We start from the raw sequence: 70,053 nt of genomic DNA, 5'->3' as shown, positions 1-70,053 counted from the left end.
AGCAAAAATGCTTATCAAGTTCAACCAGCATGACATTTCAGATGACGCAGGTTGACAAATGAAGGCTCTCTAGTTAGGTTAGGTTAGTTAAGAAGCCTGGTAGGGACACTAGCATCCAACACATAACATATACTGGTCTTTTCAGCACCAAATAAGTTTTTGCATCTGTCTGAGCTGTTTTTAAATTGTTTTCCTATATACAAATTTCCTGTACTTATGTATTTGAACCTCATCACACAGATTTTTCAGAGTGTCACAAAACAAGGAGAGAACGGCACACTGCTACATTTGTCCCATGTAAATAGAAAAGACAATATTTTGACCACTTGGGTCTTCGTCAGGAAGTTGTTTTCAGCATGTCAAACCAACTTTTTTAGATGCTGTGTCAGGTCAAAAAGAAGTTAAACTTTTAAAAACACATCTCGAGATAACTGCATTCAGTTATGTTTGTGGTGCTGCATCTAGCTTATGTTAGCAAGAGTGTGTTTCCTGTGAACAGCCCCTAAACAGAACCAGTAGTTCTGCTCTTATGTGTGTCAAAGGAACTTAGGTTTACATGCCCTTTCAAATATACAGTACAGTAGTCGATCTCTTTCTGTTAAGAGCTGAGTGTAAAGACTAGTGAGTGACTGAAATCACACATTCTGGCAGAGGTTAGTTGTGGCTCGCACCACAATCTTGTTTGGCAGGGGGCCAGTTTGATATAGATAATAAAACTGCCTGTATGTCTAAGGATATTGTTAACCTAGGGCCATCCTAAACCCTGTGAAATTAAACTCAGCTCTTGAAAGTTTCTGGACAAAGCACTTGAATATTTAATGAGGTAAGCACCGAGGCAGCTTATGATTAGTTGTCTGTATATAGTGTACTTTGGTACCACAATTGTGTGTTAGTGCCACAAAAGTCATAACCCAGGGTTAAAAGATGTGCTATTCCTCTTTCAAAACTACAAATGTGAAACGTTGCTTTACCCAGGGTAAAAGAGGTTTAAAAAGATGATACCTGTTTTTTAAGCACAGTGTGAAAAGCCATTAATAGTATTTCAGTCAGGCCTAAGAATAAGGAGAGCCCACTTCATGCAATTGAGAAAACAGACAATAGACAGGGCTTACAGGGCCTTCCCTCTGGCTTGAATTCAAATTGGGAAAGCCTGTATAAAGGCACAAATTGTGCCTCACAGTCTGCTGAACACAGTGAAGCTAACCAGGACTATAACAGGCACTCACACCATTCAGGCTGGACTACAGAGCACTTTTTATTCTGCATAGTGTAGTACAAGCCCATAATGGCAAAGACATGACACAATATAGGTGGCACTTAAGAAGTGAGGGTGTGGCAAATGCTTGCAGGGTTGACACTTCTTAGTACATTATATGATATCATATTTATAGCAACAAGCCTGTGTAGCCTGTGACTTGGCAAAAGACATATAAAGCTGAAGTATGTCATTTTTTCAATAAGCTCGTTTACATCCATACCAATTCGGTGATTGCTCTCTAAAATCAGCTTATTAAAAAATATGCCAAATCAAGAAATACGCTTTTACATGCCATTTCAAACAATCGCGTTATTCTCTGCTTTTGACACTGTGAAGAGGCATGCGCTCAACATGTGCGCACATAAGAATGCCAGTAAGAACGCCAGTTAAGGTGTTTATATGCCATGTGAAATCTGCATAATGGGCAAAAAAGTACCTGTGTAAATGTATATATTCTTATGACATTATTGCGTTTACATGACCACACGCAGTGTGTGATTTTTAAGCATAATTGGTGCAATAATGTGCATGTAAATGTTCAAATACTGTCAGAAAGTAAAACCTTTTTTTAATTAAACTGTTTGTAGTACCATTAGACAAACTATTAAAAGAAATCGTAAAACAAACAAAAAAACAAAAAAACATTGTATGTATCATATTTGATACATTAGGCTTTACAGGTCGTTATCCTTCTGAGGACTAACAATTAATTTTTGTATAGGACAACTCTTAAGTTTTTCTTAGCCCATAGATGCTACAGTGGTAAATCTTGGGGTATTATCAAAGGACTCCTTGGGCTTTTAAGAGATACCAAATTTCTTTAGAGTTTGGCCTTGACAACTTCCTCTCCTTGGTCTATAAATATGGATTGAAATCTATCACAGTTCAATTCAGCACATCAAATAAAATATTAATAAAATATAATTTTTTTAAATATAACATTTTTATCATTCACATTTTATGCACCAAACACTTTATTGACATTTTAAAAGGAAAATTGTAAAACTTTTTTTCCCGGGGTCTCAGAAACTTATGGTAAGATGACATCATAATAGCTTGTAATGTAAAATAATCATCTTCATAATGACAGAGCAGGCTGCATGCATGAAAATACATATAAATATTGTTCACACTTTAAATATATCTTATAAAAAAGTATATGTTAGAATTTTCAAAGCTCTGTGATTTTATTTGTATTTTTATAGTGGGCATGAATGAAATGTAATGGTGATTGAGAGAGATACCTTAAAAGCCTGTTGAAATATAATGATACATTTAATTTCAACTGGCTTTTTCAATAATACAAATATTTAAAAATATTAAACAAGCATAAGTTGCTTATATTCAATATAATATATAATATTAAAATATCAGTCATTTGACAATCATCATTAATGTCACATTTACTTTATTCAAATAAGCTGTCATTTATCCCAACATAAGAGTAATTTTTGTGCAAGTCTGCCGCCATTTTAAATTGATTGATACAAACATTTAAATAACTTTTTTCCACAAATAACCACTAGATGAGTCACAAACATTTGAAACTTGCGTACCATACATTTTTAGTTTGAACAGAGAGTGAAACAGGAGCCCTCAAACGTTGTGTATCATATCTGATACACACAGCATTATAGGGTTAATATGCTGAGACAATTATAAGAAAGCCGTTTGTTGGTTGATTTTTCAAACAGTATGCTATAGCGCCAGCATCACCAAGGTCATGGGTTCTGTTACCAGTAAACTCATACTGAGAACATATAGGTTGAATGCATCTGCCATATGAATAAATATACAATGTTAAAACAACACAATTTTATTGCTGTGTTCTTAGGGTGTGTCAAGTAACATGGCAGTTCAGGGTGTATCAGCCAATCATGGATAACTTCCTCTCAGCCACCTTAACTGCACCCATGGAATATCTGACAGCTGCTATTAGAGGAGAATAGCACATGTTTGTCCTTGTTGAAACACAACGTTGAAAGTCTTATTTAAAGACATTTTCTGGGTTCAATAAAAGTTTAGCTCAGTCTACAATACTTGTGGAATAATGTTGATAACCACAAAAAATAATTTAAATTTGTCCCTCATTTGTTTACAAACAAGCAAATGTCCCGGTTACAGTAAACCACTTACAATGGAAGTAAATGGGGCTAGTCCATAAACATTAAAATACACACTGTTACAAAAGTATAGCCACAAGACATTAACATTATACATGATCACATGATTTTAGTGCGATGAATTCAGGAATTTACACTACAAGGCTTACCTGCGTAATGTTGTCATGACAACAAAGTTGTAAAAATGGATAGAACTTTACACAGATAAGGTTATTAAGTGATTTTAGCTCACTAAAATGATGTTAAAACGTATAATGTTTACGTCTTGTGGCTATCCTTTTAAAACGGTCTGAATTTTAATGTTTATTGACTGGCCCTGTTCACTTATATTGTAAGAGTTTCTATTATAACCACAATTTTAGCTTAAAATAAATAAGGGAAGAAACCCATTTTTTTTTTTTTAGTACTCAACAATATACTCCAACTGCAGTCGATTGATCTTAACTTGTATTGAACCCAGAACATGTTTTAAATTATGCTATTAGTTTATTAATAAACAATAAACATAAACTTATGAAAACTTTTTTTTTTTCTTTTTTTTTTAAAAGCTCAACGAGTGGCACTGTACTGAGAAGAGGAATTCTATACTAAGACATTTACGTCATTGCATTAGCTCAGTGGACAGAACTATTGTAAAGTATCATGTAATTTGCTGTGCCAACATTTTCATCATCACTCATGAATATAATAATGTACAAATGCCCACACAAAAGCAAAGAGTGTATTTGAGCACACTGACATCCTCTATGACTATGCAACGAGAGATCAGTATTGGCTTCCTGAAGTCGAGGAGTCACATGCTACATTAAGTCTTTCATTTTCTCTAACAGAACCCAGTTGTAACATTTGTCAAAATAACATATTTAGTTAAGATGGACTTACCAGAAACTCTCCAGTAAAACCATTCTCTGGCCCCTCTCCTTCTGCTTCCTTGCTGGCAATTTGGGCCAATATGCCCTTCAGAATCTGGACTTGGGGGTCCATGGCATGATGTGCACCAACACTTCCTCCGTCATGTCAGAGACTAGAGGTGATTAGGGGCTTTTTTAAATGAGTGCATTTTTCACTCTCTTTCTCATTTTACTCTGTGTGTCCTTTTCTGTTGTGGGTTTGCACTTGAGTTGAGGAACTGATCTGTCTTCACGGAAGCAGTGGCAGCAACAGTTAACAGGTTCTGTGGTCAAATCTAAATATCACTATGACCCTCTCTCTCGCTCTCTCTCTCTCTCTCTCTCTCTCTCTCTCTCTCTCTCTCTCTCCCTCTCTTTTATTTTTATTTTTATTTTTTGTTTATTTTTTTAAGCTCAATGTCTATGACCCCCGAGGACTTTTACAACAAATGTTATTGGGAGGTTGATATGACATGTAAAGCAGTGACAGTGGTGTCTAATTATTATTAGCCTACACATGTACAATTCTTATAGCCTCCATTTATTTAAGAGACTACATGGAATATTTGTACTGGTAACACTTTACATGAAAGTTTCATTTGTTAATGGATTAAAAAGAGATTAACTTACAAATGCATTATAAATAATTCATATGTGGTTATAGCAACATCCAAAAAACGGTTGCCTCATGCAAAACTTGGACACCTTTGAAGTATTTATTAAAGGGATAGTTCACTGTTCTTGGTTCTGGGAGGGCATGAGGGTGAGTAAAAGATGAGAGAACACATGAGATTACAATTGCCACAATGTTTTCTTGGTTTCTATTTGCTTTGTAATTCCATCTAGTGGCTGGGTAGTAAAAGTGCAGACTCTTACCTGTTCTGTTTTGGCTGATCTATTCCTTGAAAAATGCTCTATTACTCCAAATAGTAAATGGTCTGCACTTATAGCACCTTTTTAACCTTAGCGGTATTCAAATCGCTTTACACTGCGTCTCATCACCCATTCACACACACATTCACATACCAATGACAGCAGAGCTGCCATGCAAGGAGCTAGACTGTCATTGGGAGCAACTGCCATGGCATTATTCAGATTGCAACACTTTACAATAAGGTTCCATTCAATAACATTAGTTTATGCATTAGGTATCAAAAACAAACAATGAACAATATATTTTTACAGCATTTATCATTTTTTGTTGACGTTTTAGTTAATAAAAATATTATATCATTACACAATTTCAAATCAATAGGTTGACAGGCCTATTTGTTTTACAATATTAACAAAGCATGTTAAAATGCATGTTAAGATCACTAACTATAGTTAGCTACATTTGTTTTATTTTATTTGTATTTACATTTAACATTGATTTTTTTTTCGCTGCTGTCTCCAGGGCTATCGGAATAGACCGGCAAACACCAGGTGAGAACCACTGACTAAAAATTCTAAACACAACCAACAAAAACAATATTATACAGTACATGAAATTATTGTTTTGCATTAAAAGTGCACTTATGGGTTCTTTAATGAGTGTAGATTTACAGCTTGTGAAACTTTAAAGAAAACCTTTTAGTTGTCATGTTAACCTTTATTCATTCAATCTAGTTAAAAGAAAAGTTATGTCATCATTCTGAGGGACCTCATAATGCTTTTCAAAAACCACAGTTTCTCCATTCGCAGTACATCCTGTTTCATTCTAAACAACATCAACATGCATGGAAATGTAACGGTTACCCTGTCTTGTTTCACTGTTTCCTCTTGTTTGCCATTTTTGTCACTTTTTGCATTCCTTAGTTTTCACTTTTGTCCCGTATGTAACTCCATAGTCTCTTTGTTAGCGTTCGTGTTTTCCGTCATTGCTTTCACCTGTCCCTCGTTAACTTGCCACTTGCCTCTGTTTCTTCCCTCGTTATCTTGTTTGGTGTTCTGTTTGTTCATTGTCCCCTTAGTTCTATGTTCATGTATATATATCCTGGTTTTTGTTTCAGTCCTTGTCTATTGTTGAATGTTGTTGTGCGTAGTTTATGCTCGCTCCCATGCCTGTGTTCCCAGTTCCTGTGTTTTGTTTTCATTTTACCCATCGTGGTAGTTTTGTTTGTTCATCTCTGTTTGTTTCCATTCGTTTAAATAAAAAAAAAATGACCGTCCAAGAGCCAGTGCCTGAAGCCTCGACTGTCCAAGAGCCAGTGCCAGTAGCCATGACCGTCCAAGAGCCAGTGCCTGAAGCCTCGACCGTCCAAGAGCCAGTGCCAGTAGCCATGTCTGTCCAAGAGCCAGTGCCAGTAGCCATGTCCGTCCAAGAGCCAGCGCCAGTGGCCGTGACCGTCCAAGAGCCAGCGCCAGTGGCCGTGACCGTCCAAGAGCCAGCGCCAGTGGCCGTGACCGTCCAAGAGCCAGCGCCAGTGGCCGTGACCGTCCAAGAGCCAGCGCCAGGAGCCAGGACCGCCCAAGAGCCAGCGCCTCTCAAGCCTCTCGAGCCTTCCAGGGCTCCGCCTCCCAAGTCTCTCAAGTCTCTCGAGTCTTCTAGGGCTCCGCCCTCTGAGCTTTCCAGAGCTCCGCCCTCTGAGCTTTCCAGAGCTCCGCCCTCCGAGCTTCCCAGAGCTCCGCCTCTCAAGCCTCTCGAGCCTTCCAGGGCTCCGCCTCCCAAGTCTCTCGAGTCTTCTAGGGCTCCTCCTCCCGAGCTTTCCAGAGCTCCGCCTTCCGAGTTTCCCGAGCTTTCCAGAGCTCCGCCTGAGTTTCGAGCTTCCAGAGCTCCGCCTTCCGAGTTTCGAGCTTTCCAGAGCTCCGCCTTCCGAGTTTCCCGAGCTTTCCAGAGCTCCGCCTTCCGAGCTTTCCAGAGCTCCGCCTTCCGAGCTTTCCAGAGCTCCGCCTTCCGAGTTTCCCGAGTTTTCCAGAGCTCCGCCTTCCGAGTTTCCCGAGCTTTCCCGAGCTTTCCAGGGCTCCGCCCCTCAAGCCTCTCGGGCCTGCCGGGGCTCCGCCCCTCAAGCCTCTCGGGCCTTCCAGGGCTCCGCCCCTCAAGCCTCTCGGGCCTTCCAGGGCTCCGCCCCTCAAGCCTTGCAGGGCTCCGCCCCTCAAGTCTCTCGAGCCACCCACGGCTCCACCTCCAGAGCCTCCTACGGCTCCACCTCCCGAGCCTTGCTCAGCTCTGTCTCCTGCGCCTCCCTCGGCTCCGCCTCCTGGGCCTCCCGAGCCTCCCTCAGCTCCGCCTCCTGAGCCTCCAGAGCCTCCAGAGCCTCCCTCAGCTCTGCCTCCTGCTCCTCCTGAGCTTTCCATGGGTCCGCCTCCCTTGGCTCCGCCTCCTGGGCCTCCAGAACCTCCCACAGCTTCATCTCCACAGCCCCTCTCAGCTCCGCCTCCGGGACCTGTCCCTGTCCTGAGGCTGCCTCCTAGACCTGTCCCTGTCCTGTGGCCTCCTCCCAGGCCTCCTGACCCTGTTCCCGTCCTGTGGCCTCCTCCCAGGCCTCCTGACCCGGTCCCAGTACTGTGGCCTCTTCCCAGGCCCCCTGACCCAGTCCCTGTCCAGTGGCCTCCTCCCAGGCTCCCTGACCCGGTCTCTGTCCTTGCCAAGTGGCCAGCTCCCGGGCCATCTAAACCGGCCTCTGTCCTGTGGCCACCTCCCAGGCCCCCCGAACCGGCCCCTGCTCTACGGCCATCTCCCAGTCCACCTAAACCCGCCCCTACCCGGTGGAAGCTCCCCAGGCCACCCGACCTGGTTCCCAGCACACACCCCCAGAGACTGCTTATCTGCCCTCTCACCCTCCTTGGTCTGTCTCCATGCCCCTCGTTGCCCCCCGGACTGCCTGTCTGCCCCTCGTTGCCCCCCCGGACTGCCTGTCTGCCCCTCGTTGCCCCCCGGACTGCCTGTCTGCCCTTTGTGCCCCCAGTCATTGGTCATTTGTTCTTCATGTTTTTTGTTTTTGTTGATCGTCTGGTATCCGATCCTTGGGGGGGGGGCTATGTAACGGTTACCCTGTCTTGTTTCACTGTTTCCTCTTGTTTGCCATTTTTGTCACTTTTTGCATTCCTTAGTTTTCACTTTTGTCCCTTTTGTAACTCCATAGTCTCTTTGTTAGCGTTCGTGTTTTCCGTCATTGCTTTCACCTGTCCCTCGTTAACTTGCCACTTGCCTCGGTTTCTTCCCTCGTTATCTTGTTTGGTGTTCTGTTTGTTCATTGGCCCCTTAGTTCTATGTTCATGTATATATATCCTGGTTTTTGTTTCAGTCCTTGTCTATCGTTGAATGTTGTTGTTGTTAGCCTGGTATGTTTCCCCTGCCCGGTTTTTTTCTAGTTTTGTTTATTGCCCGTGTTTTTCTAGTTTTATGTTTATTTCCCCATTGAGGGTTTTTCCTTTGTGTTTGTTAGTTTGCTTAAAGGGGTCATGACATGGGTTTTTTTATTGTATTATTATGTTCCCTTAGGTGCAATTATAGTATTAATATATTTTTTTTTAAGAAAAACTTTTAAAATCTAGTGATTTATGACCTTTTCCCACCCTGTTTCTCATCCTCTGATTCAAACAGTCTGTTTTGGGGCGTTTTCCATTTAAGACTTCAGTGTTAACGCCCACTGTTATGATTGGCTAACGTCAGTGCCTATGTACCAATTATTGACGCCCCAGCCAGAACAATATGCAAGTAAACTAAGTAAAAACACTGTGATTATTCATAATGAATGAAATTGCGCTTTAAAAAGTAGTTTAAAGTTTAAAATAGATTACTTACAGTTTGCGTCGTCGTTGTTCCCAGAATAGTCGGCACGGACTTATCTTTGAGCAACAGTTTTCTGGCAAAGCCAGCATCATATTGAGATTTGTTCTCAAAACAGTCATCCTTAAAATGTACAGAACAAACGCTTAAGTTAACACTGCCGTGACTGGGACGTCCGCAAAAATAAACTGCATCCATTTTTCCCTGACGTCTGGATCTTTCGGCAGCTTATTCAGAGGTTTTGTTTGACCACAGCCAGGAACAGCACATCTGTGTGGCATCGTAATTTTCCTGTGCACAAGTAGTCTCTGTCAGAGCTCGCTGTCCATCGACTGAACACTTGTGAGGCGACGGCGATACTGAAATGAGCGTAGTTGTCTTGGCGCTTAAATCGTAGTTATCTTGTGCTGGAGGCGGTCATATGCAAACGCTGGTACGTCACTTCTAACCGTCACGTCACTTCTAACCATGAATCCAGAACGAGCTGTATTTTGAGCTTGATTAAATAAATGATTCGTTTAGAATGGGGAGGACGTCTTAAAATATTAAACTTGCAGGACGTTTTAATGATACAAAGACCTCTTATATACCAAAAGATCAAGGCAATTTTGGTTTCTCATGTCATGACCCCTTTAATCAATAAAGTCTGCGTTTAGATCCGCTCTCCTCGTCTGCCTTCGCTGCCTCATTAGTAACAGGAAACATGAAGGTGCTGTACATTCTGCTGTTGGCACAGAGCAAGTTTCTGTTTTACAAATGTATTTCTGACAGTATTCTTTATGCCAAATCTTTTACATAGTTTATCTGAAATTCACCTGGTAAATCATTGTCAAAGAATGTGGTCACATATACTGTAATTTTGTTCATAACTATGTCAGGTTGAAATCTTTTATGTGCATGGAAAAACAATACATTTTTATTTTCCTCTCATCAAATGTACACATCTCATTTTGTTTCTAGCAAGTTTTCAGCTTCAGTGTGATAAAACAATGATTCAAGGTACAGTTTGGAAGCTCATTCACTATTGTCTGCACCCAAAAAAAACAGTTCCAATTTAGCAAGAAGTACTGGTGTTTTTGGACACTCAAGAGACACATGTGAGGTTCTAATGGACACAGATGGATTCACTCAGGCTGGGAACAGACAACGGGCCAAAATCATTGATAGATTTTCTAAAGGCTTGATAGTTTTTTATAAGCGATCTTCAGTTGGACGACACTTGAATCTACTGTGCTGGTATTGACTAAATCTATGCTGATATAATGCTCAGGATCCCAGTTACAGTAACAAAAGTTAAGACTTAATTTTCACCATTCAAAATCAAACCATTCAAATAACTTACAGGGATGGTTCGCCCAAAAAAATAAAACCCTTGTATTGTTCCATACTTGTTTGACTTTTTTTTTTTTTCAGTGAACAACAAAAGGAGATGTTATGCAGAATGTTAGCTTCCGTCACCAATTACTTTCAGTACATCGTTTTTTTTCTCCATACAATGAAAGTGAACAGTGACTGAGGCTAACATCCTGCCTAACATCTCCTTTTGTGTTCCACACAAGAAAGAAAGGCCAGTTCCACAAGGAGCTTACTAAATGGAACCCATATGTTCCTGCAAGAACTCTAAAGACTGTCAAAAGTCCCTCTACCAGAAAAATTGGAAGTTACTTGAAAAGCCTACACAATAATATATTTGAGGCACCCTGAAAAGAACTTCTCCTGAGGGTTCCTCCAGTGTAGCATACTGAGAAACCCCAAATGATGCCTCAAAGTGTCTTTTCATTTCTACAAGTCCACCAGTCATTGTATGAAACAAATCAAGTCAAAACAAGTAGCAATGACAATTTCTGATGTGTTTTTTTTTATGTTTAGCGGCACTAAGAAGTAGAATTAACACAGTGAATCAATTTATTTTCAGTGGCTGTGATGAAACCAAAGGTTTGGCCTTTCAGTTCACCAGAAATTTAATTTGCACAACATCATTTTCAACCATGCAACTGATCTTCATTTCCACTATTCAAAGATCACTGCAGACGCAGTGTTTTTCTGCTCTGCCTCTAATGAGATCAGCAGCCAGAACAGTGAACCTGTTTCTGTGCAACTACTTCAGCCTAAGGACCAGGCCTGTGTTTATCTAATCACATCAAAGAGTAAGTGTAACCTTGATTATACAGTGGCCCCAGAAAGTATTTGGATACTTGTGGAGACTTAGATCACAATTAAAAAATTATTAACTTCAAATTCAATACACAGATAACAAAATATCAAACCAAGTTGCATCTTGAAAACAAATTGTGCTAGACGGCACAGATTCTAAGCCATTTTTAAAATTACTTGTAGCCAACTGGCCCAAGGGGTATTTTTACTGGATGTATGATGTCAGTTTCCTCCAAGATCACACAGTCCTAGCAGAGAAACCACAGATGTAGTTCATCACATTAAATTTAGACATGTTCCACTAATATCTGACAACCAAAAAGTGTCCTCAAACTTATCTGATATTATTAATGGTATATATAACAAACTTCTTTTTGTGATTGTTTTGTTTAGGAAGTGTGTTTGTGCCATCATTTTTTATATATATAAGTGTCACTTGGTTTGATATTTTCCAAAGCCACACTATATGTAAAGTATTTGTCGAGCATTTATTGCCTTAACAATGCATTACAATAAATAACATAGTATTACTGTCTTACTGGGAACTTGTTGACCATAAACTCCAATAAAACATAAAATATAATCTATGTAATGATGATGCTTTCATTACAATAATTGTTATATTTTTGGTTTAAATGGACTTTCGCTGTCTGACAAGATCTCTCTTTCTCGATCAGCTCTCACAAGCTATGACTGTATAAGAAGCACGTTTCCACACTTGACAACCATCATAACAACTGAGATATTCTGGAGCCCTGCGACAGTGTCTCAACCCACCGGAAGTCAAAATTAGACATTGTATTTTAAGTAGACCTGGACAGAAAGCTATTTTCCATGGTAAGAATATTTCAAAGGCTAGTGTGTATCATCAAATGTGTAACATTTGTGTGTTAAACATGGTAAAACTATATATAATCAAGAATAACACCCCCCACCCCCCTTTAAGAAATATTTTACCCAGAAATTAAAATTCTGTCATCATTTACTCAACCTCAGGGAGGTTACAAACCTATATGACTTTCTTCATCATTCAGTTTCTTGCATTTTTTTTTCTCCATACAATAACAGTGAATGGTGACTAAGGTTTTGATTTGTCCTAGTATCTTCTTTTATGTTCCGCGGAGGAAAGGCATATTGGTTTACAACAACATAAGGGTCAGTAAAGTTCACCGAATATAAATTTTTGGGTGAACCATTCTTGCAAAGAGATGAAAATTTTCTCAGAATTTACTCACCCTCATTCCATCCCAAATATAAATGACTTTCTTCTACAGAACAAATTAAGCTTTTTTAAATATATCTCAGCTCTATAGGTCCATTCAGTGCAAGTGAATATAAAGGCAGCATAAAAGCAATCAATATGACTCCAGTGGTTAAATCCATGTCTTCTGTAGAAATATGATATATTGATATATCAATATTTAAGTCAATATTTTTCTATAAATCTCCACCTTTGACCAGCCTCAACCAGTAGGTGGTTAAATGCATGAAGAATGTGAATCGTCAAAAAAACAAAAGAAGAATGTGGAAAGTGAAAGTTGAGATTTATAGTAAAAAATGACTTCAATATTGATCTGTTTCATCATATCACTTCTGAAGTTATGGATTTAACTACTAGAGTCATATGGATTACTTTTATGCTGACTTTACATGCTTTTTGGACCTTCAGAGTTCTGGTCACCATTCACTTGCATTGAATGGACCTAAAAGCTGAGATATTCTTCTAAAAATCTTAATTTGTGTTCTGCAGAAGAGATTTCATTTTTAGTTGAACTATCTCTTTATTTCCTTATTTCCCTTTGCAAAAATCCTCAATATGTAAATGTTTGAGTGCATGTGAGCATTCTGGAAAAATTATATATTTTATGGTCATTTTTAGGGCATGGTCTGTGTTGCCACTGTGGTATGGCAACACAGACCACTGCTTGTGAAACTTTGAGTGTCTTCGTTGGGTTCTCTCCTTAACTATGATCACCATTTCATGTGTATTGCACATATGTACAAAGTCAAGGTCCAGAAAACTCAGGACTCAAGCCAAACAACACAAAGATATCCGAATCAGCAATGGTCAAGGGTTCTTTTCAAGTGTCTCTGTATATTGCACATGTATACATACTCTATTCTTATTACTTAATCTAGATGACACATATTATGAGGTCATTCAAACATAACTAATTATATTGTTACATGTTGTTCCCCTTCTGTCACTCACTCAACGTTTTGTCGATTGTAGTGACACAAGGGGTCTCTTCTGAGAGCCTTGCGTATCTCTGAACTTGAGAAAAAGTTGGCAGACAGAATTTGCATGCCCTGCCCTCGGACATTCGGGTATAAAGGGGAGCGGGCGAGCGACTGTCAGACAGATTTTTTCTTCGGAGCCGAACGGTTGTGTGATCAGCGAGCTGTTTGTCACGACTGCTTCACCCACCTCTGCAAGAGAGATTTCTGTTGGATCTGACGGCGCATTCCAGAGGCTTTCTCCTCTCTGCACGCTGTGCAGACTCTGCCCCTGGGCGCTTCGACGGAGCTTCTCTCCTAAAAGAGTTTTATTTCTCTAAAAGAGTTTATTCTCCTCTAAAAAGTTTTTTCTGGTAAAAGAGTAACATACACAAGCGAACATTGAACGTCCTTTTCAGGACGCGTCTTTTTAAAGATGCCCTTCCGCCGCTGTGTAGTTCCTGGATGTGGCCGGTATCTCTCCAGATCTGATGGTCATATACACTGCCTCATGTGCCTGGGTAGCGATCACACCGAGGCAGCGTTTGTGGGTGGTTCATGTTCTTACTGCGAGGGCATGACCATGGCAACGTTGTGGTCACGGCTTTCGTTTCTCAAAATGAATGCCACTCCAGCCGCCCCCTGCGACGCTCGGGATTGAGGACGACCCGGCTGGCGATGGAGGCACCCCTGGCACGCTCGTTTGCTTCTGTCTGCGCTTGGGATGACGGTGGCTTGCTTCACGGCTAGTTGGCCTCATCCCTGAAGCCAGGTTTGGATGATGACATCGCCGCTGCATCGGAGAGCAATCAGGCATCTGACGCTGAAGACCTGACCAGACTTCCGTCCTCGGGCCAGCCCGCCCAATCAGAGTCTGACCGGGCCGCTGTGAGCGTTGGGTAGGACTGGAACCCTCCGTCCTCTACAACCCTCGCAGCTTGATGATTGGTACCTCGGCTCTGGGTGCCGCCGCCACCTTTCTTCCCGGAAGTGCATGACGAGCTGACGAGTTCGTGGAGGGCACCTTTTACTGTCCGGAACTGACCTCCTCGCTCATCCGCTCTTGCTACCCTGGACGGCGGGGCAGTCCACGGGTACACGGAGGTCCCTCAGGTTGACAGGGCGGTTGTGATCCACCTGTGTCCCGAGAACGCCGCCACCTGGGGGGACTGCCCGGTACTCCCCTCCAAGGCCTATAGGACAACGTCGTTACTGATTGCGAAAGCCTACAGTGCCACTGGACAGGCCGCCTCCGCCTTGCATGCCATGGCTCTCCTGCAGGTAAACCAAGCCTGAGCACTCAAAGAACTGCACCAGGGTAGTCCCGATCCTGTCGTGCTGCAGGAACTGCACTCTGCCACCGACCTTGCTCTCAGGGCTACGAAGGTCACAGCGCAAGCACTCGGGCGGGCGATGGCCACCCTCGTGGTCCAGGAATGCCACCTATGGCTGAACTTGTTCGAGACGCATGACGTTAACAAAGCCCGCTTTCTCAATGCCCCTGTCTACCAGAAACGTCTCTTCGGCAACACCAGCGACTACTTCGCCAAGCAGTTTTTGATGGTGAGGAAGCAGATGGAGGCCATCTCTCACATCAGGCAGCTCCGCCTCAATCCTGGCCCAGCTCTCAGCCCCAGCGTCGAGCGCCCCGCAGGCGGCAAACGCCCCCCGTCTCCAGGACCTCTTCTAGGGGCCGTAAGACCCCTAAACAGTCCTGAGACGGCACACTCAGGAAGCCAGACGTTTGCTCTTGAGCTGGAAGCAAGACCACTCTGTCCCCCAGTGGAGGGCCGGGAGTAGAATCCTCAGTGCTCCCTTTTTCTTTTGCCGCACCCCCTTTGGGCTGCGGTACCCAAATTATCAACAGAAGAGCAATTCCCTCACTTCCTGGGCCATCAGACTGATGGAACCCCAGCACCAAAACTTTGCTGTCCCGGCACCCTGGACGCGGCCATCTCGCCTCCGGACCCACGACTGCCCAGCCCCTTCAGGCCAGCGCTGATGAGTCTCAAGGACGTCCCTACAGGACCCCTTCCTCTGTTTACAACCCACCCCCTGCTGGGTGCGTGGAGGGAGGTAAGTGCTTTGAGTTTTTTCTCAGCACCCAAGCCTCGGGACGTGCTTTTGCCTTCCGAGGCACTATTATCTGCTCCCCCCCGCCGTGAGGCCCCACCCGGTATGTCCAAAACGATCGTCCTGTTAGTGCCCCTCGCACGGAGCTTAGATGCATCGCTTCCCAACCCATCGTTATCACGGTCGCCGAGATGAAGAAGGGTTTCTACAGCCCAGTCATCAGTGGGTCGCGGCCAATCTTGGACTTGCTAGTTCTCAACCGGACTTTAAATAGACTCCCGTTCAAAATGCTCACACAGAGGCGAATTCTAACTTGCGTTCGGCATCAAGAATGGTTTGCGGTGGTAGACCCGAAGGACGCATACTTCCACGTCTCCATTCTGCCTTGATACCGACCCTTCTTACGGTTCACATTTGACGGCCAGGTCCTCCCCTTCGGCCTGTCCCCTTGTGTCTTCACCAAGGTCGCAGAGGTAGCCCTTGCCCCGCCATGGGACATAAACCGCCAAGGTGGCATACACTCCCGTCACATGTCACAACTCGCCCGCCATGTCCTCCTTTGGAGACAGCCGCGACTCAGGTCGCTGCTCGCCACTCATATCCCAGGCGACCGCAACACGATGGCAGACGCGCTGTCGTTACAGGTCTCGCTCAGGGGAGAGCAGATGCTCCAGGATCTGGTTCTCGGATCTCACGCTCCTCGCGACAGGGCGACTCTGGCAAATTCCCCTGAGGAAGGACCTTCTTTCTCAGGGACGGGGCACCCTCTGGCACCCACGTCCAGACCTCTGGAATCTCACGGAAGACTTAAGCGATCTACCACCTGCAGTCGTAGACACGATCAACCAAGTCAGAGCTCCCTCTGCCAGGCAGCTTTACACCCTCAAGTGTTCACAAATTGGTGTTCTTCCAAATCTGAAGACCCGCAGAGATGCGCAGTTCGGTCAGTGCTTTCATTCCTGCAAGAGAGGTTGGAGGGGAGGCTGTCTCCCTCCACCTTGAAGGTGTATGTCGCTGCTATCGCAGCCCACCATGACGCAGTAGACGGCAAGTCAGTTGGTAAGCATGACTTGATTGTCAGGTTCCTTAGAGGCACCTGGAGGTTGATGTGCGACCCCGGAGGGGTCTCCAGCATGTTCTGTCTTATCGTGTGCATTAAATAATACTTTGATTATTTGATTTGAGTTCCATGTTTTATTAATCTTGTCATTTATTATTTTCTTTATTTCATCTGACTCCAATTATGGTGTAGCATCTGGACCAATCAGACACACAATTATTAATTATTTAATGAATAACCCAACAGATATCTCAAGACTGTAACAAGCAAAGGTCCAAGTAGGCCCAAGCCAACTCTGTTATGTCTGCTCCCCCACTGATCATTATTAAGCCTTTACACGGTCTTTACAAGGTCCAGCAACTAGTGGACATCAGTGACATTCCAAGCAGGGTAGGTTAGCTGCATGCCAGAGCAATCTTTCCCTCATAAGAAATGGACACAAAGCCCAGAACAACAGACTATTCTTCATTAAATTATAGACAAACTGTCTATAAATTCACATGTATATCCCCAGGACATTGTGTAAAGGATCATTACTGTCTTGTAAAGTGTTTACCCATATGTTTGTACTGTATTATGGACTACCAACTAATGTAAAATTATTTAGTATCATGTTTCCAACCAAATGAATCCTTGTGTGACATCCTGCACAAAGGTATATATATATAATTCTGACAGCATGCACTGTATGCTTGCTATATTAATCAGAGCACAAAGGGGCTTAAACTAACCCCAATCATGCAAATGAGTCAGCTTCCAAACAAAGGAACATTTCCAGCTTGGAAATTTCACCTTTCTCTTTGGTCAAGCCAGACTCGAGAGGAGGGACCTCCAGCAGAAGTTAAAAGTCACGTCCCACCTCTTACTCTTTCTCTTTCCCCTGATTCACTCTTCCCTCTGCTCCTGGTCGTGCTGACCATGAGGTTGCAGGCTGGCAGGCCTCAACACATCAAGCCATGTGTAATTACCTCGACTATAGTGTCAATGAACACCACAGTTCATCATAATTTCTTCATTCATCACAGAAGTAATTGAGTGCAACTTGAACACCATCGACTCGAGGAACCATCAAGATGTTCTCCTGCACCTGCATGTGGGCTCTCACAACAGCCAAGGCAATTGCAAGTATCGTACCCGTAACTAAAACAAACTTAGGTTTAGCATAAGAAGTAAACCCCTTTGTAACAAAACGTGCTTTTTAAATTAAGAACTTGATGGCTTTCTTAGATGGTTAAGTGACCCTTTCATAACTTAATTTCCTCTATTCTGTTCCAGTTTAATTTTATTTTAATTTTTCCCTTTTCCCATGTATGAGTATTTCGTGTGTATGTTTTTGTTTAGATTAGATATGTGTTAATATTTTAGTTAAATAAACTTTTGTGTACATTCTTGCGATTTGATTCTGGTCTGCTTGTAAATCAACGTAAATTTAACGATTCAATCACAGCTACATGCTAAGAAAGAGTTATTTTTGTGTGGCCACGAAAAATATCCTTTCTGAGAACTGATAGACGATCAATACTGAGTGTTCGCTGGATGAAAAGATGAATTGATTGTAATATTAATTCAGCTACCTCAAGTTAATTCTATTAACCAATCCAAATGTTCATAATTAATTATAACAAGTTATGAATAATTATTCATATTTCCCTTTTAAATATATTTTGACTGTGGTATATTTTGATAAATAATATCATCCCTGTTTCTTCTAAAATATTTAGCTTCAAAGCTATACCTATATGTGTAATATTATTGTCAATAAGCCATGAGAATAATATTACTCCAATAAGAGAATTAATCATAATTCTCTTTTTAAAGCTAATTTCCTACAGTAGAGAGCTGATACAATGAGACGTTGTATTACGATTGTTATGGTGGAGAATTTTATTCAGACAAATAATCGAGTTATTTGTCATTTATCAAAATTATAACGGTTCTAGCTCACATATGCTGTTTCCCTTACAAATATTGGTAATGTAAACAACACTTTAACCCGTGCAGTGTACATTTATCATACCAAATTCGCTACATATATTGGTGTGAGAATCTGGGCACTTGTTTATTTGTGCATCGTGGAACGTGCTGACGTTCATATGCATCAATTAAACTGTTTTCATTAGTGTTGACCTAAATACGCAACAATGGAAAAAACACTGTTGATGTATCTATGCTCTGAATTTAATTTTTTTATCTTATTATTATTAGTATTTCTCTCTTCTAGACTCTCTTCTAAAGTCTTCTAGTCTCTTCCGTCTTGTGCTGGACGGACGGACACAGGTACTTTAACTACTAACTACTCATAATTTTCAGATATTAGTAAGTTTTAAACTAAGTCTGTTTTTCTCTCGGTTTGACCCGTTTAGTCTTATTTGGCTAAGTTCTATTATAGGTTCTCAACTCATCGTTTAGACCCAGTCAATTTAGTTCAATCAGGAAGACTTGCAGACTTGAGTGAAATTTAAGATGACATTTATTTGATGAATATAAAACAGAAAAGTAATGTCTCTCTTTGGCGTAGGCCCCGTCTGGTGGTCTGAAGAAGTTGTACTCGGAACCGTCATATCCTGTCGGAGATAGGAGGCAGGGGCGAGGAGCCTACTCCCTTGCAGGATGGGACTCAACTGGTGGTGGTGGGGTGGTGGAGGTTGCCGTGTTAGCACTGAAGGGTGAGGGTCAAAATCCCTTGGCTCTTCAGATATATCATATATATATATATATATATATATATATATATATATATATATATATATATATATATATATATATATATATATATATATATATATCCTTTTATATCAATATCTATCTGTATTCTGTTGCTTAACTTCTTTAATAAAGTGATGAATTAACTATATGCATGATCACATAATCAATTCTATTTTCTTATGCATAATTGAAATATACTTTGAATCATATGTGTGTTGAATGTTAATTAGTCTCTTTTAGGAACATTCCAGAGTCTCTCTGTCCTGCACGTCGGCTGAAGGTCTTTTGGGGGATAAGCTTATTTGCGACGCTCTCCAGCCTCTCAGGGGAGGGGGTCAGGGGGAATGCGTTAAACATGTGTTCCAGATGTATTCTGTGTTTGATTGTTACCTTTCCATGACTAATTATATGGTTTAAAGTCCTATGTAATAACACCTGAATAGTAGAAGTGTGATTTTCTCTTATTATTTCTTTAGGGAAGAAATGTATGTTATTTCAACCCTCTCCGCTGCCCGAGGAGTGAATATTTTATCTCTCTGTTTTGGTTCAAATGGCCTGATAATGTGTGCTCTGGCTCTCTTGTGCCCAGAGAAGAACTGTCGTTCGTCAGTGTTTTGTGTGTGCGTTTGACCTTCTACCCAGTTTTTGAACCCAGGGATGCACACCAGGCCGACTCGAAGACGCCCCGCGACCATCTGCGAGGTCACTTCAGATGTAAATCTCGGGCTCGGACGACAAGTGCGCTGATTAATGTTGATAGGCCGCATAGCTGTCTATATGTTGTGACTGTATGTTCTTTTAGCCAATCAGGAGTAAAATAATGGAATGTACGTCCTTGCAAATGGTATAATTGATGTAAGATTTTGTGTAAGGTACGAGTTGGCTTTCAATCTCCTCGTGAGACTTTGCCGCTGGCTCTACCAATTTCACTGCAAACTATTCTTCAGTAAATTTTGATGCTTTAATTGAATTTCTCGACTCCTGGTTTTCTTTCTCCATATCTGGTCCGGCTCATAACTGTTATACCCCTAACAGCACACTGAAACAGCAATGTGATAGATTGTGAGCAGACTTATAAAGCAACGGCTTACATGTCATTGGCTGGGAATTACCCGGCTAATGGTGCAATGATGTACAGCTAGAACTACGCTGCACTTACATTTCTGTTTTACAGATTCTCTGTCCTTACTCTTAGTATTCCTTTTTAATTCAACTTGGCTAAGTCCTATTATAGATTCTCTGCTCACCATTTAGCTCCAGTCAATAAAGTTCTATTTTACAGATTCCTGGTCCTACTCTTAGTTTTCTGGTATAATTCTACTTGGCTGAGTCCTTACAGGTTCTCGGTTTGCCATTTAGCCTTTTACTTCACTAATGGGTTTCTTCTGAAGTAGCTTATTTAAGCCAACTCTGGCCATAGATTTGTAGTTAATAAGAAATATACTAAAAAACCGTCCTTCAGAATGAATCAAAAAGTAACAATTTATTTGACCAGGTAATAGAAATACATTCAAACAATCCAATTAAAATAATAAATCAAACTCAAAACTATCAATATATACTATAATTAAAGTTGCATTCCATTTAAACATTTACCAAACATAAGAAAATTACCTGGTAGACTACACACAGTAAACTGTGTGGGAGATCTGACTAACAGATTCCCATTATTACAATTACACACATAAATGTGTGGGATCGTCTGACTACAGAGAACCACAAACAATGTTTCACATTTCATTAAATACCCAAACCAGATTTGTATACAGCAGATATGATATTTTTTTACATGCAGATCATAGGTGAGTTTGAGGTGTCATGAGCTGAGGGGAAACAGGATGGGTAGAGGGGGCAGAGATTTGCATTTTATGGTCCTTGCAGGAGGCGTTGACTCAGGTGGAGATGTTCATCTGTGTAAGAGTTTATATGGCTTGTTTCTCGCAGAGTTCTTTGACTTTTACGACATCTTAAGCCAGCCTTACAGTTTCTTTAGGGTTTGTAAATATTTATGGAGTGTCAAGCTTTTTTTTTAACACACATTATGATAATGTCAAATAAAAATCTTATTAGATGTCTTATTTGATGGAACTAACAAAAAATATGATACATCATTGGTCATTGCTGCTCATTTGTGTGTGTGTGTGTGAACAGTCTCTATCTCTCTCTCTCTCGCACACACACACACACACACACACACACTCATACTCTCTCTCATTTCAATTCAATTTCGATAAAAGTACTTTATTGGCATCATTGTGTTTACATACAATATTATCAAAGCATTAATACACTAAAAATTACTGACAAGAAAATCAAATATGATAATAATAAAATTTGACAGAATAACAGTAACAAAGATACAAATAAGGTGCCAAGCATTCTAGCTGGATGGAAGGGTTTTATTGTAAATAAGTCTCTCCATTACTTTATTACCGCACTGTGCAGCAGCCTGAGTTTAAATGTGTATGTTGAAATACAAGTGCTTTTATGAACGTTTCTCTCCCATGAATATCAATTTAAACCTAATATGACCCATATGGTTGACCATTGTTAAGAATAATAAGCATTTTCTCTTCGGGCTTTCTCGTGATCTGGGTCCAGACACGTGAGGCAGTGATCGTGACCGTCAGAGGCGGAGAGGAACTGCACAGAGATGGAAAAAGACACAGCTTTATAAAGATGTTCAACGTCACTGAGCCTGCTCTAATAGTATAAAATATACTCTTTTAGAGGAAAAGCTCTTGTCAAGAGCTGGAGTGCAGAGCAGAGAGAAACTGCTGGAATGCGCTGTATATACAACAGCATATGATCTGAAGAGGTGAATGGTTTGTGATAGTATTCAGCTTGCTGAAACACAACCACTCTGCTCCGAAGAAAAAATCTGAATGAATCTGCATTGCAGCCTCTCTTTTATACCCGTATGTCAGGGGGAGTAGCATGCAAATTCATTGGCCTTTTCTCAAAGATCTGAAGGTGTCTCGGACTCTCGAGATCGACCACTAGTGTCACTACATCGACACAATGTTGAGTGAGTGACAGAAGGGGAACTAGTTTTCACAAATCATTAAGATCAGTTTAAACCTAGTATGAGTATGTGTGCTCAATTATAGGCCTTTTACTATTTTTATGGCTTGGATCATTCATATTTCACAATACAAATATGCATCAAAATTTCCATCAAAATGAATGAAATCAATTTGTGAAATTTTTCACTCAAGCATTTCTATCTGAAAGTATAGTTCTTGCTTATTATAAGTAAAGTGTTTTAAGAACATCACCTCCCGATGCCTAAATACTGATTTCTCTAATACGTTATTGTGAAACATTTCACAGATCATGAAGGACAATTTGAGCCTAGAAGTATGACCTGTCTTGTCAGTATCAGTTCTCTATGGCATAAGACCATTATTGACACAACCTATAATGTTATTATTATAGCCTAAAAGACAATTAGGATTAGTAAAACGCAATGAAAGTTGGTGAAATTGTGCTCTATCTAAAACAATTGAATTTGTGTGGTCACAGACTGCAGGTTTAATGGAAATAGCCACAAAAAATTTGCTTACTTTTCACATTCCTGACACACGTACTTAACAAGAGTTGTTAAGATGAAAGTGGTTTCACTCTTCTAGGTGTACAACTTTTTGAGCAATACGCATTACAAAATGAAGAGTCACTATGAAAAAAACACAACACAGGACCACGTCACCTGAATTCACAAATAGTGAACAATAACAGGAGATATTATTTGCATGTCAAGTCAAGTCAGGTCACTTTTATTTCGTATAGGTCGTTTCACAACACACATCGTTTCAAAGCAGCTTTACAGAAAATCACGCATTAACAGAAAATGAAACTGTAATATAAATAATGTCTTAGATTTATATGAAAATAAATTCTGAATATCGAACCACAAACTATCTTTACCATACATGACCAGTAGAAACACAAATTACAAATAACAACAGAACACTCAACAGAAAACACTACAGAAAATAGGGCTACATACAGAATATATTTACAATTTGCAATGAGCTAGAACTATGCTAAAGAGTAAACTACATCTCTTATTACTGTTGTGCAATTTGAACATCTGCATATATTGAAGGGATGTAGCCTGTACTATACATTGTGAGGTTGGATCAATATTTCTTATGCAAAAGAAAAGACAGGATTGCAGAGGCAACAGAATATGAAAATTAATGTTTTAAATATCCTAGTGTATGAAAATAGTTGGCTACATGCGCATGTGTGTATACGGTGGCGGATTGCAAGAGAGGAACAAGTTATGGTGATGTTACGGGTTGGAGCTGTCTGTGATGCTGACGGACCGAGAGGTGCAGGTAATAGTGATGGATCATGAGGAAGACACTTAAAACTGTGACGAGCCAGAGAGAGCTGTCTGCAGCAGTGGCAGGACAAGTGATAGCCTAGAGAGAGCTGCCGTTGGTGGTGGCAGGTCGAGTGATAGCCAAGTGAGAGCTGCCTGTGGTGGTGGCAGGTCTTTACCCCTTCTCGATAATTAGTGTCAAAATAATTGTATTTGTCAAAACAATTATATTTTTGTGATGTACATCTACATGCATTATTTACATTGGTTTTAAATAACTTTATTATTATTCCTACACAATGACTAAAGAAATGGTGTCAATGGGAACAATAATAATATCTTATTGCCATGCACACAGAGGGAGGGGCTAGCCTGTGCTTCAGACAGTACTGTAAAAAGCTGTAAACACCCCTGAAAGTGTGTTGCCTGTTTTATTGAGGCTACAGCATAGAGATTTCACTATTGCTGTCACCACGTGCAAACTGATATGAATAAAATCGCATAACCATGTCGGGTTTTGCTCATATTTAGTGACCAAAGCTCAGCTCCCCCTGTCATTGATTTAGCACCTCTTAAAGTAAAGGTATGAAAGATGCTGCAATATACACTCGCAGCCTAAATTTTGGAATAATGTACAGATGTTGCTCTTATGCAAAGAAATTGGTACTTTTATTCACCAAAGTGGCATTCAACTAATCACAATATATAGTCAGGACATTAATAACATGAACAATTACTATTTGAAAATAACTTTCAGAACTTCTTAAACTATTTCGAAGTGCTCTCACCAATCCTCCATGTGCAGCAAAGACAACTTTGCATATCCTTGGCATTCTAGCTGCCAGTTTGCCCAGATACTGACATTTCACTCCACGCTTTACTGTTGTACATGAAACCGGAGTTAAGCAGGTAGAATTCAATGAATCTGTCAGCTGAGGGCATATGAGGCATCTGTTTCTCAAACTAGAGCCTCTGATGTAATTATCCTCTTGTTTATTTGTACATCTGGCCTTCCACATCTCTTTCTGTCCTTGTTAGAGCCAGTTGTCCTTTGACTTTGAAGAAAGTAGTGTACACCTTTGTATGAAATCTTCAGTTATTTGGCAACTTCTAACATTCTATAGACATTCCTAAAAAAAAAATGAAACAGCTTTCTCTATTGACTGTCAAGTTTCTAGAGAAGGCTGTTTCATTTTTGCTATTTTATTTGCCTAATATTGACCTTAAGACATGTCAGTCTATTGCATGCTGTGGCAACTCAAAAACAAACACAAAGACAATGTTAAGCTTCATTTAACGAACCAAATAGCTTTCAGCTGTGTTTGATATAATGGCAAGTGATTTTCTAGAACCAAATTAGCAATTTAGCATGATTATTCAAGGATAAGGTGTTGGAGTGATGGCTGCTGGAAATTGTGCCTGTCTAGATTTGATCAAAAATTACCTTTTTCAAATAGTGATGGTGCTTTTTGCATCAGTAATGACCTGACTGTACTTTCTGATCAGTTGATTACCACTTTGATGAATTAAAGTACACATTTCCTTCCGAAACAGCAAAATCTACATTATTACATTATTACATTAGTACATTATTCCAAACTTTTGGCCACCAGTGTACATTACATTGTGAAGAGGTCTCGTGGATCAATAGAGATGCACAGGTAAAAATGCAGCAATTGAAATTCATTGAAACGCAATCCTCACAAGCACAGATATTTTTTTTTTAAAGATGATGCAAGGCAGAGATGAAGCAATGTCATTTACATTAAGAGAACACATATGAGAAAATGTGTTTTTTGTTTAAGGCATTTGATGCAAATAATATAAACATCGTTTAGAAAACAGATCTTCTGTTGTGTCCTCTATGTCAATGACATTTTATGGGTCTCATTTTGTTTTTGCTCATTTATGCAAAATAGTTGCATTTGTTTCAGTAGTGAGAAAGCCGGTTTACAAGATATACAAGAAAATCTATTTCTTCTTAGAAACACACACAAAACAAGAAAAGATTTTGAAAACTTTAAACAAAGAAATTTTATGGATAAAAATAAGAAATATTTATGATTCTAAATTTGGGTCACTATTCAAATAAGTGAATGTGTTGCCACCATTGACCCCGTTAACTCCTTTGTATGGGATACTTTTATTTCCACTGAAATACACAAGATGATATTTAGAACATTCTCAAACATTCTGCCCTACTAAATCAGCCCCAGTCAAATGTAAGTGCTATTGTTGTAAAGTGGAAGGGCTTAGGAGAAACAAAAGCTCATCCATGAAGTGGTAGACCATGCAAACTCACTTTGCGGGGCCACAGAGCGCTAAAGCGTTGCATTTAAAGCATATTTTTCCAGTGATTTTCAGTTGTAAGCTTCATTAACATAATCACCGGCCAGACAGAAGGAAAGGAAGTGCGCATTAGCATCTGCCAGCGGGAGGTCGTTAATCACTTGACTTGATCATCAGGACTTCCTGCTGAGTTATTGGTTCCAGCAACAGGAAAAATTATCCAACATGACAGAAAAAAATTATTCTGTCGCAGAGGTGGGGTCTTGTGTTCTCTTCAAGTGACCAATGAGCTTTTTTACTGAAGCTGATCTGAATGTTTTCTTTGCACTCTGCTGCAAATCATAACAAATGCTTATTGTAATCCATAGTGATTCTGTCACCAAGCATTCTTCCTGCACTTTGTTCTACACTAAAAATTATTAATGAAACCAGTGGAAGCACAACAGTCTGATCCCTATCAAAAAGTTACACTTTGATGCTGCGCTGATTTAGCGCTTTGGGAACGTCTTTAGGAGTGACAAGCTGTGAATATGTGTACAACACGTCAATGAAATTGACTAGAATTTAAAGCCTCTGCTGGTGACATCATCAGGATGCACCTGTAGCCGGGCTATAAATAGATGCATCACAGGTGCATCGTCAGGTCTTTTGTCTTCAGACCACTCTGTGTGTGTTGTGCTTCTCAAGCTGTCAGAACTTTCTTTTCCTCTGTTAGGAGTTAGAATTTGTTAGGCAGTGTGCAGAAAACCTTTTCTCCTTTCCAAGAATGAGTGTGAAGTAAAGCAAGCAGTGTGTGTTCCTGTGTTTATGCTCTATGGTTGAAACGGGCACACACCAGTTTTGTTTTGTGTGTTTGGGGGAAGAGCATGCTGCTCTTGCTTTAGGGTTGGGCGGGTGCGAGCATTGCGATCTGTTTCCGTCAAAATGCTTCACACTTGTCTCGCTTACTTCCAAGAGCCAGCACCCACTCTTTCATCGTGGGGCTCTCTCGTGGATCTGGCTGAGGAGAGTCCCTATCACTCGCTCCCTCCCCAGATCCAGCTGGTCCTTCTCGTGAGCCTGAAACACACTTCGGCGCCTCTTCGGTTCACTAGGGGGACGCTGAATCCCTTGAGTCCGTGGATTTTGAGCTACCAACCTCTGAACATTCCACGCACAATAACAAAGTGGCTGAGGAATTACTTAAGGTGGTTACTCAGGCTGTGGCCAGGCTACAGTTAGACTGGCCACGCGAACAAGAGACCCCCAAATGCTCTAAACTAGAAGACAGATTTCTGTCTGGTGGCCAAAAAATAAATGAAAAAAGGAAGGGAATGCTATATCAGTCCCTTCCTTTCTTCGATGACCACCATAGCGAGCTTTCTCATTCATGGATGAATCCTTATACTTCCCGTGTCTTTATGCCCTCGACGCCGACATATTCGACTATCGTGGGTGCTGAGACATGGGGGTATTCCACGATGCCGCCGGTAGAAGAGACACTTGCTGGTTATCTCTCGCCTGGCTCGGCATCATCTCTTAAGAGACCCACTCTCCCCACAAAGCTGTGCAGAACCACCTCCACGCTTGCTTGTTATCAGGCAGCAGGTCAGGCTGGTTCTGCCTTGCACACTACGGCAGTGTTGCAGGCGTACCAGGCTGACCTGCTGAAGGACTTGAGTGTGGGCAGTACGGTCGACGAAGACGTTTTCACCGAGCTTAGTTGTGCCACAGATCTGTCTCTCCGGGCGACCAAACATACAGCTCACACCATTGGCCGGTCTATGGCTGCTTTGGTCAGCACAGAAAGACATTTATGGCTAAACCTTTCGGGCATCAAAGACAGGCACAAAGTGTTCGCCCTCGATGCCCCGCTTTCGCCTTCTGGCCTATTTGTTGACGCCATGAACACGGTTATCACCAGGTTCCAGGAGGCGAAAAACCATGAGGAAGCCTTCGAAAATTCCTCCCTCGCCGCACTCAGGGTGAGGGGCCGCCGGCCACCCAGCCCCGCCCGGTCTTTCTAGAAGGGAGGCTCAAAAACAGAGCATGGTGAATCGCGTTCCCAAGCAAGACCTCAGGACTGTCATTTCTAAGAATAGAAAGCCCTGACGGTCTTGCGCCCAGCAGTGGGTGTAGCCCCCCTTGGGACGGGTTGTGTGAAACATCCACCTATACCCTCCCGATACCCCCAAGCCACCGCTCCATTCTCACCGCCGCTGGCGTTTCGGGAGTTAGCGGGTTCCAGCAAAATGTTGGGTGTTCCGTTGCTTCCTGCCGTAGCCCAGGACACGGGACACTCGACATCCCCTCAACAGGAAGTGTCAGAATAAAAAGGGCAAAAAACCCATCTCAAAGAACCTGGCAGCATGGAAACTATTGCCAGGTGTTTCTATGAGGGCCCTAAGAACAGTAGAAAAAGGCTACAGAATTCAATTCATTCGTTGTCCTCCGCATTTCAACTGTGTGTTTCCCACTACCGTGAAACTGGAACAAGCATGTCTACTGTGGGAAGAACTGCAAATCTCTAGGTCAAAGGAGCCATAGAATATGTTCCCCTTCCAGAGAAAGAGTCAGGTTACTACAGTGATACTTCCTGGTCCCAAAGAAGGATGGAGCGTTGCGTCCGATTTTAGACCTTCGAGGCTTGAATCGCTCAGAGGGTGCTCAAGTTCAATATGCTAACCATCAAGACGGTCGTGTCTCAAATCCAACATCGCGATTGGTTGGTCACGATCGATCTCATGGACGCGCACTTTCATATAGAAAGTCTGCCACAACACAGGAAGTTCCTGAGGTTCGCTTTCGAGGGCAAAGCTTTCTAATATCTGGTTCTTCCATTCGGTCTAGCCTTATCACCCCGCACATTCACGGAATGCATGGATACAGCACTGGCTCCTTTGCGACTCCGAGGCATCCACATTTTGAATTACATAGACGACTGGCAGATACTAGCACAGTCACAAGAACTGGCATTACAGCATAGGGATATCGTCTTAGCTCATCTAGTTTCTCTGGGGTTGAGGCTCAACACCAAGAAAAGCATCCTCTCTCCCACTCAGAAAACTACCTGTCTGGGGATTGTATGGAATTCGATCACAATGCGGACACAATTGTCTCCTGCTAGAATCGTGTCCATTCAGAATACACTGTTAGGCTAGGCCAAGGTTCCACTGTTTGTCAGTATCAACGAATACTGTGTCTCGTGGCATCTGCGTCCTCGGTGATCCCTTTGGGCCTTCTGCACATGAAAGCGTTTCAGTTGTGGCTCAAAGCCAGGGGATTTCATACAAGGGCCAGTCCCCTAAGGCTGATAAGGGTTATGCGCCGGGCACTTCGTACCCTTTCTATATGGTTCAGATCCCGGTTCCTCACTTTGAGTCCCACTCTAGGTGCATCTTGCCGTCGCAAGTTGCTAATGACAGATGCCTCCCTGACGGGCTGGGGAGCAGTCTTAAGTGGTCATCCAGCTCAAGGGGAATGGGAGGGTCATCAGCTCGATTGGCACATCAACTGCCTCGAGTTGATGGGTGTATTTCTGGCTCTGGAATACTTCCTCCAGTATCTGAGAGGCTGCCATATCCTGGTGCAGGTGGACAACACAGCAGTCTCTTACATAAACCATCAAAGAGGTCTACGTTCATGCCAGCTGAAGAGACTGGCATGGTATATTTTCCTTTGGGCACAGGGCAAGCTCCTGTCAATCAGGGCAGTTTATATCCCTGGATGCCTGAATGTGGGAGCAGATTTACTGTCCAGACAGAAAATACCGATGGGGGAGTGACAACTCCACCCTGAGGTAGTGAAACAAATCTGGTTGAGATTTTGAAACATTGCTTACCCAAGGACTTGCCATCTACTGCATTGTGGTGGGCCGCGATAATGGCTACATACACCTTCAAGGTGGAGGGGGACTGCCTCCACTCCAGCCTCTCCTGCAGGAATGAAAGCATTGACTGAACTGCGCATCTCTCATTTTTTGGCTCAGGAAGAACACCAATTTGCAAACAAGTGCCACTTGAGGGCATAAAGTTTCCTGGTGGAGGGAGCTCTGGCTTGGTTGATCGTTTCTACGACTGCAGGTGGTAGATTACTCAGGTCTTCCACGTACCCATCCAGGGGCCAGATGTGGAGGTTCCAGAGGTCTGGACGGCCAGAGGGTGCCCCGTCCCTGAGAAAGAAGGTCCTTCCTCAGGGGAATTTTCCAGGGAGGTGCTGTCATGAGGAGCGTAAGATCCGAGAACCAGGTCCGGGTGGGCCAATAAGGAGCCACCAAGGTGACCTGTTCCTCATCATCCCTGATCTTGCACAGCACCAGTGCAAGAAGGTGTGACCTGAGTCACTGCTGACTCCAATGGAGGACATATGACGAGAGCGCACGCCGCCTTGGTGATTTATGTACGCTACCGTCATGGTGCTGTCTGAACGGATCAAGACATGCTTGCCCGAATTAGCAGGGCAAGGGATACAGCCAGCAACTCTAGGCAGTTGATTTGCCAACGCAGCTGGTGCCCTTTCTAGGAGCCAGCGGCAGCGTGCCTGTTGCACATGGTGCCCCAACCCTGTTGAGAGGCATCTGTGGTGACCACTACATGTCTGGACACCTGCTGCAGGGGGACTCCGGTCCGCAGAAAGCAGAGGTCTGTCCAAGGGTTGAAAGTCTGACGGCCGCGGCACCATGCCCATCTCAGGACTCGAGTCTGTACCCAGTGCTAAAACGGTCTCATTTGCATCAACCCGAGCGGCGCGACCGTGGCTGAGGATGCCATATGGCCCAGGAGCCTCTAGATTTGTTTGAGAGGAACCGCTGTGCTGAGCTCGAAGAGAGCGAGGCACCTGAGCACTGACTGCACACGCTCGTTGGTGAGGCACGCTATCATTGAGACCAAACCGAGAAAAGAGATGCTCTGAACCGCGGCGAGCTTGCTCTTTTCATATTTGACCTGAAGCCCTAGACGGCTGAGGTGCCTGAGCAACTGGTCCCTGTGATCACATAGTAACTCTCAAGAGTGAGCCAGAATGAGCCAGTCGTCAAGATAATTGAATATGCGGATGCCCACCTCCCGTAGCGGGGCCAGGGCTGCCTCTGCGACCTTGGTGAAGACGCGAGGGGACAGGGACAGGTTGAAGGGGAGGACCTTGTACTGATATGCCTGGCCGTCAAACATGAACCGTATGAAGGGGCTAGATGGAGGCTAGATGGAGGCTAGATGGAGGCAAAATGGAGACGTGGAAGTACGCGTCCTTCAGGTCTACCGCCGTGAACCAATCTAGCTGTCGAACGCAGGTAAGAATATGTTTCTGCGTGAGCATTTTGAATGGGAGTTTCCCGGCACCTTTTTTGGGTCCTTCTTCATCTCGGCTGGAGGGACGGGCTCTATCGGGTCCTTGAGAAGCAGAGACCTGATCTCTGCCTGTAAAGCGTTGGCTTTCTCGCTGCGTATGGAGGTGGAGTGAATACCGCCAAAACGAGGCAGGAGCCGGGCGAACTGAATCGCATAGCCGAGTTGAATGGTCCTGGCCAACCAGCAGGATGGGTTGGGCAGCATACATAGATGTGTTCTATCCCATGCTAATGCTGCCTTAACTGGATGATACGCAAACTGCAGTGGGTCAAGTGAGGGGGGCAGCTGGGTCTTAATGTGCCTCATGACGAGCCTCTCGAAGCACTTCATGATGATGGGTGTGAGTGCAACGGGACGGTAGTCATTGAGGCAGGACACTGAAGACTTCTTTGGCATGGAGACGATGGTGGTGGCCTTGAAGCACGTTGGAACGACGGCGCTGCTCAGAGAGATGTTGAAGATGTCAGTAAGAACATCTGCCAGTTGGTCTGCACATCCTCTGAGCACTCTGCCAGGAATGTTTTCTGGTCCAGCAGCCTTCCGTGGGTTGACTCTACAGAGAGTATTCCTCACATCAGCCATGGTAAGACAGAGCACCTGTTTGTTGGGAGGAGGGGTGGTCTTCCTTGCCACCACGTCGTTCTGCACTTCAAACCGAGCATAGAAGACGTTCAGCGCATCTGGAAGGGAGGCATCTTTGTCACAGGCAACTGATGGTGGCCTGAATGCCCTGCCACATGCGTCGCATGTCACCCCTGTCCTGAAAGTGACTGTGGATTCTCTGGGCATGTGCGCGCTTTGCCTCTCTGATGGCCCGGGACAGTTTGGCCCTCGCTGTTCTTAGGGCTGCCTTGTCAACTGCTCTGAAGGCGGAGTCTCGGGTCCTTAGCAGCGCGCGCACCTCCGCAGTCATCCACGGCTTCTGGTTGGAGCGTATGGTGAAGGTCTTGGAGAAAGTGACATCATCAGTGCATGCTGTGAATTCTTCCAAGTTGGTAGAGTCGCCATATGTTGCAGCCTCCCTGAACATTTCCCAGTCAGTACACTCAAAACAGTCTTGAAGAGCAGAGATGGCTCCTGCTGGCCAGGTTTTCACCTGCTTCTGAAGCGGTTTTGTGCGTATGCTGGAATTAGCATAACAGAGATATGGTCTGAGTAGCCGAGGTGGGGGCAGGGCTCCGCCAGGTACACGCCTGGGATGTTTGTGTAAACAAGATCAAGTACGTTCGCCCATCTCGTTGCAAAGTCCACATACTGAGGGAATTTAGGGAGCTCTGTCTTGAGATTCGCATGGTTGAAATCTCCGGCGACAATAAAACAGTCCGTCAGGGTGAGCGTTCTGCAGTTTGCTCATAGCCCCAAACAGTTCACCGAGCGCTTCCTTAATGTTAGCGCTGGGAGGAATGTAAACTCTGGTTATGATAACAGTGGTGAATTCCTGTGGTAAATAAAAAGGTCTGCATCTAACAGTCACAAGCTCCACCAGCGTCCAGCGATGAGCAGTAACTAGAGACTAGCATAGAGTTCTTGCACCATTCCGTCTTATCGCACAGAGCTGCATTTTTGTCGGCACGAAAGGAGGCGAGCCCGTCTAGCTGAATTGTAGCATCCAGAACATTAAACGTAAAGTTTAACGTCAAAGCGGGGTTAATTCTCCCTATGTCTTGGTAGCCGGTGCACAAGATTCGATCACTATAGAAACTGCAATGTCGTCCACCATTTTATACAGCACCCATTGTGTAATTTATCAGTCTTTTGTATCTCTCAGCTGTGATGAGCCATAATGCTGAAGTTGAGCGTTTAAAGCTTTTTAAATCAATTACCTAAATACAAAGCTTTAGTAGTGTAGTAAGTGTAGAAAGCAATCACAAAGAGCTGATGTATGTAAACGGCTGATGCGGATTCACTTCACGTCACCTAACTGGCTCATATTACACACAAAAATGATCTTTTGCTGCACCCTGCTGGCTAACATATGTAAAAAAAAAAAAAAAAGATAAACAGTAGCTCTTAACAGATCTGAACTGCGTGGCCTGCTACCATGCTTGGCATGTCGCTTTGTGCCAGGAACCTAAAAGGTTTGTGATGATTTTATGGGGTGCTGGGGAAGGGTACGTGCAGTCTGACGTAGCCTGTCACTTTAGCATGCAACTTCCTGCCCGCACCTGCATCAGTAGCGTACGTGCACAGTTCAGTGAATGGTGTGATTGAATATGGACCCCTAGAGTCGCTTCTTCGACACAACGTCAAAGTGAACGACAGGCAGGGAACGTCTAGGTTACTATTGTAACCTCCGTTCCCTGATGGAGGGAACAAGACGTTGTGTCCTCCCGGCCATGACGCTGAACCCAGCCACTGTTATGGCCGAACCTCATTCTCGGCTCCCCAGTGCAAAACCTGAATGGACAGACGCATATTTCCCTCCCTTTATACCCGTATGTCCGGGGCAGGGACATGCAAATTCTGTCTGCCAAATTTCCCATTGGCCTTTTCTCAAGTTCAGATATGCACAAGGCTCTCAAGAGAGAACCCATTTTGACACAAAACGTATCACTTACTATTTTATCTTGTGTGGAGAGGAAGGCTATTGCTTGCTATTTAGTGGAAACTACACAGTTAAGACCAATTTTAAACAGTGCTGTGCAAACCACAAACCATTATAGCAAGTCAAACACTTAGTAGAAACTATTTTACACAGCCCTGACATTCTAAACAGAACTGAGGATGCTCTTGTCAACAGGAGAGAACACACATTAATTAGAAAACTTTTTAATCCACACTTTATCAAGTACTAAGTAGTATCGAGGATCTCTACGAACTGTGGAGAAATGTATTTGTTAACAGAAAAAAATACCATTGTTTGCCTTCAAAAATGTCCACAACTGATATCAAAAAGAGCAGAGGACAATATGATGAATAGCCTACATGGAAGTGAAATCCCAGTCAATTAAAAGAAAAAAATTACACCAAGTGAAATTATTTCAAAATATAATTTTTTAAATTATTTTCCAAGTAATATATCTTTGCTTTGTTTTTTGATTTACCTAATTTTGCAGCATTAGAATATGAGTGTGGATGGAATGATTAAACGTGGTATGCTTAGCCTCATTAATGCAATCATGTAGGCTACATGTCCCCATACATACATATATAGACAAAAGTGTATGAACAACCACTTTTAAAGGGTTTGACTATTTCAGTAATTTCTGTGAGGACAAATCTTAATGATATAACATATATTGACATTCTAGAGAATTCTGTGAATTCAGCCTCAAACAAATTATGTTACTAAGATGTTATGTTACTGTTTCTATAATCTTAGAAATATTGCACAAATTTTACCCTTAGTTTCACTTGATGATGCAATATATATATATATATATATATAAACAGTAACATAACATCTTTGTAACAATATTTGTAGGATCATGCAGGATAAGGCTCTATGATCACTCATTGACTGGCACGTTACATTTACACCAATCAAGAATTTCTAAAACGTGAGATGTACAGTGAGAGAGAACAATTGGGGGGTTGGCGGGTGGTGGTTGTCGGTGTAGAAAGTGGAGGCATATGGACACAAAGTCTCCTGTGTGTTGCAGTTGTATAGAGATGGTTCCACCTCTAAAAAACAAAACTGTGCTCAAGACAAGAAATTACTAAAACGGCAATTGCGAGTGGGGTGGCCAATGTGTAGTACTGCCCCTGGTTGGGAGGTTCATGAAAGTTATTGAAAAGAAGTGAAGTTTAATTGCCCACCGAATAACTTTAAATGCCCAAAATGCTACTTGATAATTTATGTTATTTTGAATTAATCATTTACTAAAACCTACTATTTTCTGTTAAATTTTAAGGTTAGTGGAGAACAACATTTCTTTATATATATATATATATATATATATATATTAAAAAGTGTTACCTTGTTGCCTAATAGAAAAATCTCCCCTTAGAAACACAACACTCATTTTTGTGTTATTGAACAACACTAACTGCCTGCACAGCACTTAAAGGCAGTCTCTCGTTTGGAAGGCTTCGTCCTCCGGAAATCACATTTGTCGACCGCATACGTCATCGAGGCTGTCTCGTTTCATTTATTTTTTATTTTACTTTTTATTGGGAATGCAAAAAATGTTAACAATTGTATAAATGTAAGTGCATATACATTTTATATATTTATATATTTTTTTATTTAGTACCATGGTGAATTTACATGAGGTTGAAATTATAATTTTTTTCTTTGTCTCCATATATTATTCTTCTGTTTGTATGTCAGCCCATGTTAACATTAAGTTGATTGTAATGCGAATGCCATTTTCTTGTAATATTTCTGTTTTTTGCTTAAAAAAACAACAACAAAAAAACACTGTTTCCCAACAGGAAGTTATTACAGTGCAAACAAAGCCACACCCTTTCCTTATTCTAGGTCAAAATTCCTATTACTCACAGGCTAATTTTTTTATGCGGCCGACTAAACGAGACACAGCTATAGTTTATTCATAGGAAGACAATTGACTCTACATTTTTAAACCCTTATTACAGCTTAAAAGATAAAGCACAATGGTTAAGATCTGAGGCAATGGAAAATTGCTACGAAAATAGCATAAAACCAGCTGTGACCTTACATGAGCTGTTGGGAAACGCCCTCAAGCGAAATAAATAAACTGTCTATTGCGCATGCGTAAGACTGCACACACTCGCTATCGATAAACAGCAGCTAAGGGAATTAAGCCTTTTTAAAATGTTCTTATCACCAACAAATAATTCTATCTTATAACATTTCAGTTGACTGGTGTTAACCACAGCATGGTGAACGTCTTTAGAGGGCTGTATTATCTGGAATTGAGCACAAAGTGAGATTGATCTCCACTTTTCTTCATTCCCTGGAAGTCAGCTGAACTTTGGTTTTATATTCGCACATTCGCACATTCGCGTTAAAGAACTTTTTCAATTAAATAGTCAATAAAGCTATTTTTTTTTTTTTTTTCAGATTCGAAGCAGCTACATGATATTGACAACAAAGGTTGTGAACTACAACATTTTTTACAATCGATCAAAATGGGCAAGTATATTTTTAAGCATGTACTTTAGAGATGAATATTCAATGTGTGTCGTAACCAAGATAGGGACCGTCTAAAAAGTTAATATTGTTTTTCATCGTGTGCAAACAGACAACTACATTTTAGCCAACTGTAGCCTACTGGGAAATATCTCTCACATTATGTGTTCTGATGCTATAGAATGTCCTTTAGCAACAAAACCTGCATTATAATGATGGTGTTTAGAAATGTGTTTATGAAATAATAATGAATGAATCTGTACATGAACTGTAATTTGGTAACAATCCAGACTGTAGAAAGGAAAATCATGTTTAATCTCCTGAACATAGTTAATTGCTTCATTTTACAACCGTTTATATTTATTTATTTATTTGAGAAAAAAAATGAAAAAGAACTGTGTAAGTGTGGTGGTTTTAATAATGACATATGATTTATTTCAAAAGGTTTTGAAAAGCATCGAGACGACTGCTACAAAGCAAGTTGGATCATCTTGTCTGGACCCTACAGAACATACTACAGCCCATGTCTTGCTGTTTTATTCACCTCTGTTTTTCTGTTTTTATCTGTGATAAAGATTGTGTAACAGTGTTCTCCAGGTGTTCAATAAAAAGACATAAACATAAACTCTATTTTATGTTTTCTTGTTGTATGACATCTGTGTTTAACATGGAACTTTAACAATAACACAATTCATGTACATTGATTGATGATTACAGTCCTGCAGAAATATTACTGTCCGTGGTACTGAATGTCATACATTATCCTGTATTCCAGAATCCACTTCTTCAGGACTTCATAACAAAAACTTAACTTGAATCATTACAATAAGGGTGTTGCTTATTTATAACGTTGAAAATATGATTAATCTAAAGTATCTGAATTTCTTTAATCAATGAAAGAAATGTGTTGTACAAGGAACAGCAGTTATAATACATACTTTTACCAAATACATTGATCAAAGTTAATTGAGTAGAGTGATCACTAGGAACATGCTATAACCTCTGGAACATGAAAAAAGGTGAAAATAGAATAATTTCTTCAGAATAATATGATTGTAATATACTTACAGTAAGGTAGGTATTGGCAGTATTTAACATGTAGTAATCAGTCTGATCACTAGGAAAGCACTACAGCCATTGGAATATAAATATAAAAAAACACTATACGGGAATTACAGTTTATTACATAAACATATGTAATAAACACATGTAATAATGTTTATTACATAAATATATTTTATAATTGTACAGTAAGGGAGTTAGTGTCAAAATTTCACCTGTAGTAAGTCAGTCTGATCACTAGGAAAGCACTACAGCCATTGGAACAGGAAAAAATTATTTGATAATTGTACTGTTTGGGGGGGTACAGTTGTAAGACCCAGGACCAGATAATATGATGAAAGAAGACCAGGAGTCGTGAAATTCAATCAAATAAGTACAATTTTACTGAAGAATAGTTTGCAGTTAAATTGGTAAAGCCAGCGTCAAAGTCACGAGGAGGTCGCAAGCCAACTCTACCTTACAAACAAATCTCACACAATTATACCTTTTCCAAGGACATGCATTACATAATCGTTTACTTCTGATTGGCTAAGACAACATAAAGTCTAAACAATAATACATTTTTGATAGATAAGTGGGTATATCGCCGTTAATCAGAATATTTTTTGTCCATTTCCGAGATTTAAGTCCGTGGTGACCTTCTTCCAGGGTCCGAGAATGTTTTAGGCTATATCACAAAGTTCAGAACCTGCAAAGATTATCAAACGCACACACACACACACAGAACACTGACAAACAACAGTTCTCTTCGAGGCTGAAGAAGGCCTGAGCTCATTATCAGAAGAGCAGTCCACCTTAACAGGCTGATAAAACATTTCACTCCAGGAAAGCAGGAACGATAATATGCCCCTTTACTCCACTCCCTAAAGAAATACACATGAGATGTTCACTTAATGAAAATAAGGTGAAATTATTTATAAATTGACCCTCAAACTTATACAAGTCAACTAAGACAGATATATAGATGCAGATATGTGGATCTTGTTGTGAAATATGCAATTATTGTATTCTAATCATGGCTTTTGGTATATGAAGTATTTATGGGTCATAGTAAACCACAATTGTAACTAATAAAAAGTGGTTTTATAATGAAAGGTACCATAAGTAGTTGTTAAACAATTTATTAAGAATGTGTTTACTGTAAAACACTTGTATTAATAATCATTGTAACCATATATTGAGAAAATAGTTTATTAAGAAAAACACCTCAACTTGTTTTATAAAGATTTTTATTATGAAAATGGTTTATAAAGAAAAACATACCACACTGAATGTTGTAAGCATTTATTAAGCAGATGATGGTGGCAGAGTAGAGAGGAGTTGAAAATGTATTAGAAAGAGCTTTGCAAAAGAAAGGAGAAAAATGCCATCATTACCGTCAATGTGTTGCGGACGAGATACAGAAGATACAGCGATGATGGAAAGGTCCAGAAAAAGAGGACAAAGAGACAAAGAGTTTTATATGCAAAAGTCCTAAGGGGTCTTCCAGAAATAATGACAGTTCAAGATTTTATGTTTGACCAATTGGCTGTAAAAGGCTGAATGTATGCAGAGGGAGTTTCCAGGAGGGGATTTCTGAACATGTCAAAAAGTTGATGGACTTTAAAAAGGACTGTAAAGGAATGTCCAGCCAGAGGCAGATTCACCAAGGACGTCTCCGGTGTTATGATACCTTGCCATTGCACCTCATGAAGTTAAAAGCTTGTAAATTACTTGGTTTTGATTTACTTACAATGTATATATATAATATATATGCAATACATGAGTACAGAGTCTCTCTCGCCGCTCTCTGAATCCCAAGACAATTATCATCAAAAGGCCCCTTGCATGTGAACACAACCCAAGGGCACACACTGGAATGCACCTAAAAGAAAATGAATACAGAAATGATTAGGATATTGATTGTTGAATTTTTAATAAGAATAAAGTAATCATTCAAAAGGATATATATAAAAAGGATATATATAATTAAATTGAAGAGACAGGGGATTCTGACCCCAACCCTTCAGTACATACAGTAAGGGAGTTATTGTGAAAATTTCACCTGTAGTAAGTCAGTATGGTCAATAGGAACATACTACAAACTTTGGAACAGGAAAAAATACTTTAGGGGAATTACTGTAATTTTTTTTTATTAATATTTGTATACTGAACGTACAGTAATGGAGGTACTGTCAAAATTCCACCTGTAGTAAGTCAGTCTGGTCAGTAGGAACATACTACAACCTTTGGAACATGAAAAAATCCCTTTGGTGAATTACTGTAACTTTTACATAAAACATTTTTGCGTACTGTATGTACAATAGCCTACACAAAAGTACACTAAAGCAGTCTAGGTGAATACGCAGCAAATATCAAACCTGAAACTATTTTTACCCTGGTTGGGTTTTTTTTTAAAACTTGACTATGTTCATGGTGCTGTCCACGTAGGCTATGTGGTCCTGAAGGTCCTACATGATCAAGTCTGCAACTTGGGTAAAGTTGCTTTTTATATTCGCTTCGCATATTTGCGGAGTTCCGCGTTCAATATCTCGTGAGCTGAATATTGTTACTACACAAATAACATTGTTTTAATATTTTAATCGCCTCAAAACGAGCTTTCCTTCGGGTTTGCACTTTGCAGATGGTCCCTTCTTAGCAGCCTGCGCATAGAGATCAATGTATTTTGTACAGTGCGAAGGAAAGATCGTTTTGAGGAAATTTATGTTGTAGCTTCTGGTGTTTTATCTGTAGTTATATGTGATAGGTGTTGTGTGTAGCAACAACGTTTAGTTCACGAGTTACTGAACGCGGAAGTCCGCGAATGTGCGAATGTGCAATATAAAACCAACTTTACCTAAGTGTCAGCTGACACTTCCTGACATTATATGCCTCAGCCTGAGTAATTCATTGAATATTGAGAAACCGGGTCTCCACCAAAGGTAAGACTGCATGAATCAGGGAAGCTATTTTAATTTTCCTAAGTGTACAACTGTGTTAACGACAGAGTCCTCCGCGCTTTAATGATAGCTGGATAAATAATGTCTGGAAAGATACATTGAAAGTGCCTGTTGTCATCGCACAATCGAATGTGCTTTGATTATAATTGCTGTATTGTTTGTAATCCGGTTGATGCATTATTAACTGGCTGGGAAGTATGGAGGCCATCACGCCCTGCATATTCTCTACAGCCTTTACACAACAGTATAGTCAAACTAAACTGGGTAATGCACTAAATTTACGTTAGGCATTATTTAAAAGCTGTCTGATGTTTATGTTGTCAAATATTGTGACCTATTGGTAAGTTAGAGCCCGCTTTGTCATTATTTAGACGCTAAGAGGCTAACAGGAAGTTGCTCATGCAAATCTCTGGTTTGTTTATGTTCTGTTATAGTAAATGTTTGTATTTTGACGTAGATTGTTTTTAAAATGTTAAGTTCAACATACTTTATTGTCTTTTTATTTATTAAACGCTGAAAACAATTAACCTGGGCTTTGTTTGTAGCTAATATTCATCTATATGCATACACGATGGGGTGTAAGGTGCTGTGTCTCAGTGTTATTGCCTTCATGTGCCTAATGAAGGTTGAACATGTCAGAGGTGAGATCTATCTATCTATCTATCTATCTATCTATCTATCTATCTATCTATCTATCTATCGGTTCAAAAGTGGATTTTGCAAATACCGATAGCCAAGGTGGTGGGAAAGGCTGATTAATCAGTTGATGGTTTTCAAAATAAATTTTAAGACAAAGAGTCCCAAATGAATAAAATCTTAGATGCAGAAAAAAATTTTTTTATTTGGGGCATAATGCAGGAATTGTAATTCTAAACAAGCCTGAAATACATGGGTCACACTCCATATAATGATGATAAAACTACCTGCAACTATCAGCACAGATTTTTGCCGATAAGATGCATAGTAATGCATTTGGGGAACAGAATCCCATCACTCTGCACTACACAACATAACTTCCCAGAGAGGAAACATTGTGGCGCAGTCTTATTGGACGACGATCGACATGAGCATGCCGCACGCAGTGAGTGATCCTCGTGATGGCCAGGAGGAGAGTGCTCATAACGAATATATGAACTATAGTCATATACTATAATTAACCCCTTATGAACCCAGTTGGGAAGGGAGATTATTTATAATCAAAGTGCTTGTGACTTTATGATAATTATAACAGGTGGTTGTGTAAATGATGGGGAGCCCTTACTTAAAAGGAAAGTGCATAAGTATATATATATATATATATACACACACCAGGATAATTGCATCGACAATCCAGTGAGAAAGTCTTTCCTTAGAGACGGACATTCCTTTTGTGCGTCCTCCATAGCATATAAAGAGCTGATCAGATTATCTAAACTGGCGTGTATGCTCAACGCATATGTGCAGCACCCGCATAGGGCATAACAAATGCAATGATTGTTTCTCATATGAATTAAATGGAGGAGGCAAGAAGGCCTGAAGGTGAACCACCTGCGCTTTGAAAGGTGTGGTCAGTACCTTGCCTTTAGCCTTATCTGGGTTTGACAGTGGCTCTTGAAAGACCAGGGCCAAACTTCAGACATTAATTGGCGACTGATAGTGCATGCAGGTCACCTACCCCTTTAACTGAGGCCAGAGCCAGCAGTAGTGCGGTCTTAATGGAGAGCATGCGCAAATCAAGAGTCCAAAGGCTCGAAGGGGGGCCCTGCGAGAGCTTTTAGGACTAAAGTTAAGTCCCAAGTCAGGACTGTAGCCGGCCGAGGTGAGTTTAATCATCTTGCTCCTTTAAGGAACTTTATGATTAATTCATGCTTGCCTATACAGGCACCAGTTTCATGTGCATGATGCACAGATATAGTTGCCACATACATTTTGAGAGTCCTGCGTCTAATCGCTCTTGAAGAAATATTAGAAATTCATGTATAGGGCAGTTTTCTATTTGAGTCCTTGCTATGTGAGTGACACCAATCAGTTAAAACCTTCCATTTTAGTGCGAAGAGGCGACTTGTGGACTGTGCTCTGGCTTGTAAAATGTTCATGACTGAACGAACATGGGGCCACACATGCAGGTTCCACAGCTGGGCCTGGGGATGCCAGATTGTGCTTTGCACCTGAGAGAGGAGATCCCTCCTCAGTGATATTTCCCATGGTGAGCTGCACAACATCTCCATTATTTCCAGAAACAATTGCTGGTTGGGCCATTTGGTGCAACTAATAGCACCATTTCCTTGTCCTCTCTGACATTGCATATGACTGAGTGGATCAGGCATATCGGAAGAAACGCATATTTTTGTTTCGCTGGCCATTTGTGTGACATTACATCCGTTCCCAACAGGGCTTGGGACTTCACATACCAACGGAGACAGTGGATATTCTCCACTGAGGCAAAATAGATCGATTTCTGCTTTGCCGAATATTTTCCAAATCCTCAACACCGTTTGAGGATGAAGTCTCCATTCGCCCGGTATCACCCCTTAGTGGGACAGTAAATCCTTGCCATAAATCAGTCAGCCTGGGACATATGTTGCTCTCAGGGAGAGATGATGCTCGCTCCATAGGATGTGGTACCGCATCAGTCTCAGCAGTGGCGGTGAATGAATTCCACCTTGGCGGTTTATATATGCCACAACTGTCATGTTGTCTGAGCGAACCAGGACATGACAGTTCGCTATTTCTGACTGAAAAGCCTTCAAGGCTAAAATTACAGCCGATAGCTCTAGGCGGTTGATATACCATGCCCTCCTTGGACCTGTCCAGGTGCCGAAAGTCAGGCGCCCATCGAACACTGCCCCCGAACCTGTGTTGGAAGCATCCGTAGTCACCACCTGATTATTTGCCCCAGCATGACACCTCGCTGGTAAAATGCAGGAGCTGACCATGGGACTAAAGCATAGTGATGCACTTAATCCCTTGGCACCAAGCATGTTGTGGCACACGGCGCTTCGGCCAGCACTGAAGAGGTCTCGTATGTAAGAGACTTAATGAAATGACCGCTGATGCCACCGCCAAAAGTCACAATGCTTTCTGAAACAGCTTCAGAGTAAGTTTTCTCCCCAGTTTGAACTGAGACAGACACTGTATAATCGCCTGAACGTGCATGCTCGTGAGGTGCGTGCGCTCGCTGGTGGAGTCGAGACAGACTCCCGAGAGCATGCTTTTTGCCCAGTTTACATTGAGCCTCAAGCTGTTTAGATATGCAAGTAGTAAGCCTCTGATTGAGCCAGTAACAGCCAATCTTCGAGGGAGTTAAAGATGCACACTCCACTCAGTCTCAGTTGGGCGAGCACCACATCGATACACTTCGTGAATGTGCATGGGTCCTGGGACAGCCCGAAGGGCAGGATTTTGAATTGATATGCTGTTCCCTCGAACGCGAATCTCAAAAACATTGTGTTGTCATACAATTTGGATATGAAAGTACGCATCCCTCAGATCTATCAACGCAAAGCAATCGTGTGGGCGTATATGCGATAAGATCCATTTCTGAGTAATCATTTTGAATGAGCGTTTTATAAGTGTGCGATTTGAAATGTCTCAGATCCAGGATTGGCCGAAGTCCGCCGTCTTTCTTTGGGAATGTTGTAGAAATTTTAATACTCATTGATCAGTAATAGTCATTGCAAAGGAATGCCACCTGGTCTTCTCATTCGTAGAGGGAGATGAGGATAGAAAATGTATGTATGTGCTTATGTCTGAACCGAGACAGTATTTACGACTGAAAAGCAGAACCGAGACACTTCGGGAAAGGCTGAGTGGGGTCCTCTGCCCTCTTCGGGTCAGAGGTCATTTAGTACAGGGGGGTATGTTTGGGCTAGTTAGTAGTAAATCAGAGCTAGTGGCCTAGTCCCTGTATCTAAGGAATGTAGAGGGGGAAGATCTGCTTCTGTTGGAGACCTTGGGGAAAAGAGGTATAAAAACAACTCAGCCCTCCCCGACAATGGCTCACTCATGTCACAGCGTAATTCCTGTGTAATGACTGGGTCCTTCTTGCAAGAATAAATTCTTTTAAAAGACTGTTTGATTCAGAGTGTCTCTTACGCAGTGATAATGGTTTGTTAATAATTTTTTTGCCACAACAGGAAAAAAAAATAACTGCTGTAAAACCGTTTTTGTGCTTGACAATTTGGCACAATCTCTATCGTGTTTTTTTACGATGAGATTGTGTATTTCACAATCTCCGTCCACAATCACAGTCCGTCTCCAACTCTGCATGGGTACGGCCCAGACCGAAAACACAGCTTGCATGTTTGTCTGACGGCGGGATGTGTCTCCCGCACAATGAATACTTACAGAACGACATCTTGAAAAAGACACGAACACATAAGTGGCTCCTTTAGATATATAAATTAAAAAATTTACGCAATTAATAATTACGCAGATTCCTGAAAAATGCAAGCTTGTTGTACCACCTGTTTACTCCAGAGGGCAGTAAGTGAAATTTCAGCTGTATGAGCAACGCGTAGTTTATAAAGTGAAGAAAACACTTCAGTAGGCAGAACAACACAAACATGCGTTACGTTCTTGCGTTCAAAAAACTTGAAGGAGCGCAAATGCGAACTAATTGATCTCAAGATGTGTTTAAAGCTTGAGTATTAAACTATATTTAACTTGACACAGTGACCTAAACATGTTTATGATGCAACGCACCCTATACTCTACACAAGCATATCTGACGAAGGTGTATATTGACGGGCTCTTAAACAAGCCCTCATAATAAATCTCCAACTGATTTACAAATTCACTTGCGAAATGGATTGCTGTGAACTGTATGCCAATGATTTACTTATGATCAATAATATGGTAGTAAACAATACATTGTGTTCTAAAGCCACTTTTTGTATTGTCTTATCAATGATTAACTCTTCTACATAAGACTGCAAATCGACTCATCATTCATGTGGGGAAGAATGATATTCATAAAGAGCAGTCAGAACTCCTTAAGAAGGATTTCAATGAACTTTTTGAAACACTTAAAAGACTGAAAGTTCAAACATTCATCAGTGGACCACTTCCAGCAAGAGGAACAAACAGGTTTTCACGGTTACTTGGGCTTAATACATGGCTGCAAAAAACCTGCAATATAAAAGGAGTTAACTTCATTGACAACTTCAATCTTTTCTGGAGTCAGAGGCAACTGTTTCGACAGGATGGCCACCACCCCAAACAAACTTGGTTCAAGAGTGCTAAAGTACAATATCTACTTCTCCCTCAATCATCCTTCTGCAGTGTGTGCCAATCCACTCAATCTGAATGGCACACACACACCTGGACACAGTATGAATGACCACAGGACTTCACTTCAGCACCTGATTGGACATGCAGTTGACAAATCACACAAGGACAATGATAACACCACTCAGCCACAACAATTTCTGCTCATGGACACACTCATCTGAGCCCTGCCCACAAAGTTCACCACAGACAGACTGTGACATATTAGAACTGCTCCAAGATTCAGCACCCAAGGACGACTTCCTGGAAAACATCCAGGGAAACCAGGACAGCATATTACAGCCCCTCTCACCAGACACGTTATCCCTCTCTCCAGCATCTCCACATCTGTGTTTCTCAGAGAAAATGGAAGAACTGGTGTATGCTGGAACCAAACTCTCCCACTCTTTTGCTGCAAGCCCCCAGATATCAAGCAAAAAACGTCAGGCCCCTCAAGCACCTGCAGGCCCAGCTCGCCCTCCCCCTCCTCCTGTGAGAGCTCTTCGACCTCTGCCACAACGCCAGGGCTCACACCCTCCTCCATCTGCTCGAGGTGAACCAAAAACAACTGATACCAGCTCTCAGTGATATGTGTTGGGTCCCCGCTATGATAACAGTAACTTTCTGAAATGTTTACAAACCAAGCGGAAACCCAGTGTGCCTGTATCTTTCTCTATTGCTGTTCGATTACATCATAGAACTTCAAAAGCCGTACAGCAAACCCATCTAATTTGGTGCCTATTACACGCCAAACTAAGATTGCTGTGGGGACAAAAACTGTTAAGTTAGCACTTTTAAACATCCGCTCACTTAAAAATAAATCACTTCTAGTCAATGACTTAAGCACATACAACCTGGATTTTATGTTTCTAAATTAAATTTGGCTAGAAGACAGCTGTAGTGCAACAGTCCTTAATGAAACATCCCCTCCTAACTTTACTTATTTGAGTGTCTGCAGAGAAGGTAGAGGTGGGGGTTTAGCTGCTCTGTTTAAAGATGTCTATCAGTGTAAGCAAATATCATTTGGGAATTACCCGTTTTTCGAATATCTGGGTAGTGTGTTAAAAGGTGCTCCACGCATTTTACTTATCATTATTTACAGGCCTCCAAAATACTCTCCAGCCTTCGCTGAGGACTTTACAGAACTGTTATCAACAATTACCTCAGAGTTTGACTGTTTTGCCATTGCTGGAGACTTTAACATTCACATAGATAATGCAGAAAACAATATGACAAAATAAATCATATCTGTTTTAAAAACTTTTGATCAGACTCCGCATGTACATAGACCCACACACAATCATGGACACACTCTAGATTTACTTATCAGTAAAGGTCTAAACATTTCATCGATTGTTATTAAGGATGTAGCACTGTCTGATCATTTCTGTATTTTCTTTGATATATTGATCTCTCCTGCCATTGAAGCTAGATCTGTGTCTGCCAAGAAGAGATGCTTAAATGAGAACACTAGTGTACTATTTATGAAGGCTATATCTTTAACACCAAGTATATCTCCTGACTCTGTTGATTTTCTCCTTGATTCTTTTAACTCAAAAGTTAAAAGTGTAATTGATGATATTGCTCCTGTGAAAGTCAGGAAGAAGAGTGGCAGACAAAAAAACACCTTGGAGAAACTCAACAGCAGTGCAAAATATGAAAAGACAATGCAGAAAAGCAGAGCGCATGTGGCGGAAGACAAATTTTGTAGTCCATTATAACATCTACAAAGACAGCATCCATGCTTTTAATATGGAACTAGGCAAAGCTAGACAGACTTTCTTCTCGAATATTATAAACAGCAACTTAAACAACACACGCACTATTTTTGCGACTGTAGAGAGACTGACAAACCCCCCAAGCCAGATTCCCAGTGAAATGCTCTCAGACAGCAAGTGCAGTGAGTTTGCTTCTTTCTTCTCTGAAAAAATCAATAATATCAGAAAGGTGATCAGCACATCCTTGAGTTGTGCTGGGGTCAGACAAATCAAACCACAACCTGAGAAAGTAGATACTATGTCTGATTTCAAAGAAATTGATGGCAAAATTTTGGAAGAAACCGTACAGCACCTTAAAATATCAACCTGCGCCCTTGATGAACTTCCCACATCTTTTTTCAAAAGTGTGTTCAACTTTTTAGAAGCAGATCTCCTAGAAGTGATAAACTCTTCACTTCTCTCTGGGAGTTTTCAAACTCCCTGAAAACTACAGTTGTCAAGCCCCTCTTGAAAAAGAGCAATCTGGATAAGACCATATTAAGCAACTATAGACCGATCTCAAATCTTCCTTTCATAGGCAAGATCATTGAAAAAGTTTTCTTCAATCAGCTGAACAAATTCTTGAACTCAAATGGATACTTTGACAATTTTCAATCTGGTTTCCGATCGCATCACAGCACAGAGACAGCGCTCATAAAGATAATAAACGATATTCGCTTAAATACTGATACAGGCAAATTATCAGTACTGGTACTACTCGATCTCAGTGCTGCATTTGACACTGTTGATCACAACATACATCTTGACAGGCTGGAAAACTGGGTGGGGCTTTCTGGGATGGTCCTAAAATGGTTCAGGTCATACTTAGATGGGAGAGGTTATTATGTGACTATAGGAGACCAAAAGTCTGAGTGGACGTCCATGACATGCGGAGTCCCTCAAGGCTCAATTCTTGCGCCACTCCTGTTCAACATGTATATGCTCCCAATGAGCCAAATAATGAGAAGGAACCAAATTGCTTACCACAGCTATGCAGATGACACACAGATTTACTTAGCCCTATCACCTAATGATTACAGCCCCATTGACTCCCTGTGCCAATGCATTGATGAAGTAAACAGTTGGATGTGCCAAAATGTTCTTCAGTTAAACAAAGACAAAACTGAAGTCATTGTGTTTGGAAACAAAGATGACGTTCTCAAGGTGAATGCATACCTTGACGCTAGGGGTCAAACAACTAAAAATCAAGTCAGGAATCTTGGTGTGTCTCTAGTCAGACCTTAGTTTCAGTAGTCATGTCAAAGCAATAACTAAATCGGCATACTATCATCTGAAAAATATTGCAAGAATTAGATGCTTTGTTTCCAGTCAAGACCTAGAGAAACTTGTGCATGCTTTCATCACCAGCAGGTTGGATTATTGTAATGGACTCCTCACTGGCCTTCCCAAAAAGACCATAAGACAGTTGCAGCTCATAAGAACGCTGCTGCCAGGATTCTGAGCAGAACCAGAAAATATGAACATCACACCAGTCCTCAGGTCTTTACACTGGCTCCCAGTTACATTTAGGATTGATTTTAAAGTATTATTACTGGTATATAAATCACTGAATGGGCTAGGACCTCAATATATTGCAGATATGCTCACTGAATATAAACCCAACAGATCACTCAGATCATTAGGATCACATCAGCTAGAAATACCAAGGGTTCACTCTATGCAAGGAGAGTCTGCTTTTAGCTATTATGCCAGCCGCAGCTGGAACCAGCTTCCAGAAGAGATCAGATGTGCTCCTACATTAGTCACATTCAAATCCAGACTCAAAACACATCTGTTTAGCTGTGCATTTACTGAATGAGCACTGTGCCACTGTGTGTCCGACTGTTTGTACTGTATTTTATTTTATTCTAAACTGTTTCAATTATTCTTATTTTTGTATTCTTATTTTAATCTCTTCTATGTAAAGCACTTTGAATTACCATTGTGTATGAAATGTGCTATATAAATAAACTTGCCTTGCCTTCTACTACAAGAATGTAATGCATTTTAATTATCTGAATATTTTTTATATATATACATTTTTGAATATTTAAAGATAACTATGTATTATAATATATGAATATGTATAATCTTTATATATTGAATTATTGTTATATGAGGGGCTTTCAAATATTACCAAATAAAAAAAGCAAATATTTGTATATGTGATTAAATGTGATAATCGCGATTAATTAATCGGGACACCATGTAATTAATTTTGAATAAAAATGTTAATAGATTGACAGCCCTAATAAAAAATAAAATATATATATATATATATTACCGACGCACTGTGGACAAACAGGATGCTAAGGTCCGTTCTCCAGCTAAGGCCGTGAGATGTTGCTGGAGCACTGCAGGGGAGCGGAGAGTCCACTCGTTGCCGTGAAGATTCCGTCCGCTGGCTCATGTGTGTCGACGGCGAAGGTAGAGGGCTTTGAGATGAGATGTTCACTGTCTTGAAGTAAGAATTTCTGAGGAAATGGTGTCTGTGCACCTGTTTTTATAGCGGTCAGTTTCGTGCCAAAACAGGCGTGGCTCAAACACCATAGCCAATATTAGAATATTGCCGTTATTATAGAGAGGTTTCAAATAGGTTGTGTATAAAGGCACTCCCCATATGCGTTACTATGCAAGGTCAAGTGGACGGAGTCGTAAGGGAGCCTGGAAATATAAGGCAACTATCAGTGATTTGCAGGCCTAGAAAAGTCATAATTTATAAAATCTTAAAATGTCATATATTAATATACATTTTTGTAGTTAGGCCCAACTCTAAAATGTTTCTTTGACTTGAAATTGCTAATTGTGAGTGAAATCTCTGTTAGTGCAAGTTTTATTCATAGCTGGCAATCATAAACAATTAATTGTTCACTGTAAGAAGTATTCAGTAGTCTGTACAGCATAACATAAGATAAATAAAATAAAAGGCAGAGTAAAATAAGATAAAAATAGCCTAGTCAGGGTCACAGCATGTCGCCACTTTACGCATAATTAACCTAATTCTTGACAGGGTAAACATGCCCATAATCACACCTGACTCCCAGTCAGGCTTCTTCTGTTCTTGAAATAGATGCATGCATAACCCAAAACGTTTATTGCCATTTGAAATGGCCTGCAAAATGTCATCATGGTAATAGACCCAATGACATTGACAGGTCAGACATACAGGCCATTAGAATTCTATATGCCAGCTTATCGTTTGTGCACTTATAAGTTCCAGAGTAGCTTAACCAGCAGGTGTGTTCTTGTCACCTATCCACTAATGCTTATCTATTCATACTGTAAAGCTTACCATGATAATTGTATGATAATTTTATGAAACCATCTTGGCTAATCTGCGTAGAATTAGACAAGATATTTCCTGTTTTGAGTTTCGGTGGAAAATGTATGGGTCTCATTTTGTTTCTGCATGTTTATACAAAACAGTTGCGTTTGTTTCAGTATTGAGAAAGGCAGTGTACAAGATTTATAAGAAACATCCCTTTCTTGTTCTGAGAAACGTATATGAAAGAAATTCTATAAGTTTCTGAAGTAATTGCGAGGGGTTACAAAATGGATGTTTACTTTTCTAGTGACCTACTGCACATTTTTCTTGAGAAAATAAAAATGCACACTTAAACATTCTTACTGTAACTAACAGGTAGACTTTATTTTTCTTTAAAGCAGTTTGTAGAGATAGTCTTGAATTTTTGTTCTAGCTGATTATCACATCTCCGTTATTTGTTACCAAAAAAAAAAAAAAATATATATATATATAAATATATTAGTTTGTTTTTATTTATGCAGCACAATGTACACGGCCTCATTTTGGAGAGAATGTCGTCTTATCAGATGGAAACAGCTTGACTGGTTTCCCCAATGGATCCACCGTAACATTTGTGTGCGTACCAGGATATAAGCCAATTAACTCAAAAGCATCAAGATCAGTTACCTGCTCTGGAAACCAGTGGACAGATCTGGCCCTCGAATGCACAAGTAACTACTGTCATTACATATTTGAAATGTTATTTTACATTGCAGCACCCTACATGCGTAAATTCCATTATGATACCTTAAAATTATTTTAGATAGTTTGAGGACATGCAGCGTAGGTAAACAAGCCTAAAATTGCTGAATATCACAGCAGTTTTATCAATGAACACTGGAAACATGATAGATTATTTCCTCAATGTCTTGATGTGCCCTAAATTAAGCAAATTTAGTATTGAAAAGACTTCCCATTATTTCCTTCAGTTTGTTCACCAATGTAATCCACCCACTTCTAAACTATTCAATTACTAATTTAAAACATTTCAGGAAGGTCCTGTGGAAGCCTTCCAGATTTCTCTCATGGGAGATATGAAATACCTAATGGTATTTTATTTGGCGAAACGATTACAGCAGTTTGTAACAAAGGGTAAGTGAATTGATTAAAGTCCTTTGTGCTGTTTTAAGTGTCTTTTGAACCGTATGGAATTTAAATTATGCACTGTCTACGTTGAGCATTTGGTAATAAGATAATCATTGATTTCAGATATATGTTAAGTGTCCGTAGAAGTCAAAGAGTGTGTCGAGCTGAGGGAGTCTGGGATGGCAGAGATCCTGTCTGTGAAGGTTTGTCTTACCTTGTGTTGGAATAAATAAAATAACACAGAGGAGTACAAATGCATTCATAGCCATTCCTGATTAGTATTAGAAACATGGATGTTACTTTCATGTGCTCTGCACAGTAGGTTGCACCTGGCAACAAATGCTGGAAACATCTAAATATATGTTTTTTTTTTCTCTTTAGTGGTAAAATGTCCACCACCTCCAAAAGTAGAAAATGGGCAACTTGATGATGTGCCTTTGGAAAGTTATGAATATTTACATTCTGTCTCTTACAAATGTAACAGTGGGTTTTCTATCATTGGAAATTCAGCACTTCATTGTGATGAAAATGGAACTTTTCAACCAGAACCACCAAAATGTTTTGGTAAGTTGGTCGACATACTAGTAGAGAGAGAAACGTGTATGGTCGTGTTTGAGTCCACATTGAAAATCAGGGATTCAAAATCCAATTGAAACTTTCCACAGAAAGTTAAGGTTTTGAAAAATATAAAACAAAGGAAGTTATTAATAAAAAATGGACAAGAATTATTTATGATTCTTCACTATGTTCAGGTAACTAATCAAATAATTTAATTTGTTGATATTGACTATTGTACAAAAGGTCAGACTTCCTTCACAAAATGCTCCTTGTAACATTTTCAAATCATGCTGGGATAAGATGGATCATCAGGTTTCGCAACTGGTGAACTTTTTGAACTTCGTGGTATAGATGAGGGTAAAAAATGTACAGGGGCTCGGGGCAAAAATACCCATAATTTATTCCTCTATTTAGGCCTAATAATACGCATTACTGTAGAAAGGAGTTGATGTTGATTGAATTTTATTGCTAAGATTGAATAAATTCTCAATCTAGTTATTCACATTGAGAATGCATAACCAATTGAATAAATGTAAGTGTTTGACATAAAGGTACAACATCACACCTTATTACACCTTAAATGTTTTATTTGGTTAGAAAAAGATGCCCTATAAAGGTATAACATGCCCCTGAAAATCTAACCAAGGGGGCAAATATTGCCCCTTAATAAACCTTGGTATCGATAAATAATTGTATTCCCTCCAGGTAGTTTTTTTCCCTTTATTATTAAATAAAAAATATTCATAAACAAAATTCATTAACAGAACATATACATTTTCTTAAATGTGTAATGTATACAACATATTTGAGAATGAGAGCATGTAAATCTGAGAGATTATATTTTATCCCTATACTGCTTGATTGTTATTTTTTCTAGGTGGGTGTATAAAGAACACAATTCCACATTCAGTTCGAATAGCTGGAGGATTGCCCCCCTACCATTTAAAAAAATTTTTACAGTATAAATGCGAAGATGGCTATAAAATGGAAGGAGACAGTTATATTGTGTGTACAGAAAATGGATGGGACCCTGAACCACCAAAGTGCATTGGTAAGACACAAATACTGATTTATAATGGTATTTTAATGATATTAAAGCATGACTGCACACCCTCTCATCTCCTATTAAAGTCAGTCTATTAAAGAGTTGTGTGAGAGTTGAAAAGTAATTCAAAAAGTCAAACGTATTTTTTATTTTCAAAATGTTAAGCGCTTTGCTAAACACAGTGAGTTGGTAAAAAATGCTGTAAACATCTAGATATCCACCACAACATGGTTCTGTTTCTTCTCTTTCTCTTTAGCGGTGAAATGTCCACCACCTCCAATAGTAGAAAATGGGCAGCTTAATGCTGTGCCTTTGGAAAGTTATGAATATTTACAAAATGTCTCCTACAAATGTAACAGTGGGTTTCTTCTCATTGGAAAATCAACCCTTCGATGTTCTAAAGATGAAAATTTTCAACCAGAGCCACCAAAATGTGTTTGTAAGTTACAGTTGAGATGCCAGTGGAGTGTTAAGTGTCTGAATGTAGTGCTGGTTGAAGTATAAGTCCACAGTAAATATGGGATTCAAAATCTGCTTCTAATCTGGAGTTAAAAGTTTTAGCATTAAAAAAAAATACAAAATGAAATTTCATGAATAAAATATGAAATATTTGCGATTCTGCACATTGACCATTTTAACCTTTTGTATGAAAGTTAATTTGTCCTTGCTTCAATTAAATATGCTCGTTGGAACATTCTTAAAGCATGCTTGATAATATGGATCATCAGGTTTTGCACAAACTTGTGGAGTCCATGCCATCTCAAGTGCATGCTGTCATTTAAATAACCAGAAAGTCCTAAAATAATTTTTAGGATAATACAATTTTCACACAAAATGTTGTGAAAATAAAAACTATATTAAAGTAGAAACATTATAAATTGAAGCATTCATAACTGGACTAAGACTTTTGAACAGCAATGTATATATAATTGTTGTTGTTTTTTCTTGATTTATTAAATATTGTATTCATAAATATAACAAATTTACTTATTTTCTTAAATTTGTACTGTATATATTACATTTGAGAAAGCATTTGAATCCGAGAGATTATATGTTTCCCATATAATTGTTTCCCTTTTTTTCTATCTAGATGTGTGTCCAAAGCCTGAAATTCCAAATGCAATTGAAATCGGTAAACAATTGCCCCCCTACCAGCTAGATACCTTATTACAATTTAAATGCGAAGATGGCTATAGAATGGAAGGAACAGATAATATTAAGTGTAAAGAAAATGGATGGGACCCTGAACCACCAAAGTGCATTGGTAAGACAGAAATACTGATTTATAATGGTATTTTAATGATATGAAAGCATGACTGCACACCCTCTCATCTCCTATTAAAGTCAGTTTATTAAAGAGTTGTGTGAGAGTTGAAAAGTAATTCAAAAAGTCAAACGTATTTTTTATTTTCAAAATGTTAAGCGCTTTGCTAAACACAGTGAGTTGGTAAAAAATGCTGTAAACATCTAGATATCCACCACAACATGGTTCTGTTTCTTCTCTTTCTCTTTAGCGGTGAAATGTCCACCACCTCCAATAGTAGAAAATGGGCAGCTTAATGCTGTGCCTTTGGAAAGTTATGAATATTTACAAAATGTCTCCTACAAATGTAACAGTGGGTTTCTTCTCATTGGAAAATCAACCCTTCGATGTTCTAAAGATGAAACTTTTCAACCAGAGCCACCAAAATGTGTTTGTAAGTTACAGTTGAGATGCCAGTGGAGTGTTAAGTGTCTGAATATAGTGCTGGTTGAAGTATAAGTCCACAGTAAATATGGGATTCAAAATCTGCTTCTAATCTGGAGCTAAAAAGTTTTAGCATTAAAAAAAAATACAAAATGAAATTTCATGAATAAAATATGAAATATTTGCAATTCTGCACATTGACCATGTTAACCTTTTTGTATGAAAGTTAATTTGTCCTTGCTTCAATTAAATATGCTCGTTGGAACATTCTTAAAGCATGCTTGATAATATGGATCATCAGGTTTTGCACAAACTTGTGGAGTCCATGCCATCTCAAGTGCATGCTGTCATTTAAATAACCAGAAAGTCCTAAAATAATTTTTAGGATAATACAATTTTCACACAAAATGTTGCGAAAATAAAAACTATATTAAAGTAGAAAAATTATAAATTGAAGCATTCATAACTGGACTCAGACTTTTGAACAGCAATGTGTGTATATATATATAATTGTTGTTAGGTTGTTTTTTCTTGATTTATTAAATATTTTATTCATAAATATAACAAATTTACTTATTTTCTTTAATTTGTACTGTATGTATTACATTTGAGAAAGCATTTGAATCCGAGAGATTATATGTTTCCCATATAATTGTTTCCCTTTTTTTCTATCTAGATGTGTGTTCAAAGCCTGAAATTCCACATGCAATTGAAATCAGTAAACAATTGCCCCCCTACCAGCTAGATACCTTATTACAATTTAAATGCGAAGATGGCTATAAAATGGAAGGAACAGATAATATTAAGTGTAAAGAAAATGGATGGACTCCTGAACCTCCAAATTGCATTGGTAAGATTTGAATGTTGTTTAAATGATTGTACAGCATGGCTTCTTACCCTTTATCTGCTATTAATGTCAGTCTATGAAAATGAAAGTACACCCAAAAATAATATTTTCACATACTTGCCCTCATTTCGTTTGTAGAGAAATTCGTAATAACTGAGCATTTGTGGGGGCCTGGAGTCGTGTGTGCTGAGTGACTCCAGCCAGGTCTCCTAAGCGAACAAATTGGCCCAGTTGCTAGGGAGGGTAGAGTCACATAACCTCCTCGTGGTTGCTATAATGTGGTTCTCACTCTCGGTTGGGCACGTGGTGAGTTGTGCATGGATGCTACGGAGAATAGTGTGAAGCCTCCACACGCGCTGTGTCTCCACGGTAACGTGCTCATCAAGCCACACGGATTGATGGTTTCAGACGCGGAGGCAACTGAGATTCGTCCTCCGCTACCCGGATTGAGGCGAGTCACTATGCCACCATGAGGACTTGGAGCTCATTGAGCATTCCAAATTGGGGAGAAAAAATTATAATAGAGCATTACGATCCCTTGTCTAGGGGATGAGGGAGTAATAAAGTAGAAGAGGTTTCAGTCAACTGCCAGACCAAAAACATGGGACAATGAAAAGTAGACGCTGTTGTTTATTTATTAACAAAAACAATGATTTAAAGTTAAAGCAGCAATAGTTCTCTTTTGACTTCAGGGTAACCAAAGTTCCAAAACGACAAACAAAACCCACTTAAAAAGAAAGACAGATAAATTACCTAACAAATTAGAAGAAAAATACCAGATCATACCAGTTAACCTGACTACACTGACAGTAAACAAAGTCAAAAGAAAACCCCTACAGGTTGCTGCATTAAACTAATAGCATAAACAAGTTAACGTAAGAACCATATCGCTGTGGCTTTCGTTGATCTGCCAGTTGGTCTGGGAGCGTGGAGATATGTGACCTGCCCAAAGTCACACAAAACCCCTCTTCCAGAGAGCAGCTCTCCCGATTATAAGCGAACCGTGTCAATTAGTCAGCCAAACATAATCACTGAGGGGTGGAGCTATCCAATCCTTCAATCATGAGCCAATCAGTGATTCGGTCCTAAGAAGTCTCACACACACGGGGAAAAAGAGAAACACAGTAGAAAGATAAACAAAACGCAACACTGGATCGTAACAAAATGATAAGAGAATATAAATTTTTGGGTGAACTATCCTTTTAAAATGAGCCAAAATACATAATTTTGTTATTGGCTGTAACTAACTGTCTGTGTCATTGCTAATTACACATACGTTTTATTCTACTAACTCTGAAATATGATTATATAACATAATATATTATTTTTAATAGCAGGATTATAGAATGTTTTGGCCAGTAAAATCTCTATCACACCAGATCTTGATATTGTTAACATTAATTTTCTTAATATGTAAGAGAGTGATTATTCCTCTTATGTTGGATAGACTGTTTAAACTCACATTGATGGCGCTGTCTTAATGTAGTCATTAATGAACTGGTGAATTTTACCTTTCCTATCTACACCTTGAAGTTGTCCTACACCTAAATCTCCGAATTGAATGAAGTGTTAAGGCAATTTAGTGGCAATTTCTAAAGTGAAATTTGTCTCTTTTTTTTCTAACTTTACCCTTTGTACCCCACACAAGCTCTTCCAACCCCCACACCAACTTTACCTCCTCCAAATCATGTATTCGGTGAGTTTCCTTGTTCTAGTCATACTTTCATCTATAGACCTAGTTCATGCTCAATTGATGTCAGCATTTTTTTCTTATAAATTTTTTTAAATGTATTATTTATTTACAATTGAATGAAGAGCTGATTCCTAATGATTAAACGTAGCTTCTTGTTCTGCTTAAAACTGGCTTCTCACAATTATAATAAAAATCCGGCCAGGTAATGTTTTTTGAAAAACCTTGTCCACTAATCACAAACAACTGGAAAATCTTATTGGTCAAAAGGTGTGGGAGCCCTGTTAAAATGTGAATGAAACTGGTTGTATGAGATAATTCTAGTATTCCCACAAATATATGGGATGGCCATGTGTCCATCAGTGGGTGTTTTATTTAATGATTAGTCAACTATATTTGGTCTTAAGGAACCCTGTATAATCTGGCCAACATTTAAAAAACAACGTGCACTGAATCATGGAGCGCTCAGCCTTCAATAGGGTATTTCATGGATAACAGATTTTCAACAAATAGGCTTAATAACAAGTTTATCTATATCCACAAAGCTTTCTTAGTACACCCCAAAAAATGGAGACCTGCGGATTATGCATTTGAATTCAACAGTAATAGTCTTGAAATACAACCCCAATACTGGAAAAAGAATTTGGACAGTATAGGAAAAAAAACAAAAAGGAGTATACATTTTATTCACACTGCACTATATTTAAAGCACTACAACAACACATTATTGATGTTTTACCTTTTAACTTAATTTGTTTTTTAATATTATTATACATTTTTATTTTAAATATCCACTTCAAATCAGGTGAAGTGAAGTGGTTTGGCTTTGTCCTGCCGGAAAGCCACTTCTGAATATGCATGATCTCCGATCCCTTGGATGTCGCTGTCATAAACTGTCATTCGTCTGTAATGGATATCATGACATGGGCTCAGGAATACTTAGCAAAACCTTTGTCAGTCAACACCTTTCGCCACTGCATCCACAGATGCAAGTTAACACCACAAGTATGCTTGTGATTTTACACCATTTGTGGACTTCTGCTTGTCCACTCGCTTTTTGAGGATTGACCACGTGTTCTCTGTGGGATTATGATCCGGGGAGTTGCCTGGCCATGGATCCAAAATTTAAATGTAATAATCACCGAGCCACTTCATTATCACTCTTGACTTGTGACATGGTGCTCCATCATGCTGGAAAATGAACGATCATCACCAAATTGCTCCTGGATCGTTGGGAGAAGTTGCTCTTGCAGGACGTTTTGATACCATTCTTTATTCATGGCAGTGTTTTTGGGCAGAATTGTGAGAGAGCCCACTCCCTTGGATGAAAAGCAACCCCACACATGGATGGTCTAAGGATGCTTCACTGTTGGCTCGACTGCATGGTAGCGTTCACCTTTTCTTCTCCAGACTATCGATTTTCCAGATGTCCCAAACAGTCGGAAGGGGGCTTCATCAGAGAAAATATCTTTGCACCAGTCTTCTGCTGTCCAATCCTTATACTACTTGCAGAATTTCAGCCTATCCTTGATGTTTTTCTTGGAGAGAAGTGGCTTCTTTGCTGCCATTCTTGACACCAGGCCATTGTCCAAAAGTCTTTGCCGCACTGTGCGTGCAGATGCACTCACACCAACCTGCTGCCAATATTGAGCAAGCTCTGCACTGGTGGTCACATGATTCCGTAGCTGACTTCTCATGAGGAGACAGTCCTAGCACTTGCTGGACAATCTGGGACGTCCTGAAGCCTTCTTCACTGCAGTTGAACATCTCTCCTTGAAGTTCTTGATGATCCAGTAAATGGTTCTTTCAGGTGCAATATTCTTTGCAGCAATTTCCTTGCATGTGAGACCATTTTGATGCAAAGCGATGATGGCTGCACGTCTTTCTTTAGAGGTAACCATTGCGAACAAGAACACAATGATTGGAAGCATTTCTTACCTTCTTTTATAGCAAACAGTCTGCTCTTATCATTCTGATTGGATTATAGAGTGATTTCACCTGACTAGTACACGTTCACACTTTCCCAGGTGCTGCTGATATGATTAGTGAAATTATGTTAGCTGGTAATTTTGTGCCAGGGCCAAACAAATTTGAGTTTTTGTGATAAAGTAAATTTTTTTGGCTAATGAAGCTTTTTGCAATTATTTCAAATGCATCTGATCACTCTGCACAATAATCTAGAAACAGTGTGTATCAACACCACAACAACTGATGCAGAAAACATTGCGAAACACAAAATGTATGTCACTGACAATACTTTTGGCCATGGTTGTATTTTGATTGGCGTGAAATCATGTTTAAATAATGCTAGTGTAATCGAAAGTAGTCTTGTAGAATTATTTCATATAGTGACAGCAAATACAATAAGCTCTGCTCATTTCTAACATCATATTTTGTGAGTGGAAAGGACGATGAGCCTTTGAATATCCTTGTGTTGAGTAATTTCCTCACAAAAAGGATGCACTTGTTTGCGAACTCAGCTGAGGTAGCTTCCCACACTTTTTCCTTTAATTAATCTAAACAAAAAAAAAAATAATTAATGAATTTTTGTTTGAGCACAATGGAAGGGAAAACAAATATGGGTGAGATGAACTGAAGCACATCAAAGAAAGAATGCAACCTGCCCCTCTTCTGCGGGAGGAAGGCGGTTTATGTAGACTGCACGCAGGTGTTCCCAATTACTCATTCGGCCAGCAGTCACCTGTAAACACAATTACATCACAAACACACAGATGGGGAAAAAAAGACAAAGCAAACCGTGGACTAGGGACGTTGAGAATGTGTTGCAGATTATAAAGTGCAAAAAGACCTGATTTTAAGCACTGCTTTGATGGCTGTTGCAACAATGCTTTAAAAAAATTTATTTTGAGGGGAAATTTGCAAAATTTGAAATTACAAACTGATTTGTGATCTGTAATGGTATACAAGCACATACTGCATGCATGTAAACGTACAAAGACATATTATGTAATGTTAATTTTGTTTTTCTCTTTTTATTAGCTATTGTGGCATCAGTGCTGGTAGGGATTGGTAAGTCTCACAATATATAAAGTTTTTCTGTGGGTCCTTAAAATGTCTTCAAGGGATAGTTCACCCAAAAATGAAAAATCATCTCAACATTTACTCACCCTCATGCTATCCCAGGTGTGTATGACTTTTTCTTCTGCTGATCTCAAAGATTATTAGAAGAATATCTCAGCTCTGTAGGTCCATACAATGCAAGTGAAACATTGCAAAAATGGCATAAAGGCAGCATAAATGTAATTTATGTCTTCAGAAGCGATATGATAGGTGTTTGTGACAGATCAATATTCAAGTCCTTTTTCACTATAATGCTCCACCTTTAATCATTCCCAACCAGTAGGTGGCTGAATATGAAAGTGTACATTTACAGTAGAAAAGGACTTAAATATTAATCTGGTTCTCACCGACATCTATCATATTGCTTTTGAAGACATGGTTTTAACCATTAGAGTCACATGGGATACTATTATGCTGCCTTTATGTGCTTTTTTACCTTCAAAGTTCTGGCCACCATTCATTTGCATTGCAAGAACCTAAAGAGCTGAAATATTCTTCTAAAAATCTACATTTGTGTTCTGCAGAAGAAATAAAGTCATAAACATCTGAAATGGCATGAGGGTGAGTAAATGATCTGAGAATTTGTATTTATGGGTGAAATATCCCTTTAAATTTGGAGCCTATACAGCTCTTAAATGTTATCAGAAGAGTCTTAATTGTCATTTGAAGAGGTTTTTAATTTGGGGAAAGAAAGACCATAATGTGACCTTGTGTGGTTGTTACACTGCTGAAAGCTGTGATTAAATTAAACACATTTATCGTCTGCGTGGCATACTTCAAAATGAAGATGTGGCACAACCTTGCTCCTAATAGTGTTTTCAGCTGTCTCAAGAGCTGTTCACAAGTGTTTACATGCACAGAATTACACTTAACTTTTGAAGCTCATCTCATTCTAAAAACCGCTGTCACTGTGTGACTCTCTGTTGGAAATTAATTACTTCCGGTCTATTCTATGTCATTGGCAGTTAAAACATTTTGGCCAAAATGAGTTAGGTTTTCCTTCCACATTAATGACAAGGGTTTAACTGGAACAATGCTTTATGAAGATAAAGAAATTGCAACATAAAAATGACTTATTGAATGTCAAAAAATGTTTTATTGTATTGTATACTATTATAAAAAATTATAATATTTTGAAATAGCCTATTAATAATAACAATAAGTCTGTATTATATTGCAATAATACAATAATTTAGTATTATATTATATTACAATGATATAACATTAGAGTTTGTTTGTCATCAGTTAAGTGTGTCTTTGTGGTATTTTACATAAATTTAAATTATTTAAAGTAAAATGTGGGTTGATGTTATTTAATCCTATGTATTGATATATTGGTACATAAACCAGTTTAAAAAAACATATTTGGAAACATGTTTTGAGTATTTTAAACGTGCAGATACCCTGTTTTGCTGAGGAGCATTGTTAAGACGAATGAGTGCTTCAGCCTGTTTAAGATCAAATCTGGTCCTTGATTTATTTTGAGATTGTGTGGATTTGCCTCTCTATTTGTTTAGGATGTTTCTTTGCTGGAGCAGTTTGTTACTACAAAAAGAGAAAGTAAGTTTAATACACTGTATTGTATCTGTTTCGTTGTGCATGTGCTTGTTAGATATCGTAGGCTGTTTTTATTTTATAATGAATTTTGACACTGAGACTTTAAACCTATTAAGAGGCTAAAAAGGCTAAATAAATGAATAAAATGCTTTACATTCAGGGTTGCAAAAGAGGTGGGAGGTTTGGATAACATTTTCAGAGGGTTTTCATGGAAATATAGATTCCTTTTTATCCACTGCTTGAATTTTGCCAATGGAAACTTAATTTCATATAAAAAAAAAAAAGTATGTCCATAAACATGATATTAAGTTCCCATGAAAATGTTTTGAAGTGGTGGATTGAATTTTGCTACCCTCTATGTTAACAGCCTGTATTGGAAGCTGTGTGCTGCTTTGTTTTTGTGGAAGGCTTGTCCTTGTGTTGTTATGGGGTGAGGGTTTGTAAGTGGATGGTGGGCTGAAGTTTAACATACCCAGCTGTCCGGTCAAGCACATATTGACATCAACGGATTTTTGGGTTGCAGCTCAAAACATTATTCTGAAACGTTGCCAACTGGAGATGAAGAGGAAGAATTATAACACCCTCACATGGTAAGAAACTGGGCAACTTTCTCTTTAATGTGTTCAATCAAGAGGTTCAGTGGGAATGTATGTGTTTGTGGTAAGACTGCCCTTATTTTTTGCATATAGGCTGACATTTTTATCATTGTTACAGAGCAGCAATGAGCAAAATATTTCTAGCCTTGAGATACACGGGAAATCATTTTAGTAGGGTGTAAATACACTTTTGCATACCTGTGTAATGAGTTGCCATTTTAGATTCGCCACAGGTGGCAGTTGTAAAACTTTGAAGATTTTATGTATTTACTTGCTTGCCTGTCAGGTCCAATATATTTTGCACTGCCCTTTACTTTAATAACAGCTTCTTTGAGATTTCTGCATTACATTGTGTCAGGATCTCATAACAACCAGCACTGAAATGTCCCCTGATAAGCTGTTAAAGTCTGACTGAAATTATTTAACTTCTGCCGCATGTTTGTAATTTTTTGAACGTATAGACAGACTTTCCCACTTCTACTTTTAATATAATTTTTTTCTAGTGTGTAGAAATAATAGTAGGCTATCCATTGCCAAGTTTCTGAACACTGAATAGTCTTTTGGACTGGGAGGTAGTTATAAGTTCTGAAAAAGTGATTTCTCACATCTATGACACCTTTTTTCATAATGTATGTATGTTTATCTACTGGATATTTAACCGATTTCCTTTTACTATTAGTACATATCGAATGCAGAATTCTGAGAGGTTTTTTTAACTACTCTCTTTATCATATTCTTTACAGATCTAATAACAAGCCTTAGTTCTCATGAAGAACATTTTAGATGCAAAATTAATCTTCCTCAAAATGTATTCTGCAAGATTCAAGCACGTCCCAGAATCTGTAGAAGCATACAGGTTCCTCCCAGCAAATTCCATACCAGAAAAATCAAACACCCACATTTGTGTAGAGAAGCTTCATTTCACTTCACTCACTAACAGCATTTGACAGCTTTGTATCATTCTATGTTCTCTGTTTGAAAAGGATGTCACTACACAAATGAAGTTGAATTCACTTTCATAAAGTATTTTTTTTTAATTACAACACTGTATTAATACGGTGATCCCTCTGCACTTAAGAATGATTTTGCAATTACCCTTTGTCCTAAGTGGATAGCCAAGTGTATAGGCTATCACTTTAAGAAATGTGCTTTCTCTGTGCAGTCAGCCACATTTAGCACAATATTACATAATATTCTTGACCATTTCAGTATTTTTATTCTGCATTGTATAAACAAAGCATGAGGCTCTGTTGTAGTTTTCCATTGTTTTCAGATTTAATTGGGCTAAAACAAAACATTTTTTAAAGGATGTGATTTGCAGGGCAGATTTTAAAGTAGTAATCCTGCTGATGTACTAAAAGTGCCTTTAAGTAGAACAGAGCATACTGTTTTTATTCCTATAGGGTTTTTGCAGTGTTATCAAGCTTTATGCAATGTACAAATGTTGCAGAAATACCATTTATGCTGTTAGCCTTGATTAAAGCTTTCGGTCTGATGATGAAGAAGAGAATGGAGAAAGCATGTTCTTTTTAAGTGTTAAGTCATGATTTATTTTGTCTGTCTCTTTTTTTTTATTTATAATTGTAGAGTTGTCCATCAAACTCAAGCCCAAAATATCTTCAGTTCTTTGAGATGCCTATTTAATTCACATTTTTAGTTTTCATAAAATGCATATTATGAAAGGAGCTGAAGTCATCATTAACAAAATAATTTTAAAATTGTGTCAGTTAGGCTATGTCATCATTTTGCAATGCTAAAGAATCACTGTGTTGCTTTTTCTACATTGTTAAATTAAGGCTGTTTAACCACTCTAATTTAATTTATTTATTATAATATAAAAATCTTGTATATTACATCTAGGTACATATAATACATACAGTGGGTATGGAAAGTATTCAGACCCCTTAAATTTTTCACTCTTTGTTATATTGCAGCCATTTGCTAAAATCATTTAAGTTCATTTTTTTTCCTCATTATTGTACACACAGCACCCCATATTGACAGAAAAACACAGAATTGTTGACATTTTTGCACATTTATTAAAAAAGAAAAACTGAAATATCACATGGTCCTAAGTATTCAGACCCTTTGTTCAGTATTTAGTAGAAGCACCCTTTTGATCTAATACAGCCATGAGTCTTTTTGGGAAAGATGCAACAAGTTTTTCACATCTGGATTTGGGTATCCTCTGCCATACCTCCTTGCAGATCCTCTCCATTTCTGTCAGGTTGGATGGTAAACGTTGGTGGACAGCCATTTTCAGGTCTCTCCAGAGATGCTCAATTGGGTTTAAGTCAGGGCTCTGGCTGGGCCATTCAAGAACAGTCACGGAGTTGTTGTGAAGCCACTCCTTCGTTATTTTAGCGGTGTGCTTAGGGTCATTGTCTTGTTGGAAGGTGAACCTTCGGCCCAGTCTGAGGTCCAGAGCACTCTGGAGAAGTTTTTCGTCCAGGATATCCCTGTACTTGGCCGCATTCATCTTTCCCTCGATTGCAACCAGTCGTCCTGTCCCTGCAGCTGAAAAACACCCCCACAGCATGATGCTGCCACCACCATGCTTCACTGTTGAGACTGTATTGGACAGGTGATGAGCAGTGCCTGGTTTTCTCCACACATACCGCTTAGAATTAAGGCCAAAAAGTTCTATCTTGGTCTCACCAGACCAGAGAATCTTATTTATCACCATCTTGGAGTCCTTCAGGTGTTTTTTAGCAAACTCCATGCGGGCTTTCATGTGTCTTGTACTGAGGAGAGGCTTCCGTCGGGCCACTCTGCCATAAAGTCCCGACTGGTGGATGGCTGCAGTGATGGTTGACTTACTACAACTTTCTCCCATCTCCCGACTGCATCTCTGGAGCTCAGCCACAGTGATCTTTGGGTCCTTCTTTACCTCTCTCACCAATGCTCTTCTCCCCCGATAGCTCAGTTTGGCCGGACGGCCAGCTCTAGGAAGGGTTCTGGTCATCCCAAACGTCTTCCATTTAAGGATTATGGAGGCCACTGTGCTCTTATGAACCTTAAGGGCAGCAGAAATTTTTTTGTAACCTTGGCCAGATCTGTGCCTTGCCACAGTTCTGTCTCTGAGCTCTTCAGGCAGTTCCTTTGACCTCATGATTCTCATTTGCTCTGACATGCACTGTGAGCTGTAAGGTATTATATAGACAGGTGTGTGGCTTTCCTAATCAAGTCCAATCAGTATAATCAAACACAGCTGGACTCAATTGAAGGTGTAGAACCATCTCAAGGATGATCAGAAGAAATGGACAGCACCTGAGTTAAATATATGAGTGTCACAGCAAAGGGTCTGAATACTTAGGACCATGTGATATTTCAGTTTTTCTTTTTTAATAAATGTGCAAAAATGTCAACAATTCTGTGTTTTTCTGTCAATATGGGGTGCTGTGTGTACAATAATGAGGAAAAAAAATGAACTTAAATGATTTTAGCAAATGGCTAAAATATAACAAAGAGTGAAAAATTTAAGGGGGTCTGAATACTTTCCGTACCCACTGTATATGAAATCCACTGCCATTGTGGTAATATACAAACTAAAATACAACAGCATTGCTCCAATCTTCCACTTCAGCATCTTGTAATGCTGTTGCTCACTCTGCTCTGTGTAACACTGGATGGCCTGAAAATAAAAGCTCCACCATAAGAACGGAACTCTGGGTTCGAGTCTCACTTGGGGAGCAGCTTAACACTGTGTTGTGGCCTTGAACTGGGCATATAACTGCCTCTTCCCTGCAAATGTGTCTGATAAGAATCAGTAGATATGCCAAGAAAGAATTTCTGGATGACTTCTAAGCAAGATATGTACTGCACTGAAATTGATTGCAATAAAGACATTATAAAAATTGCTAGTACATTTCCTATTGCATTTTAATAGATAGAATTTTTTTATTTTTATTGATGTCAGTATATTTAGTAGGAGTTTTAGTCAACCTAGGCTACAACTTCTCTAAAAAAAAAAAAAAAAGGTCAATTCAGATTTTACATTGCTTTCTTGCTTCACATGTAGATTATTTTAAAAAAAAAATCTTTCCTTGTGGTGAGTAAATGATGAGAGAATTACATTTTTGGGTGAATTATTCGTTTAATAATAATTAGCATTTTTGTTATAAATTGTAACATATTTAGAGTTTAGCATATACAGGATGATGATGCACCATACAATATATTAACATGGAAAATAAATAAAAACAAATTGATTATTTTGAGCCCTATTTCATAAAGGTTTCATTTGGTGCTATATTGTCATAACTGGGGTAAGACTTTGTTTAAGAGTTGGGGGGGGACAGACAAATGGAAACAAATCAGAAACCGTGCAAATGCTGCTCATAAAAGCCAAGAAGGATTATTACGAGAAATAACGCAGGCTCTCAAGGGACTCAATCCCAAAGAGTGGTGGGATTAGCCTATATCAACAAACAACTGGGTCATAAAAAAAAAAATTTAAAACAGGAGGAAAAATTTGAATCGATGAACACAAAGTGGCTGACACATTGAATTAGTTTTTTTACTGACTTATGGACTGCTCCATCAATTTCCTTCATTCCTAACACAACTGTGTCCATGTGTGAGACTGTTTTGTGTAGTATTGGGCAGGTTGAGAAGGCTCTGTGCAATCTCAATCCACAAAAGTCCTGTGGCCCTGATGGAATCCTATGGGCTGAAATATGTGCCACCAGAAACTGAATTTGAACCATTTATATTTGAATTTGAATGGCTAAACTTGAATAATTGCATTTGAAACTGAATTTATTCGTTTGGAACTGAAGTCCAATAAAATTTGATCCTCACTGAAAATTAAACTCTCTATATATCTTCACATTCACTTCTCACAATTCAGATTCAGTTCTCAAATTCAATTTCAAGTTACTGAGACAGACATCCGGGTAGTTGGAGGATGAAGGAAGAGCAATCGAGTGCAGATCGATAGATAGCGTTCATTGGCGCACAGGACTCCTCTTGGGCCAATCAGCACCAATGTTTTGGAGCACAGTACGTTACCCGCCATGAAACAAAGAAGTAGTGCTTGCCTGACTTGCGTGACCACCACCACCATGGATTCGGCTGGGACAAATACGTTAATGAATTTTTTTTTTTACGATCTAACGATCTTTTGTTTAACTGTTGTTAATGTTATAGCTATTTTGTAGAAACGGGAAATTAAATCTTTCTCCCGACGTTGCAAACACAGTAGCTATAATCCCACGTTTTTATCCTACTAGCTCTTGTAACAACATTTTTGCCTGGTGTTTATTATTTCTAAGCGTTTGCCTCTTCCTCCGGTGAAAATGTTGTTGCAAACGTAGCTAGTGTTAGCCGCCGCCAAGTAGACTGGTCATGTCTTCAGTGTGATTTTTTTCCCGATAACTTCTCCTCGTGGTTGTCATTGTCAGAGTAACGTTACTGCTTACTGAGAGGGAGGGAGGGAGAGAGAGAGAGAGAGAGAGAGTAGTAAGCGTGTAAGTTATGTGTCGCTGTGTTTGGCAGGTGCTAGCATAATGTAAGGCCATAAACTTCAGGGCAATTACACCATAGCACTAGCCCTATTCATTTGAATTGAATGCATAAGTTAGTTAATTCCGTTTGACTAGAACACAAAAATAGCACATTTACACTTCGAAAGAAAGCGATACAGCTTCCTGCACAACAGAGCAGTGCAAGTGGCTGATGCCATCACATGTAAAAAGGTAAGGTGACACTGTATTTTTTGGACACTGTAACTGTAGGCTAAATTATGATGTTAAATTAATGTTTATATTGTGCCCCTTTGGTTACTTAATCAGGCAGATTGCTTGTCTTCATCTAGCCTACATTTCATCTTCTTTTAGGGGATTTTCATTATATTCCATCATACCTAATGTTGGGGATTATTAAACTATTTCTATTCTATATTCTGCCTTAACATGTGTAGCTTGTGACAATGTGGTCAGTCACAATTTCCCTGTTGGACAAAGAGAAGCTAAGACAGCAAAGACCCACATAAACACAGTTTGGCATCTCAATTCTGTGATGATAGCCTTACCTGTTTTGCTCACAGCCATAGGATAAACGCCAGATTTATACTGCATATAGATATGTTATGGTTATGGACCACAGAAATGTGGACTTAATGATCTTCTTTGTGTTAACTTATTTTCAGATTCCTGCTGCTCCAGTAGCTCTGATCGACTTCTCCTCTGCTAAAGCCAAAAAAAAAAGCTTGACCGTTCTATTGATGGCAGGACAACTGAAAACCAGGTTGGGAAATCACTTTCATGCCCAAGAGTGAAGAGAGGGTCAGAAACATATGCTAGTTTTTTGAGACTTTAAGCAAAAACTGTCCAAGGAGTGCAGCACTGATGGCTAGGAGCCTTACTACAAAGAATTCATCCCCAAATCTAGTATGCTTCCTAAAACTGTTCTTGAATACAGAACACCAGAGACTCTGCAGCTACCCCCAAAGAGCTTGGAGAGCTATGCCAGGTATTCCAGCTAGAAGAGCTCATCATGTCCCAGGTCCAGGCTGTAGAGAGGGCAACTTCGAAGTCAGAGTGCAAGCAGGATTTGGTTTAGGCAAAGAGCTGGACGCATAACTGCTTCCAAGCTGAAACAAGCTATTAAGACCAACCCACAGCAACCATCCAAGAGCTTGATCAAGGCCATATGCTACCCAGAAGCATATAGGTTCACCACAGCCGCTACAAGGTATTTAGGGTTTGAATTAGGGTAAGGCAGAGGTAAGGCCTCGTGTAAACAGTGTTTATGTCCAGAAAAAGAAACTGACAACAGAGGGTATAATTTGGATAAAAAGAAGCTTGTCTATTAAGTAAATGTATCTTACTGGTGGAATATTAAATGAAATGTATAGTAACACATTGCTTTGGTGCACGTTAGTTATTAGTTATAGGGTTATAAGACTATGGTTATGCAGGAGTAGAACTAAGTATAGGGGTTAGGAAATGGCATTTAAATCACTGAACTGGCTCTACACATCCAATACTAAGTAATCATTTCCTTTTCATGTTTTGCATGTGTACTGTGTACAGTTATGGATGCAAACATGAAGCACAAGCCAGAGGAGTCTATGAGAAGCTGATGGGTCGGGAGCATGCAGGCTTCTCCTGTATGGACAGTGGTCTCTGGCTGAACCCCAAGTGGCCATACATGGGGTCCTCCCCTGATGGGATTGTTGCTTGTGACTGTCACGGAACTGGCATCTCGCGAGATTAAGGTAATATTACAGTCTCTGTTGTAGTAAAGTCCATAAATCTCGAGACTGAGTCGTGTCTCAAGTCCTAAACTGAGCAAAAGGCAGAAAATATATTTGTTAATCTATTGTTCACGTGTCCTTCTCTCTGTGATTTTAGTGTCCACACTCTCACCAAGATGAAGCCAATCTGCGCTTGTGTGCTGGG

At 39.9% G+C, this 70,053-nt stretch overlaps 2 protein-coding genes and 1 pseudogene across 5 annotated transcripts in view; 2 read left to right on the top strand and 1 right to left on the bottom strand.

Annotated features, from left to right (window-relative positions):
• Nucleotides 1-4,512, bottom strand: part of LOC127628457 (tyrosine-protein phosphatase non-receptor type 22-like) — a 29,878-nt gene extending 25,366 nt beyond the window's left edge. Inside the window, exon 1 of the mRNA XM_052105206.1 lies at nucleotides 4,264-4,512. Within this exon, the coding sequence (XP_051961166.1) occupies nucleotides 4,264-4,365 (102 nt within the window). The 5' untranslated portion in view covers nucleotides 4,366-4,512. The remainder of the gene's footprint in view (nucleotides 1-4,263) is intronic.
• Nucleotides 4,513-9,685: 5,173 nt separating this feature from the next.
• LOC127628567 (uncharacterized) lies at nucleotides 9,686-11,191 on the top strand (annotated as a pseudogene).
• Nucleotides 11,192-40,031: 28,840 nt separating this feature from the next.
• LOC127628895 (complement receptor type 1-like) lies at nucleotides 40,032-69,842 on the top strand. 4 transcript variants are annotated; one of them, XR_007968707.1, is made up of 17 exons: nucleotides 40,033-40,174; nucleotides 40,738-40,833; nucleotides 50,983-51,171; nucleotides 51,493-51,592; nucleotides 51,710-51,789; nucleotides 51,968-52,150; nucleotides 53,022-53,195; nucleotides 53,446-53,628; nucleotides 54,280-54,453; nucleotides 54,704-54,886; nucleotides 55,553-55,726; nucleotides 57,372-57,419; nucleotides 60,414-60,443; nucleotides 62,012-62,054; nucleotides 62,575-62,641; nucleotides 68,799-68,896; nucleotides 69,685-69,842. XR_007968707.1 is itself a non-coding variant. In XM_052105850.1 (16 exons), the coding sequence occupies exons 2-15, from the start codon at nucleotides 40,764-40,766 to the stop codon at nucleotides 62,627-62,629; spliced, it is 1,686 nt and encodes a 561-aa protein (XP_051961810.1). In that variant the 5' UTR covers nucleotides 40,033-40,174; nucleotides 40,738-40,763; the 3' UTR covers nucleotides 62,630-62,641; nucleotides 63,391-64,560. The 4 variants fall into 4 exon arrangements, 3 of the variants coding, with proteins under 3 accessions (XP_051961811.1, XP_051961812.1, XP_051961810.1); XM_052105850.1 differs by lacking the exons at nucleotides 68,799-68,896; nucleotides 69,685-69,842 and adding an exon at nucleotides 63,391-64,560; XM_052105851.1 differs by lacking the exons at nucleotides 53,446-53,628; nucleotides 54,280-54,453; nucleotides 68,799-68,896; nucleotides 69,685-69,842 and adding an exon at nucleotides 63,391-64,560 and having other exon boundaries at nucleotides 40,032-40,174.
• The last annotated feature ends 211 nt before the right edge of the window (nucleotides 69,843-70,053 follow it).

The sequence above is a fragment of the Xyrauchen texanus genome, chromosome 35 (assembly GCF_025860055.1).
Source record: "Xyrauchen texanus isolate HMW12.3.18 chromosome 35, RBS_HiC_50CHRs, whole genome shotgun sequence".
In the NCBI taxonomy this organism is placed as follows: domain Eukaryota; kingdom Metazoa; phylum Chordata; class Actinopteri; order Cypriniformes; family Catostomidae; genus Xyrauchen; species Xyrauchen texanus.
Note: the sequence above shows the minus strand (reverse complement) of the source record. Positions and strands in the feature narration are given on the sequence as shown.

Bases quoted from the DNA above. Each gene is read 5' to 3' on its own strand.
- LOC127628895 (XM_052105850.1), top strand. From the start codon at position 40,764: ATGGGGTGTAAGGTGCTGTGTCTCAGTGTTATTGCCTTCATGTGCCTA. The intron at 51,593-51,709 runs GTAAGTGAATTG...CATTGATTTCAG, and splicing joins ACAGCAGTTTGTAACAAAGG to ATATATGTTAAGTGTCCGTA. The intron at 62,055-62,574 runs GTAAGTTTAATA...TTTGGGTTGCAG, and splicing joins TGTTACTACAAAAAGAGAAA to CTCAAAACATTATTCTGAAA.